Genomic DNA, 72089 nt, shown 5'->3' on the forward strand with positions numbered 1-72089 from the left:
TTCCTCTGTTTCCCTGCCCACAGAGATGTGGGTGGAGAAACAGAGGAAACAATTGCTCTCACAGGCAGGGAGCTGCATGTTTAGCAGCTCCATGTCTGTGACAGCAATTCCGGCTCCCGCAGAATGTGGGGAGCCGGCTAGGACCCGCTGGGGCCTTGAGGCTCCTCTATGGTCCCATTGTACACTGGGTGCCCTGCAGGGCACCCAGGACAGATGGCCGGGCCCCAGAAGATCTGGTTCCCAGAACCGAGATCAGCCCAGGAAAGGGGCCGCGCCACACGGGTGGGGGGCAAGCAGCCCACACATGCAATTGTACTTGGCCCTCCGGAATGGGGTCCTTGGGGCCAAAATCAGTTGGGAGTGGGGAGCCACATGGCCCCCTCCCCAACACTGGACATTTACCCAATGAGGTAACAGTTACTAACTGACCAGTAGGAAGTGCTCCATTTGGCTAGATTTTTTGTGCAAACTGTTGGATAAACAAGCAGGTGAGCTTTGATTGTGGTCATGATGCTCATTTCACAAAAAATAAGCCTCAACAGGAAGCACTTACAAATATAAGCGTAGCAGGTCCCCCAGTTGAAGCTCCACTTCTGGAAAGGACAAATGATCCCAACTCCTGGGCTTGGCAAAGGCAAAACAAGTGTGTTTATTCCGCAATTCCATATTGAAAAACAATATAAAATACTTTGTGGAAGTGAATGCATCTTTCATCTATTGGCACTCTTGCCCCCACTCTCACAGCCACTCTCACACCCTCTCACATCTATTCTCACACCCAGAGAGACAGGCCCTGTGGCCAACTGCCGCTGTGCATGGCCAAAGGTCATGTGCAGCATGGGGTTGGGTGGTTAGGGGGATTGGCTGCAGGGACTAGCCACAGGCCAGGCCCTGCGGCAACCCCCACTGCAGACGGCCGTGCGTGGCGGTGCTTGGATTAATGTATAGTAATGAAAATTACTTTACATTAAAAAAAAACATCAAAATTGACTGAGAAAAACAAAGGTTTCAGGTACACATTAGTTAGAAAATATAATTAAAAAACCTAAGAAATTCAATTAACAAACCAAAGGTGGAGGTGGGAATAGGAGAGGTGATTTGTGCTATTCCCTGAGAAGTAGTAAGAAAAATTCAAACATAAAAAGAAGCTCAGTACCTCAGGTTGTACCTCTACCCCCGTAAGGAGCTGGAGAACTAGTGCGTCTGTGGTGCCCGAGGGGCAGTCAGCAGGGAAGAGCAGCAGCTCTAGTCAACTTGGATGTGCCCAGCTGAATCATAGACATTCTGTTTCGGACTCTAGAAAGACAAAAATTACCCCGTCACTCAGGACATAATTTAAGGTCCTCCCGGGCACGCAGGAGAAAGGGAAGGGGATGGAGGGAGCAGGTCCAGGGTCCCCTGATGATAACCCAGTAGGGGGCAGTCTGGTTTCGCACATTGAACTCTCACCTAATAGGTTTCAGTTGCTTGAATATCATACCTACTCAGGTACCCGGGTAACTTTTAATAGGGGTCCTGTGCGGTGTGGTTAAAAGGAATGGGGGACCAGTGCGAGAACAATGACTCACAAGGTCACCTAACTAAAAGGAGTAGCCGACATGTTTCTGCCCTTATGGTTGAGCTATGGAGAGTCTCTGGGCATTCATCAGGGCATTGGATCCCTGTAGTAATTACTACTTGACCGCTACACAAATACGTGAAAGAGGAAGGGCCTACCTTAACCAAGAGAATATCTGGGGAGGACCTAAAGAAAATGGGATGAAAAACAGACCAAAAACAATGTGAAAGATAAAACACAACACACCACTCCACACGTGACATAATTCATACAGGCTGCAGGGGTGCTGGTTGCAAATATAAATACAGTTGTGTCAAGGTTATGCACGGCGTACACTAAGTAAGGGAAGACAATTTCTTACCCTCACACTTGAGGCTACTAGCCTCTGGTATCCTGGAGAGGGAGCGTCCCCTTATAGTCAGACTCTAGAGTTCAAGGGGAAAGAGAAAGAGCAGAAGGGAAATCATGAAAGTAGTGAGGGGAATGCAGAGGAGAAGAAGAGGGGAAGAGATGAAAGGAAAAAGGAGAAAATAAGAACTGAGAAAAAGAGGGGAAGAAACAGGAGAAGAGGGATAAGAAAAAGGTTAAAAAAGGCAAAAAAAGGGGATAAAAGGGGATAAAAAAAGGAAGGGGGGCTGGGGGTGGGGAAGAAAGAGGGGAGGGAGAAGGGAGGGAAAGAAAAAAGAAGAACAAGGTAAAGAGAATGGAAAAAAAAAAAAAAAAAAAAAAAAAGAAAGAAAAGGAAGGCAGAAGATCAGGGGGAAGGAGAAAGAAATAGAAAAAGGAGAGAAGGGAAGAAAGGAGTTCAAAAATGAAGACAGAGACTTCTTATCTGTATCTCCAACGCTGTCTGACTCACTGCATCAAAGGTGGGCGCTCTCTGTGCGCCTATACCGACCTCTCGTTCAGGACCGCTTGAATGCAATGGCCTGGAGATGAGGGGTAGATATAGTAACCTTAATTAGGACAGGTAGCAGCTGAGGTAGATCACCGTCGCGGCCCGGGGTGGGCGGGGCCGGAAATATGACGTGCTCCCCACAAATATGGTCATTGCCCGGCGAGGCCCATTGTGGCCATGGATATGCCGTGGGACAGAAACTGTGGGGAAGCGCTTGGTGGAGCGCCAAAAGAGACGCTGCCCAAGTGCAGAGAAACGCCGTGAAGGCGCGCGGGCCGCGTCAGCCAGTACTCCGTGTCTGGCTAGCCCCGCAAGTGTCGTCGGGAAACGTAGTTTCCCGGCTGCACTATCTGTGTGCCGAAGGGTGTGTGTCGCTGGGAAACGTAGTTTCCCGGCGGCACAGCACAGGCACACTGGGGAGGGGGGAAAAGGAAGAAAAGCAGAGATAGGAAGGAGGAAAGGAGGAGGATGGGGGGGGGAGGGAAAAAAGAGAAAGGAGGGAAGGGGGAAGGGGAAGGGAGAAAAGAGGGAAAAAAAGGGAAAAAAAGGGGAAAGAAGGGGCAGGACGGGGAGGGGGAAGGCAGGGGGGGGAAAAAAACACGAAGAGGGAAGGGGGACGGGGGACGGCACATATTCAACATGGGGAAACATGTGAGGGGTATGTAGAAGGGGGAAGGAGAACCACCAGACAAAAAAGGGGGGGGGGAGTTTGTAGGGTTTTCTTCCTTTTCCCCCCTCCCCAGTGTGCCTGTGCTGTGCCGCCGGGAAACTACGTTTCCCAGCGACACACACCCTTCGGCACACAGATAGTGCAGCCGGGAAACTACGTTTCCCGACGACACTTGCGGGGCTAGCCAGACACGGAGTACTGGCTGACGCGGCCCGCGCGCCTTCACCGGCGTTTCTCTGCACTTGGGCAGCGTCTCTTTTGGCGCTCCACCAAGCGCTTCCCCACAGTTTCTGTCCCACGGCATATCCATGGCCACAACGGGCCTCGCCGGGCAATGACCATATTTGTGGGGAGCACGTCATATTTCCGGCCCCGCCCACCCCGGGCCGCGACGGTGATCTACCTCAGCTGCTACCTGTCCTAATTAAGGTTACTATATCTACCCCTCATCTCCAGGCCATTGCATTCAAGCGGTCCTGAACGAGAGGTCGGTATAGGCGCACAGAGAGCGCCCACCTTTGATGCAGTGAGTCAGACAGCGTTGGAGATACAGATAAGAAGTCTCTGTCTTCATTTTTGAACTCCTTTCTTCCCTTCTCTCCTTTTTCTATTTCTTTCTCCTTCCCCCTGATCTTCTGCCTTCCTTTTCTTTCTTTTTTTTTTTTTTTTTTTTTTTTCATTCTCTTTACCTTGTTCTTCTTTTTTCTTTCCCTCCCTTCTCCCTCCCCTCTTTCTTCCCCACCCCAGCCCCCTTCCTTTTTTTATCCCCTTTTTTGCCTTTTTTAACCTTTTTCTTATCCCTCTTCTCCTGTTTCTTACCCTCTTTTTCTCAGTTCTTATTTTCTCCTTTTTCCTTTCATCTCTTCCCCTCTTCTTCTCCTCTGCATTCCCCTCACTACTTTCATGATTTCCCTTCTGCTCTTTCTCTTTCCCCTTGAACTCTAGAGTCTGACTATAAGGGGACGCTCCCTCTCCAGGATACCAGAGGCTAGTAGCCTCAAGTGTGAGGGTAAGAAATTGTCTTCCCTTACTTAGTGTACGCCGTGCATAACCTTGACACAACTGTATTTATATTTGCAACCAGCACCCCTGCAGCCTGTATGAATTATGTCACGTGTGGAGTGGTGTGTTGTGTTTTATCTTTCACATTGTTTTTGGTCTGTTTTTCATCCCATTTTCTTTAGGTCCTCCCCAGATATTCTCTTGGTTAAGGTAGGCCCTTCCTCTTTCACGTATTTGTGTAGCGGTCAAGTAGTAATTACTACAGGGATCCAATGCCCTGATGAATGCCCAGAGACTCTCCATAGCTCAACCATAAGGGCAGAAACATGTCGGCTACTCCTTTTAGTTAGGTGACCTTGTGAGTCATTGTTCTCGCACTGGTCCCCCATTCCTTTTAACCACACCGCACAGGACCCCTATTAAAAGTTACCCGGGTACCTGAGTAGGTGTTTTTATTCCCCTAGTATAGCTGGATCCCTATTTTCCAGAATTAAGTCCAATTTACGCACTCCCTCCTGTTCTTTTAACAGTGAGGTTGAGTCCGCCCAGGTGGCACTGTCCTACCTGGGTGGGGCTAGGTGGTCATATGATGAAGCATGACACTACATAATGTGTGAGACCACCTAGTCCGTAAAGGAAACTTTCCTTCCCCTACACCCCGCAGACCTCACACCACCACACAGCGTACATAATTTACACCTCTAGTCGAGGTTTTTTGAGTGGACTAGCGTCATAATTAGTACATTAATGACCTACCCACATTACAACTAACCCGTACTCCCTTTTTGTGATTGTGTTCTTGTGGGAGTCGAGTACGGTTTGGTTCTCTCCTTGCTCCCAATTACTCTCCCTTGTGTAACATGCTTGAATATCATAATCTACACCAGGGAAACAAGAGTGGGAGGGTCTCAAGTCAAGAGGTGGGTCTCAGACTCTCTATTGAGGGTCCTATGATGCAGCAAGATGGGATGTCAAAAGAGAAGCAAGGTGAGGAGGTGGTTCAACACCATGACGAGGTAGCTCCCATCCAGTCCCCAAGGGATGAACCTCTGGTCAATTCTATTGCAGGGATGATACGGGACTTAGCAGGGGAAGTGAGAGGAGGTTTTGAGACCTCAGATACTAATCAAAGAGAGATTAGAGGTTTATGTGAAACTCTTCTGCAAAAATTGGACGATTTAACTGAGCGGATGGCTGCTCTGGAATGCGAGGTTTCCGATTTGAGGAGAGTAACTGAAGAAAATAGGGAGGCGATTCATCAGGTGAAAATGGGGGAAGAAAGTCAGCAAGTGAAGCTTGAAACAATGGAGAACAGAATGAGGAGAAATAATTTGAGACTTTTGAAAGTCCCAGAGGAACTGGAAAAAGGGGACCTGAAGGGCTTGGTAATTCGTTTGATTAAGCAGGTTACCCAGATTGAAGAGGAGGAGGAAGTCTTATTAAAGATATTCAGCGTGTTCATAGAGTCCCCTTTAGGAAAACAACTAATAGGGATAAACCTAGAAGGATTCTGGTATGTTTCCACACATATGCCATTAAAGAATAGATTTTAACTATGGCATTGAAGAATAAGACTGTAACTGCAGAGGGTATCGATTTTGAGATCAGATCAGACTTATCTACTGTGATTTTGAATAGACAATGGGAGCTAGGGAAGAGAATTTATGTTTTGAAGCGATTAGGGGCTATGACCCAGTTAAAATTCCCTGCAGCCCTGAAGGTGATGGCAAATAACAAAATGTATGTATTTAGAGATATTCGAGAGGTAGATGGTCTGATTAAGATATTGGATAAGGACTATCAGCCTTTGGGATAAGGAGCACGTGTATGCATTTATTTGTGTTTTTTTTAAGGTTATCTCCAGGCCGGCGGAGCCTTCCCACGGCAAGGAGCCGTGTGAGGAGAAAGGGTGGGTTCTCTTAGGGAAAGGGTGGTGGGTTTAGGGGGAGATGTGAGTTGGGGAGTTTGGAGAAGGGCACAGGGTGGGGAGCATGTGGGAAAAATGAAAAAAAAATTGTCCTGATTCAGTTAGGAAATGGCCACTCTTTTCTAGGGCAAGGGTGAGAGTGTGCGTGAAGAGAGGAAATAAGGATGAAGAACTAAGGCTTCCTTCTTGGAACGTAAATGGTTTGAGAGTAAGGGCCAGACAACAGAGGTTATTGCAATACTGCTGGGACTCCCAAGCTACGGTGATCATTTTACAAGAAACGCATTTGTCCAGTGATGAGTGCAGTAAGTTGTTTAAGCCGCTTAGTTGGATTCAGCATATTCTATGCTCCTCCCTGGTGGGAGGTAGCAAGGGGGTGGCCCTATTAATTAGGAACCATCCTGAGATCTCTTTCCAGGGAGGAATAGCGGACAGGGCTGGGAGATGGGTAATAGGGAGGTTGCTGGCTTTTAATCAGCCTTTCACTTTAGTGGGATTGATGGGCCAAATAGGGATGATGTCCGGCCTCTGCGAGAATTATATTATCACCTGCTCCAGTATACAGATCCAATAATATGGGCGGGACATTTTAATATTGTGCTGGATTATGACCTCGATCGGTCTGAGTCGAGCAGGGCGAAAATGAACGAGTAAATGAGATCTCCGGTCATTAATATGATGTCCCATTTTGGATTACACAATATCTAGAGAGAGTGGATGGGGGCCAGGCGGGGATACACTTTTAATAACAAGAAGTATAAACATCAATCCAGGATTGACTATGTGTTAGTGGATGGGAGAGTAAGGGAGTGCGTTGAAGAGGTTCTGCATGTGGGTGTGCATTTGTCTGACCACTCAGCATTGAGGGTGTGCTTTAAGCTTGGCAGGAGTGTCAGGCAGTTTAGGTGGACGTTAGATAGGACTCTCCTTTTAGATTAAGCTACTGTGGGAGAGTTGAAGAAGGACACGGAAGAGTATTTTAGGTTAAATGAAGGTTCAGCAGCACCAGAGGTGGTTTGGGATGCCTATAAGGCGTTTTTGCGAGGCAGATTGATGAGAGCAGCCTCCTTTAAAAGGAGATAAATAGAAATAAGATTACGGGCTTGGAAGAGCTTATACAGATAGCAGAGGAACAGTTATCAGGCAAAGATGGTCAGGTGGAAGAAAAGGAACAATTAGTTAAGGTACTCCAAGAATACCGCAATGAACTTGCAGCTGAATTAGACAGAAGAGTCAAAGAGAGGTGGGAGGTTAACAAGAAGAACCTCTTTGAATACGGGAAAAATTGCAGGAAAATACTAGGGTGGCAAACAAAAGCTAAGCAGATGAGGAATAGAGTAGTGGAGATTCAGGGGGGAATGGAGGAGCTTCCCGTACAGGGAATAAGGAAATAGAGGAGGCGTTCTGGGAGTACTTTCGTGATCTTTATGGGGAAAAGTTAAAGGTACCTCCAGGGCAGGTCCCAGCCTGGTTGCAGGGTATAGATCTCTTGTCCCTGGGTAATGAATATGAGGATAGAGGGAATTTGAATGAAGGAATTAGGTGGGATGAAGTGAAAGGAGTGATTGCCCCTGGAAAATCTGGGAAGGCACCTGGCCTGTATGGATTACCTCTGGAAGTGTATAAAGTTTTAGGAGACAGTATAATCAATGTATTGGTAGGATTGTGTGATAGTATTTTTAAGGAGAGGGCACTGTTTCCTCCTTCTTGGAGGGCGACAGTGATTACTTTAATTGCTAAGCCAGGGAAAGACCCTACAAGGTGTGAATCATATAGGCCCATCTCCCTGCTGAATAGCGATTATAGAGTTTTTGCAAAAGTCCTGGCAAATAGATTGGGTAAGCTCGCTGGTAAATTGATTCATGCAGCTCAAAAGGGGTTTATGAAGGGTAGATATATGCATGAGTTAACACATGGTTTGATAGGCACAATAGACTTAGCAAGTACATGTAGGCTTCCTCTTGCGGTCGTGATGATTGGCGCTGCCAAGGAATTTGACATGGTTAATTGGCCCTTCTTGGTTACACTTTGTGAACATTTTAATTTGGGGAGCAGGTTCATAAGGATACTACAGATGATATATCATGACCCGGGCGCAAGGGTTTTAGTTAATGGCTCCCTAACTAGCCCTGTTAGGATTGAGAGAGGAACAAGACAGGGGTGTTCACTATCCCCCTTGTTATTCAATTTATATATTGAGCCCCTAATCATTAGGCACAACTCTTCGATACTCCCCTTCCAGCAGGGGAGCTGGTATAAGAAAGTAGCTTTATATGCATACGAATTGTTAGTTTACACAAGCAATTTAAGTCAATCCCTACCTGTATTAGATGAATTGATAATGGAATTTGGGGGAATGATGGGTTACATGGTTAATAAAACTAAAACAGAGGTCATGGTCTGGAACATGCCCGAGATCACTCTGGGGAAATTCAGGATAAGTAGAGAGGTGAAGTATTTGGGTATTTTGATTACAGAAGACTTGGGGGGTGACCGCGGAACGACATTTTGTGAGAGTTACAAGTGAGGCATGCAAGCAAATGAAGAGGTAGGCCAACCTGCCTCCTACGATTTTAGGTAGGGTTAACTTGGTTAAGATGATGCTCTTGCCAAGGGTGCTGTTTATTTTCAATGCATTACCATTGAGATTTAATAAAGAACGGATACATACATTTCAAGGCAAAATTGACAGCTTTATTTGGGGCAACAAAAGTGCTTGTATAGGATGGAGAAAGTTGAACCGGAGGAAAGAGAAAGGGGGTCTAGCACTGCCAGATGTACAGTTGTATGCGTGGGCACCTTTTATAAGGAATATGACGAAGGCTTGCAGTGGCGCTGCCTCCTCTGACCTTGGGTCACTTTTCAAGGTAATGATGAAGGTGGCAAAGGTTCCTGAGGAGGGCTTTTTGTACAAATTTGGAGACCCTAAATTTTTCAAGAAAGTGAGGCTCAGAGTATTAGCCGACTCAGCACAGATTTGGTATGAAATAAGGAGAGGTACTAACCTGCAATATTATAGTAAATGGCCACCCATTTGGAATTCTCCAGGGTCACCTGATTGGACAAAGGACATTTTGGCTGTTCCGTTGCGGGAGTCTGGGCTTTTGCGATCGGGGGCAGGTATGTACGGAAGAAGATCTGACTCCTTATAGCAAACTTTTAAGGGGTACAGCAGGAAATTTATTTACATTTAAATATAGGCAAATGAGGAGCTGGCTGATGCAAGTTAAAGGAGGAGTGGGCAGCACAAATCCAGTGGAGGAGTTATTACAGGAGGAGGAAATTGGTAAAAAAGAACTATCAAGACCCTCCTGGAAATGTTGGATTGTGACGTTGTGCTGCCAGAAGATACTTGGAAAGATCATCTCCCAGGAGTGCAGATTTCAGAGTTGTGGCAAGTATCTCTAGCTTTGTTATATTCTGCAGTCAAGCCGGCTTGTTAAAGAAGGAACCATTTATTTACAATCCACATGGTTTTTTGGACCCCGGAGAAGCTGTCAAGATTGGAGTCGGGCAATAAGATATGCTGTCGCAAGTGTGGGGTCAAGTCGGTAGGGGACCTGCATATGTTTGTAAACTGTGCCTGTCTCCAATGCTTTTGGTCTGAGGTAGGTGAAAGTATTAACCACATTTTGCTCATGGACTGTAAGGTAAGCCCTTCCTTGATCATTTTTGGTTGTTCTCAAGGAGATAACAGGATAAAAAAAGACTGTGCTAAGCTGTTGTTTTATATGATTTTGTTGGCTAGAATGGAGATTTGCAGAAAGTGGATCAACCCGTTGCCCCCAACTTTTGAAGACTGGAAAGGCTTGTTATTCTATACTTTAGTATGGGACACTAAAGAAGGGGGAACTAGTAAAGGTTCGGGATTTTGGGAGCCATTAATTAACTGGTTTGCGAAGTAGTAACTTGTAGCTGGTCCTATGATTACACTCTTAGAGGTCCAAGAAGTGCTATATTTACTATTTCGGAGGGTTACTCAGCCCGAAGATGGACTTCTCCCAGGTCAAGACAGTCTTGCGATAAACTAGATAAGTTGTTTGGAGGTGGACCAGGGAATTAAGGGAATGAGGACAAAAAAAAAACAAAAAAAAAACAAAGGTTACAGGGATGTTATAGTTGGGTTCTGAACATACTTGCACAAAAGCAGAGAAATTCAGTAGATATAGTTAGAGTTATTTCAAGTAACTATAACTCGCTACCTAAGGTAACTAACTCCCGCCCTTGCCATGTACTGCTAACTACCCCAGATATTACAGCCCTCATGACAATTTATATAATGTCAATAAAAATATAAATGAAACAGAAGTTAAATTATTGAAGGAAAAACTGTGCATGGTTGTGGCTTGACTTATAGTCACCTTAGGCCGCAAGTTATAGTTACTTAAAATAACTCTAACTATAACTGCTGAATTTCTCTGGTTTTGTATGAGTAATCTTAAACCTAACCATGTCGTCCGTATAATCTTTGTTTTTTAAAGTGACTTTCTAAGGTTTTTTTAATTATATTTCCTAACTATAACGTCCATGTAACCTTTGTTTTTTCAGTGAAAATAATTATATATATATATATATATATACACACTATATATATATATAAGTATATATATATACATATATATATATACATATATATATATATATTGCAAAGCAAGAAATTGATGACAACGCACTCAGTTAAGGCTTATCCTTTGACTTTAAATCAGTGCACTAAAACAAAACGATGCGTTTCGACCAAACGTTCTTCTTCCGAGTGAGTCGCACACAGATACTTGGATATTTATGATTTATATCATGATTTGCAAGATGAGGAATACACTGAAATGGAAGTCGTGCAAAAATTAAATATTGATATTAATCAACATAAATTCAGTAATTTTAAAGAAAAATCGAAATTTTGTCCAGTGTTGTTGCTGGGTAACAAAATTTATATTTTTTCAGAACTTGTATTGGAAGATGTAGAAAGATTGAAAAAGAGGAGACATCATGGATCATTGGCAAATTTAACTAAGAATGATCGTTTGGCGTTGAAAAATCTGATAAATAGCAATGAGATCATAATCAAACCAGCAGACAAGGGTGGAAACATTGTAATTCTTAATACACAAGATTAAATTGCAGAAGCATATAGACAATTAAATAATGAATTGAAATATAACAAACTCACTCAGAATCCAATAAATAAAATGATGTATCAACTGCATTCAAAATTGGATGATTGGCATCAACAATCGTTGCTTAATACTGATCAATATAAATTTTTGAAAAGAGAAAATCCAACTCTACCTACAATTTATTTTCTACCAAAGATTCATAAATCATTAATTGCTCTGCCAGGTAGACCAATTGTATCTGTGTGCGACTCAGTATACATTAGAGAATATCTGATTATGATGTTTTCTATCTGGCATCCATTGTTATGACATTGAGCTCATATATTAAAGCTTCAAGGGATTTATTAAGAATCTTAACAAATATAAACTGGAGTGATGAATATCTGCTAGTCACAATTGATGTGGTATCCCTATATACATCTATTAATCATGAAGTGGGATTGAAAGCTTGTGAATATTCTCTAAGACAAAGAAGCATAACAGAATTTGAACACTTTAAGATGTTGCTCTCTATGATAGAAATGTGTCTTAAGAATAATATATTTTTGTTTAATCATGAGATTTATCAACAATTGTGTGGTACAGCAATGGGCATTTCTCTTTCTCCAAACTTTGCCAACCTAGTAATGGGATGGTGGGAGGGAGAAATAGGATGGGGCCATATTAATGATTTGTATATGGACAAGATTGCATTGTGCGTACGATTTATCAATTACTTTTTTATTATCTGGCATGGGTCACAGGATGAATTTAGCACATACTTTTCAGCTTTGAATATAAATGATATTGGATTGAAATTCACATGTGAGATGAGTAAAACCTCAATACATTTTTTGGATATCGCTATTTATTTTGAAAATGATAAACTAGAGACAGTGTATCGAAAAGAAACTTCAACTAATGGTATATTGCATGGTAAAAGCTTCCACCCAAAGTGTTTAAAAAAAAAGCATAGCATATAGTGAGCTAATTAGAATGCGGAGGAATTGTTCAAATAAAAAGGAGGCACAATTAAAATTTTAGGAAACAATGCAGAGATTTAAAAGGAGGGGCTATAACCGAAAAATCCTGAATAAAAATCTAGTAAGGATGAAAACGATAAGTCGTGATGAGGTAGAGAAGAGAAATCAGACAAGAATAATGTGAGAATGATAATGAATTACACAAAGGAAAGTGGTCTAATTAAAAACATCTTATGCAAACACTGGAATGTGATTTGCAAAGATCCGGATTTAGGTTCCAAATTTGGCTCCGTACCTTTGATTACATATCGCAAAGCACCATCAATTAGAGATTATGTAGTAATGAGTAATTTCTCATTAAAAAGAGAACAAAACTAGTTTGTGGAACAACAACAAGGATTTATTAAATGTAAGAACTGTAAAGCATGGAAGATTGGAAAACTAACCAAAATTATTAAATTGCCCAATGACATAGAATCCCATGTAATATTAAATATACGGTTTATGTAATTGAGTGCCATTGTGGTTTAAAATGCATTGGTAGTACTATTTGCATGCTTAAGAAAATAATTTTGGAACACATTAGAGCGATTATACATAATGATTTCACCTACGCAGCAGCCAAACATTTGAAGACACATGAAACTAACAGCTGGAAAACCTTGAAATATTATGGAATAGATCACATTCCTGAACATGAAAGAGATGGGGATAGAACCAGAAAGTTAAGGCATTAAAGTCGAGATATATCATTCAAATGAGAACAAAAACACCGCATGAGTTGAATAATGATGAGAAGCTTTTTGTACATTTATACATTTTCTGTAATATATATTTTGGTATGACACTGATATATGTGTATAATCATTGGGTTATTTGAGTGAGAAAATATTTTAATAATATTTTAAAGTTCTCTGATATCAATGAAATTGGGCTCTGTAAAAAACGTAAAAAACATCAAAGATGCTTCAAATTTAATCGCAAATCATAGGCTAACAAACCATTCTTGAGAATACTTTATAAGATATTGAAATTTACAGTCTCTTTCTCTCAAATTCATTATTAATCTAATGTTGTAAAAATAATTTTTGTGGATATGCAAATTTAAAATTATATTATGTAGTATTTTAATTTTTTTAATTATTTTCACATAAGGTAATTGTTTTCTTTTGTAATGCACTATAAATCCCATAATGCATTGTATTGGTAATAATGGTGTGTGAATATAAAAGTGAACAGAGTGAAAGGACTTGTAAACTCGGGAGAAGACCGTCTGGTCGAAACGCATCGTTTTGTTATAGTGCACTGATTAAAAGTGAAAGGATAAGCCTTAACTGAGTGTGTTGCCATCAATTTCTTGCTTTGCAATTCAATTGAGGATACGGTCTGCCCTCTGGCTCCACACCAGCTGAAGAGCACGCCACCATCTGACTGCATTGTTTTGGGAAGATATATATATATATATATATATATTACTTACTGACACCAGTTATAGTAAGGACCATGTTTCCATAGAAAAAGCGTTTTTTGACTTGCCTATATCTTTGGTACCGTTTGACGAATGTTCGAATCTTCACTAAACTTTCCCAAAACAGTGCCATGGTTATTCTTTCTCATGGGAAGTTTCAGGGTCATCCGTCAAACGGGGGCTGAGAAAAAGGGGGGACCACACCTCCCCGGAGCAGAAGTAGAAATCAAATATGGTGGGGCCACTTGGTCCCCTGCAGCCCCAGGGACTGCCACCTCCCTGGGCACAATTACTAATCAGATTACACAATTATTAATCAAGTGCAGGGATGCTGCACAGCCCCCCACAGCCCGGGGGACCTCCACCTTCCTGGGGCTTTAAACAAATATAAGGAGGTGGGGCATGTGCCCCTCTGCAGCCTCAGAGACCGCCACCTCCCTGGGGCTTTAAACAAATATGATGCAATGGGGCTGTGCGCACCTCTCCAGCCCTCGGGACTGCCAACTCCCCTGGGCTACAATAAAATAATTAAGGGAGGGTCCGTTTCGGACCCCTGAGCCCTGGGGACCACCACTGCCCCGGGGCAATGCTTGTTGGAGGGGGGGGCAAGTGGCCTCCATCATGGAGCCAATAATGGCCCTGGGGACTGCCATCCCCCAGGGCCGGCTCCTGCTATGTCCTGGGGTGCCCACCCCTGGGACATAGCTGTTTGTTTTTGCTTGGTGGTAGCTGTCAGCTCCAACCAAGCAAAACCAAACGAAGGAGCTATCAAATAGCTCTCACTTGCAGAAAGTAGAGTTTTCATCTGTTTTCCTCCTTGAATATGTGTGCAGGAAAACAGATGAAACATTGCTCCCAGAAGCAGGGAGCTGCTATCTAAAGCAGCTCCTTGCTTCTGAGAGCAATGCCGGCTCCTACAAGACGTGGGGGGCAGGCTAGGACTGCGGGTGCCTTGAGGCTCCTCCCGCGGACCTGTCACTCTCACTTTGTGGAAGACAGAGAGAGAGATTGTCATTGCAATGACTTCAAAATGTAAGACAGACAAGATGTTTGGTACGAATGTTATAGTTACGTTTGGATGCAAAGCGGAACAGAGTCACTTCTGGACTAATGGTCAAGGTCTTGTGCTGTCACTCAGTAGGTTGAAAGTTCGAATCCTAGTATCGCTTGGGATTGTGTTTATTTATTAGTGTTTTGAAATATCTCATTCTAAGTATATCATTCATCAAAGCCTAAACACCTCTATCTCTCTCCCTCTCATTCTCTGTCTCTCTCAATTTATCCTTTTCAATCTCTCTCTTCCACTCACAGATCCACTCATACAATCACACACCCACTCGCAGACCCAGTCAGACCCTCGTGCACCCACTCACAGCCCCACTCAGACCCTCACACACCCAGTCACAGCCCTACTTAGACACTTATGCACCCATCCACTTACAAACCCACTCAGACACTGACACACCCACTCACAGACCCATGATTCACCCACTCCCATACCCAGACAGACACTCTAACAGCCGCACCCAGATACAGCCTCTCTCACCCAGAGAAACAGGCCGCTGCCAACCGTATTAGGTATTGTCTGTTTGACCTGGCCGCAGCCCAGGCACTGTGGCCAACCTCCGCTCTGCATGGCCGAAGGCGGGGCACAGCACAGGGTTGGGTTGGTATAGGAGTTACACAGCGGTGGTTAGATTAACATGTAGTTATGAAAATTACTTTATGTTAATAAAACCATCAAAATTCACTGAAGACACCAGAGGATAAGGGACTTTATAGTTAGGAAGTAGAATTTTAAAAAACATAGATTTTCACTTAAAAATCAAAGGTTACAGGGACAATATAGTTAGACTCATGTTTTAAACGTACAAACCATAGAAATTCACCTGTTATAATTAGAATTATCTCAAGTAACTATAACTCATGTCCTAAGGTAACAATAACCCACACCCTTGCTAAGCTCTGCCAATTACCCAACAAATTACTGCACTCATGACACCTTTGATGACATAATTGATAATACAATGTCATATTTGCAGTAAAATGTTTGACAAAAAAACTGTGCATGCCGGGGGTGCGTGTTATAGTTACCTTAGGGTTCAAGTTTTAGTTGCTTGAGTATAAGTATAAGTACAGGGTCTCTGACCCCACCAAATCAATACACCTTTTGACCTGTGGATACTCTGCCAGGAAGAGAGCTGCTGTGCTGCTACAAGGACTGTCACTCTGATAGATTCTGCTTTGCTGAGTTGACCTGCTGCCTGATGCCCTCCTGTGAAAAAGTTTCTTGAAATAACACTAACTATAACAGGTGAATTTCTATGGTTTTGTACATTTAAAATATGAGCCTAACTATAACATCCCTGTAACCTTTGTTTTTTTAAGTGAATTTCTAAGGATTTTTGAATTGTACTTACTACACAAGTTAGTTATCTCAGAGCACGAGTTATAGTTACCTTAGGGCACGAGTTATAGTTACTTGAAATAACGCTAACTATAACAAGTGAACATCTATGGTTTTGTACATTCAAAATGTGAGCCTAATTGTAACCTTTGGTTTTTAAGTGAATTTCTAAAGGTTTTTGAATTATATTTCCTACTCAAGTTGTAGTTACCTTTGGGCACGAGTTATAATTACTTGAAATAACTAACTATAAAAAGTGAATTTCTATGGTTATATACTTTTAAAATGTGAGCCTAACTAGGAACTTAAGTCCCTGTAACCTTTGTATTTTTCAGTGAATTTCTATGTATTTTTAAATGTAATTTACATTACTATACTTTAATCCAAAAACCACCATGCATGGTCTTCGGCCGTGTGCAGCAAGAGTTGACTGCAGGCCCTGTTTCCATCCCCTATCACCACCCAACCCTGAGAGAGAGAGAGAAAGTGAGATAATGAGAGAAAGAGAGAGAGCGAGATACAGAAAGATGGGACAGAGAAATTGAGATATAGATTTTAAGGCTTTGATGACTGATATACTTAGAATGAGATATTTCCAGAAAAATTTGAAAAAAAAGATTTTTGTCAATCAAAAAGAGTGAGATCACCTCTCAGTATCTAACTTAAATATTTATAATTGAAAAGAAAGTAAAGCAGGAAATGACCAAAGACTCACCTAGACAGGAAACCTTAACCTTCAGTGTGCATGTCGGAGACCTTAACCACTAGGCAGAGGTGACTCCTTTCTGTTTAGTGTCCAGTGTTACCTATGACATTCAACCCACAGATTTTGAGGAGAAAATACTTAAATATTCTATCACTTGGAACAATTATCAGTCAAAACACTAGAAAATAAACAGACACGGTCATGATATACTATGATTTGAACCTTCAACAGCCCAAGAGCTTTACCATTAGGCCAGAAGTGACCCTGGTCTGCTGTCCATCAAAACGTAAGTATAATGTTTGCGCCACACTGACCATTGACCATTGCAATAAAAATCTCTCTCTCTTTCATCCCATTATGGGATGGAAACGAGAGAGACAAACACAGAGAATGACAGGACTGCGGGTGGAGCCTCAAGGACCCCGCAGTCCTAGCTGTCTCCCCATCTCCTGTGGGAGCAGGCATTGTTTCCACAAGCAGGGAGCTGCTTTAAACAGCAGCTCCCTGCTTGTGGAGCAATGTTTTCATCTATTTGCCTGCATGCATATTTGCATGCAGGTAAACAGAAGAAAACTCAACTTTTTGCTGTTTGACAGCTCCCACTTACAAAAAGCAGAGTGTCTGCTCTGACTTGGCAGTAGCTGTTAAGTCTCCCACCAAGTGAGAACAAACAGCTATGTCTATAAGTGGGCACCACTGGACATAGCAGGAGCCGGCCATGGGGATGGCGGTTCCCAGGGCTCCCACTTACAAAACGCAGAGTGTCTGCTCTGGTTCGGCAGTAGCTGCAAATCTCCCACCAAGTGAGAACAAACAGCTATGTCTATGAGTGGGCACCCCTGGACATAGCCGGAGCTGGCCCTGGGGATGGCAGTCCCCAGGGCCATTATTGGCCCAACAAGAAGGGCTGCAAGACCCCCCCTCCTACTTAAAGTAGCCCCGGGGCCACGGGTCAGTGACGGACCCCCTTCCTTCTTTAAATTCAGCCCTGGAGAGGTGGCAGTCCCCAGGGCTCTGGGGGGACCTTGCACCCCCGCATACAATCGACACTGTGCCCCGGGGAGGAGGCCATCCCAGGGGCTGCAGTGAAGCCTCATGGCCCTCCTCATCCATTATGATCAAAGTCCCGGGGAAGTGGGGGTCCCTGGTGGTGCGGGGTGGCACCCCCCTCATCTATTTTGATCAAAGCCCTGGGTAGGTGGTTGTCCCCGGGGCTGCGGGAGGCTGTGTGCACCCCCTGAATTTATTGTAATTAAAGCCCCGGAGAGGTGGCTGTCCCCGGGGCATAAAATGCCCTAGGATGGGGTCCTGTGTGCCCCCGCCATTATTTCACCATGCCCCCGGGTCCTGGCCCACCTGGAGACTTCACAAAAACAAGCGCAGGCTTTTTTAAATAAAATATTCGCCGTGAATTTGCGATGTTGTCACAAATTCGCTGCATTTTGTTTTTTAAGTGCTTTTTTGCCCTGTTGAGGCACCTCTGGGACCATAGCACCAGAGCTAAGGGGTCAGGGTGTCCCCACTCTAGCCCCTTTTCTTTTTTTCTCTTTTTTTCTAGGACGCAGCTGAAGGCAAGTCCCAAAATGGCTGCAAACACTTCCTGGTTTGAAGTGTTGGCAGCCAATCAGAGCTCTATAGCTCTCTACACGAGCTCTCATTATTCGTGAAGTCATCAAGGAGGGTCAGCAGCCCTAGATATATACATTTATTGTCTCTTTAATATCTCAAACACTACTGAACAGATTTACACCAAATAACCAAAAGCACGTTTTGTGGATCAAAATCTAGCTTTCTGACAAATGTGGTGTAATTCCATCCAGCAGTTTGAGCTGTAGTTGTTTTCAAAACTCTTATGGGAAATAACATGCAAAATGCATGTTTTTTTACCCCCCCTTTTTCTCGGCCCTCACTTGACAGATCACCCCGAAGCATCTCATGTGCAAAAAGAATCACCAGCCCACTATTTTTGGGAAAATTTAATGAAGATTCATCAAACGGTGCCAAAGATATAGGCAAGTTAAAACACCCTTTTTCTATGGAGACATGGTCTTAACTATAACTACCTACTGATGACCGCCAGTAGGTAATATATACTTATATATACATATATATTACCTATCAGCGATTACCAGTAGGTAGTTATAACTAGGACCAAGTTTTCATTGAAAAAGTGTTTTTTGACTTGCCTGTATCTTTGGCACCGTTTGACGAATTTTCACAAAATGTTCCAAAAAGAGTGTGCCCAAAACTCTTGTTGTGCATGGGAAGTTTCGGGGTGATCCGTCAGGCAGGGGCAGAGAAAAAGGAGAGTCAAGTAAAGTGCATTTCCCCTTTTAATTCCCATGGAGATTTTAGACACAACCACAGCCCAAACTGCTGGATGGAAGTACAGCAATATTGTCAGAAAGATAGCTCTTGGTCCAGAAAGAGTGCTTTTGTTATTTGGTGTAAATCCATTCAGTAGTCTTTGAAATATAAAAAGAAAAACTAATTCGTATAGCTGAAAGGCTTCCCGAATACTCCCCATCTCGGGCAGAGATCTGATTGGATGCCGACAATCCAGCCAAGAAGTGTTGGCAGCCATTTTTAGACTTGGCTTCAGCTGACTCTCAAAAAGAAATGCTAAAAAAAGAAAAGGGAGAAGGGTACGTTTACCCCAAGCCCAAAGGCTTGGTGAAGGGGTGAATTTCTGCAAACTTTGCTGTGATCTAAAAAACAAAAAAAGCAAGGACGGTCTCCTGTGCTTGCTTTTAATTGTGTCCCCAGGTGGGCCATGTACCGAGGACATTGTAGGCAAATTAGGAGGGGGGTACAAGGGTCCCCCATCCTAGGGCTTATAAAAGCCCAGAGGACCAACCTCTCCCTGGGTCACATGGTAATAGTATCATCTAAGGGGAATCTCTTGGAGAATGCCTCAATTTTTGTTGATTTGTTGATTTCTTCTTGTTTCCCTTTGTTAAGGATTTGACTTCGTACGTAAAGGACACAATGGATTTTATGGGAGTAAGTGATGGCATCCATTGGAAAAATAACTTTCTGTTGATAACTTTTGATATTTTGAGCCTTTATAACTCTGTTTTACATTAACAAGGTTTGGAGGCAGTAGAGTTCTTTTTGAAGAGCTGACAACTAAAATATCATAAACATAGCAGAATGATTTTGGAGTTAATTTCCTTCGGCTTGATTCATAACATTTTTCTTTTTTCAGGACAGTTATATCAGCAAAAAAATATTATGAGCACATGCATCACCCCCAGCTGCGTGAACCTTTTCATGGGCTGGGGGGAGAGGAACGTGACCTGGGTGGAAGAGAATGACCCTTGGGTGAAAAACATTGCCCTCATGGTACACTACATAGATGATTTGCTCCTAGTGTGGAGGGGCACTAGAGCGGTAGCTGAGAGATTCACTGAGAACTTGAATGACAATAACTTGAATCTACAATTTAATAGTCAGATTAGTGATACTTCTGTCCAGTTTTTTGATTTACTGGTTTATGTACAAGATGAGAGATTATATTACAATACACACTACTCCTGCAAATATTTTACCAACAGGCTCATACTCAAAAACAACTAGAAAATTATCACAAAAAACAAGGGTTGGAGCCAATAAATACAAATACAACATTTATTTCATTATTCCCATTACTTACTGTCGGAAAGTAGCCTCTTTCTAGCTTGGTTACCTGTACTTTTGGCCTGTTTGTCAGTGTGTTTGACTGTGTTCACTGGGATCCTGCTAACCAAGACCCCAGTGATTCTGCTGTCTCCTCTAAATTTGGTTGCTGGTAACCTTTTAGCCCCACAATTGGAAAACTGGTCCCCCTATGCAAGTCCCTAGTATACGGTACCTAGGTACACAGGGCATTGGGGTTCTAGGCTACCCTATGGGCTGCAGAAGTTATTCTGCCACCCTTAGGCAGCCCATGCAAAGGGTTCTGCAGGCCTGCCATTGCAGTCTGTGTGAAACGGGTGCATGCACCCTTTTCACTACAGGTCACTGCACCAGGTCACTGTAAGTCACCCCTATGGTAGGCCTTCTCAGCCCAGAGGGCAGGGTGCAGGTACTTGTGTGTGATAGCACCCCTACACTAGCAGAGGTGCCTCCACGAACTCCAGTTCCATTTTCCTCTACTTCGTGAGTGGGGGTAAGCCAATATACACTACCTATGTCCAGCTACATCATGATAACTCCAAACTTGGGCATTTTTGGTATCAGACATGTCTAAATCATACCCCAATACTGTTGCAAGTATTGGAAGTACGACTCCATGCTCTGAGGGGGCTCCTTAGAGGACCCGCAGCATTGCTACCACCAGTCTTACAGAGTTTTCCGGGCAGCCCAGCTGCTGTCACCCCTCAGACAGGTTTTTCCACTCCTGCTGCTTGATCTGATCAAGCCTAGGAAGGCAGAACAAAGGATTTCCTTTGGGAGAGGGAGGTAACACCCTCTCCCTTTGGAAATAGGTGTGACTGGCTTGGGAGGGGTAGCCTCCCCCAGCCACTGGTTTTGAGTTGAAGGACACATTCGGTGCCCTCCATGCATAAACCAGTCCACATCGGTTCAGGGACCCCCCGTCTCTGCTCTGGTGCGAAACTGGACAATGGAAAGGGGGGTGACCACTCCCCTGCCCATCACCACCCGAGGGATGGTGCTCAGTGCTCCTCCAGAGGGTTCCTGGGTTCTGCCATCTTGATTCCAAGGTTGTCAGGGAACTCTGGGAGCATCTGAGTGGCCAGGCCAGGAAGGTGACATCAGAGGCACCCTCTGATGGGTAGTTAAGTTACATGGTTAGGTGATAAGACCCCTCTTTGGGCTATATAGTGTCTTCCTCTGGGGTGGGTCCTCAGATTCGTCTTGAAAGACTCCAGCAGGACTCCTGTGCAACCTCCACTTAAACGTCTGGCTACTGGAACTGTGTCATGACCCTCCAGGAACCAACATCGCTGCTGTCTTGGAAGAAGACATTTCTGCAACTTTGTTCCTTTGGCTCCTGCCGATTTGCAACATTTCCACAGCCGCTGCAACTTTTCAGCCTGCACAAGAAGAAGAAGGAATCTCCCTTGGGGTGAAGGCATCAATCCCCTGCATCCGCGGGTACCTGGCTTCAACAACAACTGGCTACGTGGGTCTCCCCTCATCCTGAGTGGCATGGATGCTTCATCACGGGTGGTGGTCTGGAGTGGTCCCCTTTGTCCTCTCTACCAGCTGTTGCACTTTGGTGGTGGTAAATCCTTTCCACTCCACACAAGACAGTACCCCCTTGCACTGCGTCCTTTGCAGCTCCCAAAGCTTGTTTACTTCACCTCCAAGGGGAACTTTGCAACATGTAGCTCCAGCCCCCAGCACTCCCTGGTGAAAAGCCAGGGTTTCTGCGTAGTCCTCCTGTGATGTGGGAGACTCTTCTGTGGTGCTGTGTGGGCTGCTTCAGTGACTTATGTGTCCCTGTCCTGTGGGTGCTGCCTCTGCTCCTGTGGGCCTTCTGAAATGCGGAGGGTCCCCTGTGACTCCCCTTCCTGGTAGAGTCCTGCTGGACCTTCCTGGTCCCCGGCAGCACCTTTTTTCCTCCAACCGCATGTTTGCCTTTGCCAAGGATTGTTGGTGGAAATTCTTCACCAACACCCATCTGCAATCCAGCTTCCAGTGTGGAGCACCTTTTGCACTCATCAGGAACTCTTCTCTGGCTTCGAGGCTGCAGGGCTGACCCGTATTCTTTCCTCGTGGACCAACTCCAGTAATTACTTCTGGGTGTGTAGTATCTCCTACTCCTCCTGGACTCCTCAGACACTTCTGGACTTGTTCCCCTTTCTCCACAGGTCTCCTTCTTTGGTAATCCACCGCTGGCTTCTTGTAGTCTGTTCTGGGTATCTTTTCTTCTTTTCCTCCTTTGGGGTGGTTTTTGGAAAATCCAGTGTTTTACTCCTGCATTTTTGGTCCCTGGGGGTACTGTATTACCTGTGTGGTTTCCTAGTACCCCAAACTCCCCTCTACACGATTTACTTACCGAGGTGGGGGCCCTGTGTTCGCATTCCACTTTCTTAGTATATGGTTTGGGATACCCCTGGGGCCAATATTGCTATTTTACACTGTTTTCCCAACCTTTTTATCCCTCTTATGGTTTATTAGTGTATACGTAAATAGTATATTACTTATCTCCTATTGGAGGGTTGCATCTCTGGTATTTTCTGATACTGTGTGCCAAAAATAAAGTACCCTTATTTTTTGTGCAACAAAGTGTTTTCTTTCTTGTGTGTAAGTACTGTGTGACTGTAGTGGTATTGCATGAGCTTTGCATGTCTCCTAGATAAATCATTGGCTGCTCATCCACAGCTACCTCTAGAGAGCCTGCATACACTTCATTAGGAGGGGATACCTGGAGTTGGTATAAGGTTTAAGTACTTAAGTATCATAGGTGCCCACCACACACCAGGCCAGCTTCCTACACCTACATACTCCAAAATTATATATATATAATTTTTTCTTTACACCAATCCATTATTACAAGTGTTTCGCACCACCACATTAAACAATTCAAAATCATTCATACAGAACAATCATCCCATTCACTGCATTGAACTAAAACATCCTACACTCAACTAACGGAATATAAAAAAATGAAAACTGGCATTGGACAATAGTTTACAAAATACATGAATACTTGCATCAATAGTCATCCAATAATACTTAGTACATTTATTATAATTTTCAAACCACATATGACCCTGCCATCCTATTTTACTCATTATGATGGCATAAATTCTCTACCGTCAAGTTTTCATATTGAATAGCTGGATGATTTCAGTCCTGTTCAATTGTTTCTCAATAAACTTTCACAAATGTTGTCGACCAATATCCAACCACATCAGGTCCCCTAATGATTCCTCCAGTCCTGAATGTCGAGTGCTGATGTGATGAATCCATACACATAGAATTGAACAATGAAACATTCATAACCAAACATTAGGTGAACAAAGTGGCGCCTACTTCAGGGCTCTCTCGTAAAATACAGGTTTAATGGAAGGTCACCTGGCTAGGGGAATCAAATATAGATATACAATGAAATATGTTGCTAGTTTAAAATATATATATATCTAAAGTGGATACCATAATACGACTTACGTGCTTGGAACCAAACCAATATTCAAATGATGTAAAGTAACGAGGAACCAGCTATCACAAAGATTGTCAAAGCAATAATCCTATGCGCATAGACGGCTCAGGTCCAATGAGAATCACTACTATCAGAAAAAATAATAATGATAAGGCCCCTGAATAATGTGACACTGATCTATTGATGCTGCCCCCCCATATAACTGAAGGTATTTACAAGTATGACAATGTTCACCACTTGAGACTACTCTGAGATACCACATGAATGTACAAAGCCAGGATCTGCTAACAAAAACGGAATAAGGATGTAGGAAAGTCACTCTTTTTGGCATGGTTACCCCCACTTTTTGCCTGTCTGTCAGTTTTGACTGTTTTCACTGGGATCCTGCTAACCAGGACCTAAGTGATTGTGCTCTCTCCTCTAAATTTGGTTGTTCTGGTACCCTTTACACCCCACAATTGGCATACTGGTGTATATACTTAGGTACCCAGGGCATTGGTACACCAGGGGTCCACCATGGGCTGCAGCATGTATTATGTCACCCATGAGAGCACATGCAATCTCTGTCTGCAGGCCTGCTATTGCAGCCTGCTTGAAAACGTGCATGCACCCTTTCATTACTGCTCACTACACCAGGTCACTGTAAGCCAACCCTCTGGTAGGCCCTTCTAGCCCAGAGGGTAGGGTTCCTGTGTGTTAGGGCACCCCTGCATGAGCAGAGATGCCCCTACAAACTCCAGTTCCAATGCAATGGACTTCGTAAGTGCGGGGAAGCCATTTTAACCGTGTACTGGTCACAGGGACTACCTGTGGTCCAGCTACGTAATGGTAACTCCGAACCTAGGCATGTTTGGTATCAAACATGTCAGAAGTAGACCCCAATACTGATGCCAGTATTGGGGGCATGATCCCATACACTCTGGGGGCTCCTTACAGGACTCCCCAGTATTGCTCCAACCAGCCTTTCAGGGTTTGCAGGCAGCCCATGCTACTGCTGACCCTTAGCCAGGTTTCTGCCCTCCTGCTATTTGACCAGCTCCTGCAGGGGAAGGTAGAACAAAGGATTTCCTGTGGGAGAGAGAGGCAATACCCTCTCCCTTAGAAATGGGTGTTACAAGGCTGGGGAAGGGTAGCCTCCCCAATCCACCGGTTTGCTTTGAAGGGCACATTTGGTGCCCTCTTTGCATAAACCGATTTGCACTAGTCCAGGGAACCCCAGCTCCTGCTCTAGCACAAAACTGGACAAAGGAAAGGGATTGCCCACTCCCCTGTTCATCACCACCCTAGGGGTAGTGCCCAGAGCTCCTCCAGGTGGCCACTTGATTCTGCCATCTTAAAAACAAGATGTAAAGAGGCTCCTGGGAGCATCTGAGTGGCCAGGTCAGGAATGTGACATCAGTGACCCCCTCTGATAGTTGGTCACCATGCAAAGTGACCAAGCCCCCTGTTAGGGCTATTTAGGGACTCCCTTGTGGGTGGGTCCCCAGATTCGGCGTGCAAGACTCCACCAGGATGTCTTTGCAATGACCTCTTCTGCTCCTGGCCACCGGAACCAGAACTGGACACTGCAACATTGTTTTCCCTGCTCCTTCCAGCAACTGCAACTTTTCCACATCTGTGCATCCTCCGGGGTCAGCAAGACTTTCCTCTGCTGCTCCAGCAACATTGGTCTCCTCTCCAGGTGTGCTAATTGGGCTTCACTGCGACTTATTGTGCCTGCTGCCAGTGGGTTGCCTATGGGGACTGTCTCTCCTGACGACTGCTGAGGGCCAACCCAGACTCCCCTCCAAAGGAGGAGTCCCCTGGAGCCTTCTGTTCCTCTTTAGCTCTGCAACTCTTCTTTTGCTACAACTTGCATTTACCAAGGCTTGTTGGTGGTCCTCCTGACCAACTGAGACCCAGTGACCAACGAGGGACAACATGTGTATGGCTCCAAGGACTCCTCTGCAGCTCCTGGACTCCAGAGCTCATCTCCATCTTTTGCTGTCGACCTGGATCTTCATCCACAGAAGGGTGGATAGTAGCTCCTGCCGCGCCTGGATGCTCCTGAGTAGACCAGACACTGTCCTCTTCTTTTTCAGGTCCTCTTCTCCCAGAATCTACGGTTAGGTTTCACCGGACAGGTCAGTGTCTTGCAATCTTCCTCTTTATAAGTCCTCTGGTTAGTCTTTGGGAAGTCCAGGTACTTATCTCTGCTCTCCTGATCACTGGGGGTCACTAAGGTACTCACCTCTTTGTGTCCCCAGTTCCTCCAGCTCCCCTCTAACTACCCCATATCCTTGGGTGGGGGACTTTGCTTCGCATTCTACTATTTTAGTATGGAGTTTCACCACCCCCCATAGGGCCCTAACTATCTTTCACTAATTTTTGTCAATGCTTGTGGTTTCTATATGCTATTTCCTAATAATTATGTATATAATGTACTCACCTCCAGTTGGGAGACTGCCTATAAGTAATCTAGTTCAGTGTTACTATAGTAAAGTATCTTTATTCTTGCAACACTTTGTGGATCCTTTCAGGTGTGACAAGTTGCAGAGTGACTGCTGTGGTATTGCAAGTGCTTTACACTTCTCATAGATAAGTTTTGGCTGCTCATCCACAGCTACCTCTAGAGATCCTGGGCTTCCTAGACACTGTCTCCATTCACTGACAGTGATTGCTTGGACCTGGTATAAGGTGCCAACACCACATGTGTCCACCACAAACCAGGCCAGCTTCCTACATAGGAATTGCCCATTATATGGTGCTTGTAACGATGCACAACGAACAGACATTCCACATATAATCATATGGCATTTAGGGATAAACTCATACCGGTAACATTAGAAACAGACAATAAGTCCGCTCCACTGAAGGAACTTACTCCCTAATGACCGAACGATGATATGAAAATAACTTGTCTCAGCTCCGGCGGTGGTCAGAAACCGAAAGGGATACAATGCGTTTCCTGTACGCTATTTAATGGCGCCTGATTCTAATCACCTGACCCAGGCAGCAATAGACTAAGTCGCACGAAAATAGACAAAGGACTGAAGATAACTGTGGAAACAGCAAGCACCATATTGAAATTTAAAATGTAATATATAATCTAAATGACACACTAGACATATACATGTCCTATGGATACCACATTGAATTGAGATGAAAATCACAACCAACGGGAGCAAAATAAGTGCTTTTTGGCAAAGGGACGTCCCTACCATCTGACTTGTAATAACAAGTCACCTACATAAAAAAAACCATACCATCTAGTATTGAAGCAATAATAACTCTGACTCTGACTGTAGACAGAAAACACAAGGGATCCAATTAATTTCCTGCAAGCTATTAGGTGACAGCTAACTTTAGTCACCTAACCTAGAAACTGGCAACGATAGACTGAGCTGCACAAAAATAGATGTAGGACTGCAGGCAAATATTACAAAAGCAGACGCCAAGTAGCACCCTGTAATATCATGTATAATCTGAATGAGACACCAAACAAAAGAGCAAGAAAACCCTATAGATGCCATTTAAATTTTAAAATTAGAATCTCTAGAGGGCCATATAAATTATAACATATATACAGAAAAAAAACCTAACCCTTTCATGAATAATCAACTGTGCTTTAAAATTCAAAAGGTAAGCAATTTTTTAACCATGAAACTTTAGCGAATCACATTTTCCCATGGTATATCTTCATTGAGCCCTTTCTTAAAAGTGGATAGATTGTAAATTCAGAAAACCTTTCTTTCTGTGTTGAATATTAGAGTCCTGTCCAGGACTTGCTCTCACTCGCTCCAAAATAATCTATCTAAGCTGCTCCTCAGTGTCATGTAGTTGTTACCAATGTAATTCAAGTGGGACATTATCTTTGCAAGTGCATATTGCTGATTTGTGTTCATTATATCATATTCTGAACTCTCAACCCATTTCCCCCACATATCCTAGGTCACACGGCCAGATAATCAAATAAATAACATTCTTGCTTCTGCTATTTGTCATACCAGTAAGATGAATTGTCTTACCCATAATAGTTACCAGGCTAGATACAATTACTCCTGCACAAGCCTGGTAGGTGCCTCATTTATATTTACCTACAATCGGTTGTGGTCCCATAACCGATCTCCAAGTGTTTGTTTCAGGACTGACATTAGAGGATTTCACAAGGGGAATTCCTTAGATTATGGTTTCTCTTAAATTAAAAGCCAAAATAGCTTTCTTAAGGATGGCCATGTCCAAGTTTGTATTCAAAATATGTCACTGAGAGTTAATAATGTATCTAATTTTCTCATTGAGGTTAGAGAGGTGCACAACACAAACCAGTTGTTCTTCTTTTTTCTCAACGTTCTTATTTTGAAACATTGTTTCCCTGTCGTAATACCTTGCTCTTTTGTTGGATTCCTTCACCAAGTATTTTGGGTAACCCAGATGAATTAATTTTTTAGACAAAACATCCGTATGGTGAAGGATAGCTGAGATTTTCATACAATTATGACATAGGCAGAGAAACTGACTGACCAGTACACCCTGTTTTTGACAGCGGGATGATATCTCTCAAAATGTAATAACATGTTCCTTGCTGTAGGTTTGGTATCTAGGGAAACCTCCAAATATCCAGCCTGATGCTTAATCCAAATATTCAGAAACTCTATTTGTGTCCTACCTGCCTTACTAGTAAATTTAAGATTGGTATCTCCTAAATTAAGCCACAAGCAGAACTTCCTCAATTCTTCTTCTTCTCTCCCCAAAAAACTTCAACAAAATATCTAGACCTTTGGACCTGAGGCGTCTATGCACATAGGGTTATTGCTTTGACAATCTTTGTAATAACCAGTTCCTCATTACTTTCCATCATTCAAATATTAGTGTGGTTCCAAACACATAAGTCATATTATGGTATACGCTTCATATATATTTTTTCAAAAAAACAGCAACATATTTCATTGTATATCTATATATGATTCCTATAGTCAGGTGGCTTTCATTACACCTGTATTTTACGAGATAGCCCTGAGGTAGGCTCCACTTTGTTCACTAAATGTTTGGGTAATAATGTTTCATTGTTCAATTCTACATGCATGGATTGAGAAGATTTTATATTTCCATTTGGGAAGCACAGATTTGTATTTGTTTTATGGATAATGTGATTATCAGGGTTTACATCTTGGCACATTACTAACATGTCTCAACTTTCAGTGTTGGTTTCTTTTTGGATACATTTGTTTATGGCATGTATCACTTTGGGTGTGTTGTATGAAATGACATATTGAGATTAATGTTTTTATTTAGTTATTTTTGGATGTATATTTTTCCTTGTCAGTACTTTCATGATTGATATTATTGGACAAGTAAATCAAGTTGGGTATTGGAGCATGTAGGAAAGTACCCACTTTCTTGGCATGGTTACCCACTTTTTATGCCTGATGTCTGTGTGTGAGCCTGTGTTCACTGGGATCCTGCTAACCATGACCCCAGTGATTATGCTCTGTCTCCCAAAACTCTTTATTTCATCCCACAATTGGCAAACTGGTGCCCCCATGTAAGCCCCAAGTATATGGTACCCAGGAACCCAGGGCATTGGGATTCCAGGGTATCCTTATGGGCTACAGCAGTTATTCTGCCACCCATAGGTGTAGGAGGCTAACCTGGCTGATAGTGGGTACCTGATGGTACTTACACCTTGTGCCAGGTCCAGTTATCCCTTATTAGTAGATTAGTAGTGTTCAAGCAGCTTAGGCTGATAGAGGTAGCTATAGCAGAACAGCTTAGGCTGAACTAGGAGACATGCAAAGCTCCTACTATACCACTTATATCATATAGCACTATATCATTAGAAACACAATACTCATAGTTACTAAAAATAAAGGTACTTTATTTTAGTGACAATGTGCCAAAAGTATCTCAGAGGATATACTCCCTTAGGAGGTAAGTAAAATACACAAAATGTACACACAAACCAAAATCAGGAAAAGTAGTGCAAACACTGTAGAATACAATAGGATGCAATAGGCCTAGGGGCAACACAAACCATATGCTATGAAAGTGGAATGCGAACCACGAATGGACCTCTTGGCTAGTGTAGTGTGTAGAGGGTCGCTGGGAGTATAAGAAAACACTAAGGGTGTCCAAGATACCCCACCCCAAGACCCTGAAAAGTAGGAGTAAAGTTATACTACTTCCCCAGAAACACACTAAACTTGTGATAAAGGATTTTGCAAAGACCACAACAGACTGCTAAACACTGAAGACGGATTCCTGGACCTGAGGACCTGCAAAGGAAGGGGACTAAGTCCAAGAGTCGCAAAAGTGTCCATGGGGGGCAGGAGCCCACTGAACTCCGGATGAAGGTGCAAAATGGCTGCCTCCGGCTGGAAGAAGCTGGAAGATTTGCAACAACGGAAGGGGGTAGGAAGTTCTTCTTCGTGTAGAAGATGTCCCAGGGCGTGCTGGAGGACGCAGAGTTGTTTCCTTGGCAGAATACCACAAACAAGCCTTGCTAGCTGCAAGAGTCATGGTTGGAGAAAAAGGGTGCTGCTGGGGCTCAGGAAGGACCAGGATGTCGCCACTTGGGAGAGGAGACAGAGGGGCCCCTCAGCAAGATAGAGAGCCCTTACTCATGAAGGAAGCATCCGCAGAAGTCCTTGAACATGGGTTCAAGAAGTCTGAACACAGCAGTCGTCTTAACACTACAAAAGGAGGTCCCACAACACCAGAGATCAACTCAGGGAGTTGAGCATCACAGGACAGAGTGCTGGGGACCTAGGCTCAGCTGTGCATGCAGGATTTCTTGGAAATTTGCACAGAAGCCCTCGTACCTGCACATCATCGGTGCACAGGATTACTGTCTGGAGAGGGGAGGTAAGGACTTACCTCCTCCAAATTTGGACAGTTTGACCACTGGACAGTCTGGGTCACTTGGGTCCACCACCTGTGTTCCAGGGGCCACGCTCGGCAGGATGAGAGGGGTCCCATGGTACCGGTGAAGCTGAAGTTTGGTACCTGCTGGAGCAGGGGGAAGATTCTGTCGACCCACAGGAGATTTCTTTGTGGCTTTCAGTGTATGGATGAAGGCAGGCATCCCACAGAGCATGCACCACCAGGAAACAGTTGAGAGAGCCGGCAGGATTAGGCTCTACAATGTCACTGGTAGTCTTCTGGCTACTTTGTTGCAGTTTTGCAGGCATCCTGGAGCAGTCAGCGGTCGATCCTTGGCAGAAGTCGAACAGAAAAGTGTAGAGGAACCCTGATGAATTCTTGCAAGTCATAATCTGAGGAAAAGCCCACTGGAGAGACCCTAAATAGCCCTCAGAGGAGGATTGGCCACCTAGTCAGGTATGCACCTATCAGGAGGGGTCTCTTACGTCACCTGCGGGCACTGGCCACTCAGAGGCCTCCAGAGTGCCCCCACACCTCTGAAAGCAAGATGCCAGAGGTCTGAGACACACTGGAGGAGCTCTGGGCACCATCCCTGGGGTGGTGATGGACAGGGGAGTGGTCACTCCCCTTTCCTTTGTCCAGTTTCACACCAGAGCAGGGAATGGGAGTTCCCTAAACTGATGTAGACTGGCTTATGAAAGGAGGGCACCCCTCCCCAGCCTTTAACACCTATTTCCAAAGGGAGAGGGTGTAACACCCTATCTCAGAGGAACTTCTGTGTTCTGCCTTCCTGGGGCTGGGCTGCCCAGACCCCAGGAGGGCAGAACCCTGTCTGTGGGGTGGCAACAGCTGTAACTGCAGAGAAAACCCCAGAGAGCTTGTTTGGCAGTTCCTGGGGGTCTGTAGTGGAGCCCCCAGGATGCATGGAATTGGATCCCCAATACCAGATTTGGAATGGAGGGACAATTCCATGATCTTAGACATGTTACCATTGTGAAGCTACATATAGGTATTGACCTATAAGTAGTGAACGCATGTAATGGTGTCCCCACACTCACAAAGTCCGGGGAAATGGCCCTGAACTAAGTGGGGGCACCTTTGCTAGTGCAATGGTGCCCTCACACTTAGTAACGTTGCACCTAACCTTCAGCAAGTGAAAGTTAGACATATAGGGGACTTATAAGTTACTTAAGTGCAGTGAAAATGGCTGTGAAATAACGTGTGTGTTATTTCACTCAGGCTGTAATGGCAGTCCTGTGTAAAGGTTTGTCTGAGCTCCTTATGGGTGGCAAAAGAAATGATGCAGCCCATATGGATCTCCTGGAACCCCAATACCCTGGATACCTAGGTACCATATACTAGGGAAGTATAAGGGTGTTCCAGTATGCCAATTGAAATTGGTAAAAGTGGTCACTAGCCTATAGTGACAAATTTAAAGGCAGAGAGAGCATGAGCACTGAGGTTCTGATTAGCAGAGTCTCAGTGACGCAGTTAGGCACTAAACAGATATACACAGTTAGGCCACGAACTAGGAGCACTGGGGTCCTGTCTAGCAGGATCCCAGTGAGCCAGGCAAAAACTTACTGAAATATAGGGTTTTCACTGTTAGCACTGGGGTCCTGGCTAGCAGGATCCCAGGGAGACAGGAAAAACACACTGACATAATCTCACAAACAGGCCAAATGTGGGGGTAACTATGCTGGAAAGAGGCTACCTTCTCCCATAGCTGCAGAAAGAGCTATGACTCTTCAGAACCACCTTGCATTAGACATTCTTTTAGCAAAGGATGACGGAGATGCAAAATGCTTAATTCTAGGCAATGCTGATCATTTATTCCTGATAATAGTAAAGAAATGAGAAGCTTGCTTACTAATCTGACTAATGAAAGCACTGATTTGAAAGAGTTGAAAGAACCAGGCGTGTGGGAGAAAGTTGGCAAAAGATTTGCTTAAATGGGAAATTGGCTCAGCAACATTGGGAGAGGGATATTATTGAAAATAATACAAGGGATATTGATTATTGTGATTTGCATAATTGGAGCATGGGAAATATGTCAATTGTGTAAAAGGATAAAATTGAAGAAAAATAGAAAATAATCAGAGGAGGGAAGAAATGAAAAGGAAGATTTTTTTTAGGAGAAATTTGAAAAAGGAACAAAAATTTAAAGGGATAGAGATGGCAGAATTTTAGTTGAAGCAGAAAATTTGTGTGGGAAGATTTAGGGCCTGATTTATACTTTTTTAGCTCTGCATTTGCGTCATTTTGTGACGCACAAGTGGTGCAAATATACAAAATTCAATTATATTTTGTAAGTTTGCCCCACTTTTGCGTCAAAAAATTACTCAAACCAGCACTAAAAAAGTATAAATCAGGCCCTTTAGTGTGATGACACATTTAGGCCCTCATTACAACCCTGGCGGTCGGTGTTAAAGCGGCGGTAATACCGCCAACAGGCCGGCGGTAAAAAATGGGATCATGACCACGGTGGAAACGGCCAACACAAACAGCCACTTTAACACTCTGACCGCCACGGCGGTAGCAACAGACACCGCGGCGGTCACCGTAACAGACAAGCGGAAGACAATGTACTGCCCATAGTATTACAAGGCACCAATCCGCCAACTTTTCTGGGTAGGTACCAACGACAGCAAAAGTACGGCGGAAACAGTCTTTGGAAGGGAAACCACTCACCTTTCGACACTCAACGAAGAACCAGGACACCATGGAGTCCGAACTACAGGTCCTGCCAATGCTGGTGTATCTGCTAATACACCAGGAACATCAAAGAAAGCGGCGGCGACGACCACGGTGAGTACTGCACCTAGCACACAGGGGAAAGGGGGAGGAAAAAGAAAGTGACACACACACACGCAACACGCAGCACCTCCACCCCCACCCTCACCCAGAACACTATACACACAAATACATGCAGCAACATCACATGTACACCCCGTAACCCCCTGGAAGAACGCAAGGACAAAAGGAATTGAGTTCAATCAGTGATATTTAGAAAATGCAGATAAAGTTAACGATTGTAAACAACAGTATATACAAATATTTACAATACGTACAGAGGACCGTACACTGTCCTTTGCAAATGTCCGTGGACCAGTGGGCCAAAAATAAAAGGGCAAAGCCCACACTTGACTCCTGCCTCAAAACGGAGAGAGCACTGTAGGGGCATCAGTTCGAAAACACACAGGCACCTCAGGGGAAAGGGTGGGGGGGCACCTCAGCCGGAAGATGGTACTACGCCACTGCTCCTGGAGGGGGCAACATGCCCACTGCTTGGTCCTGGGGAGTGCAAGGCCACAGTCTCTTGAGTGCGTGGTTTGCCCACTGCTTGGTCCTGGGGAGTGCAAAGCCACAGTCTCTCTAGTCTCTTAAGTGGGTGGTTTGCCCACTGCTTGGTCCTGGGGAGTGCAAGGCCACAGTCTCTCAAGTGGGTGGTTTTCCCACTGCTTGGTCCTGGGGAGTGCAAGGCCACAGTCTCTCAAGTGGGTGGTGTGCCCACTGCTTGGACCTGGGGAGTGCAAAGCCACAGTCTCTCATGTCTCTCAAGTGGGTGGTTTGCCCACTGCTTGGTCCTGGGGAGTGCAAGGCCACAGTCTCTCAAGTGGGTGGTTTGCCCACTGCTTGCTCCTGGGGAGTGCAAGGCCACAGTCGCTCAAGTGGGTGACATGTTCCACTGGTTCTGGAGGGGGCTTTGTGCCCAGTGTGCTTCATCCTGCCAAGGAAAGTGATAGTGCATGCATATCTCCACTGGGCCTGGAGGGGGCCTTGTGCCCAGTCTGCTTCAGTGATAGTGGATGCATATCTCCACTGGTTCTGGAGGGGGCCTTGTGCCCAGTCAGCTTCACCCTGCCAAGGAGAGTGATAGTGGATGCATATCTCCACTGGTTCTGGAGGGGACCTTGTGCCCAGTGATGCTGCACCTGGGGTGTGGCAGTTCCCATTCCCTCACCTGGGTGTCTGAGGCACAAGATGTGCAGGGAACAGGTAGCATGATACCCCATGGAGGCAGAGCCATACTGATCCTGCGGCGACTTAGGCTGCAGACTGCTGGTAGTGCCGGTGCTGGTGGTGGTGTTTCAAGTGGTGGGTGGAGGGTCCAGGCCACCTCCTGCATCCCTGGACACCTGCCCACTGGGGATGCTGCTGATGACAGATGTAGTGGCACTGGCTGGGCATGTGGCGGTGCAAATGGCAGCGCAGGTGGTGGTGCTTGCGGTGGTGTCTGTGGCGGAGATGTTGCCGGTGCAGGTGCTGGTAGTAGCGGAGGGAGACACCACACCATCTCCTGCAGCCTCGGATGGCTGCCCACTGGGGATGATGCTGCTGACTGTTGTTGTGGCAGCGGCGGTGCAGGTGGTGATGCAGGGGGCAGTGCAGGTGACGGTGCAGGTGGCGGGCAGATAGCAGTGCAGGTGGCGGTGCCTTCCGTGGTACAGGTTGCTGGGCTGTCAGTACTTATGGTGGGCACCAGTCCCTCACCTGGAGGGTCCGAGGCCTGAAGTGCCTTGCCCTGGGTTTTCTTGTCCTTCCCCACCTTGCCAGACGCTGCTGGGACCTTGGCACTGGAAGATGCAGTTTTGGAGGATGCCTTGCTGGTTGGGTCCTGCTTTTTGGCCGTGCTGCTTGCTGGCACCCTCTTCACCTTGACATGTGGCAGAATAGGTTGGTCCTTTACAGGGGTCGCTGGCACACTGACAGCCCTGACGGGTGCCCCCTTTGATCCCCTGGGACTTGCAGGTACCACCGCGGATGCCGATTTGGTGGCTGAGGTGCTGGCCTGGGATCTTGACACCCTGGCCCGAGGAGAAGGACGGGGGGGGAGGCGTAGGGAAGAGGTCAATGTTTGCCAGGAAAAGTTTTTTAGACACACTGGGACGGGAAGATGGAGAGGGTTTGGGAGAGGAGGAAGTGGGAGTGGTTGTAGGAGGTGTCTTTCTGCTGAGTTTGGGTGAAGGTGCATGGGCTGGATGCTGTTGTGAGGTGGATGGCTGTTGGGTGGGTGGGTGCTTGCGTTTGTGTACTTTGGGAGGAGGGGTCACAGACACACTGGGAGAGGACACAGGGGATGTGTGCATGGTTCTGTGTGTGGTGACTTCTCGTGAGGGGTGTGTAGTGATGGGCGTGCTGGTGATGGATGTAGTAGATGAGGATGTAGTTCATGCAGGTGTGAGTGGAGACGCTACTGGGTGGGAGGTGGACAACGAGGGGGATTGGGACACAATGGAGGCAGTGGATGTTGCTGTGTCTGCATGGGCATAGTGCTTGTGTGAGTGCCTGTGAGATGAGGTGTGGTGCTTATGTTTGCCTGAGCTACTTTTGTGTGTTGATTTGGGTGAATGCTGGTCTGAAGGTGTGCTTGTGATAGGTTGGGGTTGAGTGGATTGGGACTGGGTAGAGAAAGTTGGAGGGGGAGGCTAGACACAGGGACAGTGCCTGCCATCAGTGCTGAGGCCAGAGCCTGAAATGCTCTCTTTTGGGCTGCCACGGCAGAGTGAATGCCCTCCGGGTATGCATTTGTTTGTTGCAAATGCCTCTCTACACCCTGGATGGCATTCAGAATGGTTGACTGCCCAACAGTGAGGGATCTCAGGAGGTCAATAGCCTCCTCACTGAGGGCAGCAGTGCTGACTGGGGCAGGGCCTGAGGTGCCTGGGGCAAAGGAGATGCCCACCCTCCTGGGTGAGCGGGCACGGGAAACACACTGAGGGGCTCATGGGATGGCGGTGCTGGTAGGAGAGGTGGCGGCTGTACCTGTTGTTGTGGTGGGCATAGAGGTGTCCGCCACCGCCAGGAAGCTTCCATCGGAGGAGAGTCGCTGTTACTGGTCTCCCCTCCTGTCCCCGTCGTGGTGCTGCCTTCACCCTCAGGGGATTCACCCTCATGGGCCATGTGGGATGCAGCTTTGTCCGTCGCCGGTGACTCTGCTCCTCTGCCAGATGATGCTAATGCACACAAGGACAGGGTGACAAAACAAAAAGGTGGGGAGAGACAGAGGATACACTTGGTCAATGCCAGCAACACCACTACTGTTGGCGTACACAACACACAGGGATCAGCCCGATGCACTAGGCTATGCCCAACCAGTCACTAAGGTAGTCACAAGCCAGTGGGGTACAATGGCTAACACCAGCATCTGCACACCTGACACCCACAGGACCCTGCTTAGTAGTACTGTATATGCCCACTTACACCATTAGGTTTGGAGTGCTTCAGAGCCTGCACACAAGGGACCTACCCTGCCATGATAGCCCTGGCCTAGGGTCACCCACAGCCCACATACCCAACCCAGCTACCTCCTAAAGCGCGCAAAGTCAGGAATCAGAATCTGTACTCACACCCTTGTGGCTGCTGTGATGCCCTCAAGCGCGCATACAACTCCGGATAGGCCACCGCCAGGATGCAGAACATCAAAGGGGTCATGGTGCGACAGGCACCCCTTCCAAGTTGGGAGGCTAGCCCCACCGTTTTCTTTGTCCAGTGGCACAGGTCCTCCCACATCTTGCGGCAGTGGGTGCTCCGCCTGTGATAGACCCCCATGGTCCTCACCTCCTTGGCAATGGCCCGCCAAGTACCCTTTTTCTGGTGGGTGCTGACCTAGAGGGAAAAGACAGGAGGAAGGGAAATTACTCACCCGTCTGGACCGGCATACTCATTGCCCACCAGTTCCCACTCATGCCCTGACACACATACACTGACCACCTCTCATGCAGCACTCAGGCCAGGACACCTCAGCACCCCCCAACATGTGGCTTACATCCACACCACTCAAAGCATGCATTGCCCACACATCATACTCTCAGTGTACTCACCTGTTTGTCTGGAGGACCGTAGAGTGATGTATACTGAGGTAGGACCCCATCCACCAGTTTCTCCAGCTCCTCCGCAGTGAAGGCAGAGACCCTTACCCAGACACTCTAGCCATTGTCGCTTCCAGACTCAGGTCACAACAGCACTTGTAGTGTATGTCCTCTCCTGTTGATGGTCAGGTAGCAAGTAAGTGAGTTGTTAGAAAATGGCGGTCACGTCCGCAGCGGTGCATACCATCACCGCTGGTGTACATCGCCATTGGCTCCTGGAACCCATAGGGCCTCATGATAACCAATGCGAAGTTGTGCTGAGGACATCGACCGCCCACCGCGATGACCCATAACGCGAGCGGAATTATCTCATTTCTACTTGCCCTTCCTCACAGGTCAGGCAGCCGCCATTTCAGGGGGGCACATGGCATGGCACCTACCTGCATTACAGCAGACATTCGCCCATCAACTGACTCTCGACTTCACATACTGCTTCTGTGACCTAACTTCAGCAACAGTTGTGCATTCTATGTGGAAATATGACCTTCTGCTCACCGTTCTCCTCCATAGGCTCCGACCGCCGAGGCAGATGATGAGATGGCGGCATCCTTCAGTGTACAGACCCCTGGTGGACCTGTCGACAATGGAGGACAGGCGCATTATCATCACATACAGACTTGATTGTGCACAATTCAAGAACTGTGTGCCCAATTGGAGCCAGACCTTATGTCAGGTATCCGCCAGCCCACAGGAATCCCCCCTCTAGTGCAGGTTCTGTCACTGCTTCATTTCCTGGCAAGTGGTCCATTTCAAACTACAGTGGCCATGGCATCAGGAATGTCTCAGCCAATGTTCTCCAACGTGTTGACCAGAGTGTTGTCTGCCCTGCTAAAACATATGCGCAGCTACATCGTTTTCCCCCAGGTGGAGGATTTGGCAACAGTGAAAGCTGACTTCTATGCCCTGCGACTTATCCCCAACATCATTGGTGCCATTGATTGTACACATGTGGCATTTGTTCCCCCCCCATGGAGAAATGAACAGGTTTACAGGAATAGAAAAAGCTCGATGAATATGCAGATGGTGTGTTTGGCGGACCAGTACATCTCCCATGTGAATGCCGAATATCCTGGCTCTGTGCATGACGCCTATATCTTGAGGAATAGCAGAATCCCTTATGTGATGGGCCAACTCCAGAGGCACCGGGTGTGGCTAATAGGTGAGTCCATGGTTCCAACCCAATATATGTTGATGTATGGGTATGGTGTGGGCCATAAGGGATACTGTGTGGCTAACATTTGTCCCTCAATATTTACAGGTGACTCTGGTTACCCCAACCTCTCATGGCTACTGACCCCAGTGAGGAATCCCAGGACAAGGGCCGACGGATGTTACAATGAGGCACTTGGGCGTACAAGGAGGATTATTGAGAGAACCTTTGGCCTCCTGAAGGACAGGTTCCGGTGCCTCCATCTGACTGGTGGATCCCTGTACTACTCACCCAAGAAGGTGTGCCAGATCATCGTGGCATGCTGCATGTTGCAGAACCTGGCCTTGAGACGTCAGGTGCCTTTTCTACAGGAGGATGAACCTGGAGATGGTCTTGTGGCAGGGGTGGATCCTTTGGACAGTGAGGAAGAGGAGGCAGATGAAGAAGATGTGGACAACAGAACAAACATTTTACAGCAGTACTTCCAGTGACACACAGGTAAGAGACTGTAACTCAAATTTACATTACAGTAAATGTTTGGACGTTGTACATGGCATCCTCTTACCCTCTGTCTACGGACACTGACTGTTCTCTTTGGAATCACTATTTTCAGATCTGTGTATCCCATTCTGGCTACTGCTAGATGTACTGCTGCCCACCAAAGGTCATCCTGTGGTATATTTCACTGAACATAGACGTTTTGATGCTTTGATAATGTTGTAATAATACATCTTTATAATCATTACAATGACTCCAGCATGATTTCTGTTTCAAGGGTGTTTATTTTCTGCGCAAAATAGTATGGGGGTAAGTGCAAGGGGCGGGGGTGATGATGGAGGAAAGTCCAGTTAGAGTTCAGTCTATTGGTATCACTGGTGCATTGTCCAATGGGGCATTGGAAGTGGAGCAATGGCAGTTCAAGGTGGACAGGGAGACATAGTGGAACAGAAGGGTGACAATCAGGAGAGTCTTATTTCCTGGCGGGGGTCTTGGCAATGTTCTCTGTCTTCTGCCTGGAACGCAGGGACCGTTTGTGGGGTGGTTCTCCTTCTGCAGGGGGTGGGGTGCTGGTGGCCTGTTGGTCCTGTGGCGGGGCCTCCTGTCCACAAGCGCCGGCGGAGGTTAAAGGCTGTTCCTCAGTTTGTCTAGTGTTAGGGGCCCTTTGTTGTGCCACTGCATCCCTCATGGTCTTGCCCATGTCAACCAGCACCCCTGCAATGGTGACCAGGATGGTGTATATTTTAGTTAGGTCCTCCCTGATCCCCAGGTACTGTCCCTCCTGCAGCCGCTGGGTCTCCTGTAACTTGGCCAGTACCTGGCCCATGGTCTCCTGGGAATGGTGGTATGCTCCCAGGATGTTGGAGAGTGCCTCGTGGAGGATTGGTTCCCTGGGCCTGTCCTCCCCCTGTTGCACAGCAGTCCTCCCAGCTTCCCTGTTGTCCTGTGCCTCTGTCCCCTGAACCGTGTGCCACTGCCACTGACCCCAGGTCCTTGATCGTCCAGTGTTTGTCGGGCTGCCTGGGGTCCCTGTAGTGGTGGACACACTGCTGATTGACGTGTCCTGGGGATAGTGGCCTGGGCCCGCTGGGTGGGTGCTGTGCTGGTTTTTCCTGAGGGGGGAGGCTCTGTGATAGGTTGGGACTGTGGCAGGGTAACCGACTGTCCAGAGGTCCCTGATGGGCCAGGTTGGTCATCGTGATCCAGGCGTGCAGAGCTGCTGTTATCACTGTGGGCCTCTTCTAGGGGGGGCTGGATGTAGCTGGCACCTCCTCTCCGATGACGTTGGGTAGGGGACCTGTTGGGATGCAAATGCATTGTTAATGTATTTGTGTATGCCATCTTGTGCAATGGGTGTGTTTCCCTGTATGATTGTACTTTCCCTGTAGGCTTGGCTTTGTGTGAGTGGTGATTTTGTGGGCTGGGTGAGTCTCTTGATTGGGCATGCTGGGATGATGGGTGTCCATGCAGGTCTGTGATGGGGGTCCATGCATTGTTGTTGCATGCAGGGCTTGGTATTGGGATGGGTGGGTAGTGATGGTGGGGTATATGTGAAGTGTTGGAGTGATGGGGGTGAGGGTAGGAATTTGTGATAGCATGCAGGTAGGGTGGGGGATATAATAGTTAAGATTTGACTTACCAGAGTCCAGTCCTCCTGCTACTCCTGCGAGGACCTCAGGATGCACGATCGCCAAGACTTGCTCCTCCCATGTTGTTAATTGTGGGGGAGAAGGTGGGGGTCCACCGCCAGTCCTCTGTACAGCAATCTGGGGTCTTGAAACCATGGAACGTACCTTTCCCCGTAGGTCGTTCCACCTCTTCCTGATGTCATCCCTTGTTCTGGGGTGCTGTCCCATGGCGTTGTCCCTGTCCACGATTCTCTGCCATAGCTCCATCTTCCTTTCAATGGATGTCTGCTGCGCCTGTGATCCGAATAGCTGAGGCTCTAACCGAATGATTTTGTCCACCATGACCCTTAGCTCCTCCTCAGAAAACCTGGGGTGTCTTTGGGGTGCCATGGATGTGGTGTGAGTGATATGTGTGAGGATGTGTGAGGTGATGTGTGGAATGATGTGTTGGGGTGTATTCTGTGATGTGCGTTGATGGTGTATGGGTGATGGTGTTCTGTGCCTCTGAGTGAGTGTGTGCTCTTTGCTTGTCTCTCTGTGCTTGGTTTCTATTTTTTTGTTGTTGTAAAGGGTTGTGGGTAATGTGGGTGTGTGTTTTATAGTGGTATGAGTGTGAGGGTGTGGTGCGTGTATGTGTGTCAGGTGTGTGTATTTTGAATTGTCCAATGTGGTGTGGTTTTGTAAGTGTGTGTGTGTATTTTGAGTGCAGCAGTGTGTACCGCCAATGGTTTACCGTGGTTGAATGACCGCCACTTTGATTCGTGGGTCGTGATACTGTGGGCGTATACTTGTTGGCGTAAAGATGTGGGTTTTGCTATCGCTAGTTTATCACTGACCTTTGGAGTGGTGGCTTTGCGTGGTTGTCTGTATTGTGGAGGATTTAATGTGTGGGTCGTAAAACCCGTGGCAGAGTACCGCTGCGGTCACGGTATCTTGGCGGTCGTTGGCATGGCATAGATAGATTTACCGTCAGGGTTGTAATGAAGACCTTGGTCATCAGCGGAGGGATTGTTAATGCTGAATTCACTAATGTTTATTTATGTACGAATTTGCATAGAAAATTAATTAATTTAAAGAAAAATAATGCATGGATCTGAAGGTGCGCCGACCTAAGTGGCCGCCAGTGTTCACAAAGTGTACTTATCAATAGCTCATTAATAAGAAATGTTGAGCTAATGTCTTATTAATGTAGTAATATGTCATATTAAGGGTTATGTATTATGTATTAGCTTTATTAATTGTAGGGCCCTAACTTAGCGAGGTCTTGGCCTAGTTGCACGGCTTCATGTCAAGCTGCATTTCTTAATTGACTTATAAAATGTCTGCTTAGACAACTAAATTGTTATTTTCCACTGTGCTGACCAAGTGCTCGTAGCCAAAAGTCTTTCTCATGAGAACTACTTGCTATAAGATGATGTGCTTGCTGGTGAAACAATGTTTAATGTAATGTGTGTAAGGCTGACCTTCCCAGGAGAAGACAATGGATGAACTGACTGGAGTATAAGCTGCAACAATATTGATACCTGACAAGCCAAACAATGGGAACAGGAGACGAGGAGCCAATCATCGACATGTGAACCATGTACTAGTAGAAGTGTAGATTGGGGGTTTTAATTTCATTGGACTAAATGTAAACATCCAATTCTTTAACCAATAGGGACATGGGAAGTAGTTTTAGGAAATCTAACTTAGTCGGACTGCACTGGGAGGAGACACCTCATTTTTGTTCAATTTTTCCAGAGAAGAGACATGCTTATCTTTATTGCTTAAAGAGACTTTGCCTTTTTCTGAACCTTGATGCTGAACCTGATTCCTTGCCGAACAAACTGATGTCCTATTGACGAAGACTGTCACAGCTTGCTGAACCATATTGAGGACAGGTATTAACCCATTGGGTGCCTTGGACGAGCTGGTCTCGCCCTCGGCCACGGCACTCATCCTGCACCCGGCCTCCCAACCACAGCCCCATCAGAGGTGGAAAGGGAATCACTTCCCCTTCCATCCCTGACCCACCCCGGCAATCTGATGACATCAGCGCGCTCACAGCGTGCCAACGTCATCCAATGCTGCTCGGGATGCGCTGGAAGCCATTTGCTTCCAGCGCGTGGACAGAGAGGATGCAGAAAAGGAAAGTCTTTCTCTTTGGGTTTTTTTTAGGGGGGAGAACAGACACAGGGAGAAAGAAAAGAGTTTTTCCTTTCTCCCTGTGCCTGTTTTCAATGGATTCCTACTCCACTGTCGCAGGCGAGGCCCGCAATAGTGGAGCAGAAATCAACCACTAGGCACCAGGGATGTTAGGTTTATTTTATTTTGTGGAGCGACCCCTTGGGCAAGGGTCGCTCCCCTGGGGGCATAATTGTATCTGTTTTTTCGGGCGATCTGCCCCTGGGGAGGGGGGGATTGAAACCCACTAGACACCAGGGATTATGTGTACGGTAATGTTTTAGGGCAGCGACCCATTAGGCAAGGGTTGCTGCCCTGGGGACAATATTTTTTCATATGTCCCCCCCCCGAGGCTAGATCTGCCGATCTCTACCCCGGGGGGAGGGTCAAAACCCATTAGGCCCCAGGGATTCTGCTGTGTGTGTGTGTTTGTGTATTCTTTGTATCTTGGTTGGGCACCCCTTGGGCAAGGGTCGCCCCCCCCGATTTTTTTGGGGGGGCACCCCTTGGGCCATTTCTGCCCTCCCTATTTTTTAGGCCTACCTGTCCCCAAGGGGGACAATAAGCCACCAAGACCCCAGGGATTTATTTTTCCTTTGTTTTTTTGTGTTGGGGGCGCCCCCTTTAGCAAGGATCATCCCCCAAACGGGGCACAGAACTGTTGGCCATTTCTGCCCCCCTTGGGAGCAAATCGGCCTATTTTTTAGGCCCATCTGCCCCCAAGGGGGGCAGAACCCACTTAGGCACCAGTTAGCTTGTGTGAGTGTCTGTATGTTTTGTGTGTGGGGGGTGACCCCTTTGGTAAGTGTCTCCCCCCAAAAGGGGCACATTAGTGATGGCCATTTCTGCCCCCCTTGGGGACAGATCGGCCTATTTGTTTTAGGCCTATCTTCCCTGAAGGGGGACAGAAGCCACCAAGACACCAGGGATTTATATATTTTTTACTTTGTTTTGTTTTTGTGTTGGGGGCATCCCCTTTAGCAAGGGTTGCCCCCCAAAGAGGGCACAGAACTGTTGGTAATTTCTGCCCCCCTTGGGAGCAGATCGGCCTATTTTTTGTAGGCCCATGTGCCCCAAGGGGGGCAGAATCCACTTAGGCACCATGGAAAATTTCAAACTTTTGATGGCGGGGTGTTTGTCATCTGGTGAAGGTTTTGCATTTGTGATTATAACAGTTTATTTCTTATTTTTGTTCAAGTTCAAAGCTTTTGCGTCCTGTGCTGTGGCTCCTTGCAGTTTTGGCAGTGGTTGACCTGCAGTTTGTGTAGTTGCATGTGTTAGGTAAGTAAAAACAATTTACTCCAAAGGAGTAATGTTGCCATGCATGAATGACATGTTTGTAGGTGGTGTACTAAATGCAGGATTGTGTGTGAAATTGTCCTTAGATTTGTGCACAATGATATTTGTGTTGTCTTATGTCTAATTTGCTTTTCTTTTTTCTTTTTAGTGGGATATCATTGGTGATTGCTGGGTGTAGGAGGCTGGCCTGGCTTATAGTGGGTACCTGATGGTACTTACACCTTGTGCCAGGTCCAGTTATCCCTTATTAGTAGATTAGTAGTGTTCTAGCAGCTTAGGCTGATAGAGGTAGCTATAGCAGAGCAGCTTAGGCTGAACTAGGAGACATGCAAAGCTCCTACTACACCACTTATATCATATAGCGCTATACCATAAGAATCACCATACTCACAGTTACTAAAAATAAAGGTACTTTATTTTAGTGACAATGTGCCAAAAATATCTCAGAGGATATACTCCCTTAGGAGGTAAGTAAAATACACAAACTATACACAAAAACCAAAATCAGGTAAGTAAACAGTTAGAAAAGTAGTGCAAACACTGTAGAATACAATAGGATGCAATAGGCCTAGGGGCAACACAAACCATATACTAAGAAAGTGGAATGCGAACCACTTAGGGACCCCAGGCCTAGTGTAGTGTGTAGAGGGTCACTGGGAGTGTAAGAAAACACTAAGAGTGTCCAAGATACCCCACCCCAAGACCCTGAAAAGTAGGAGTAAAGTGACCCCACTTCCCCAGGAGATTCTGCAAAGACCACAACTGACTGCAAAGCACTGAAGACAGATTCCTGGACCTGAGGACCTGTAAAGGAAGGGGGCCAAGTCCAAGAGTCACGAACATGTCCAGGGGGGGCAGGAGTCCACTAAACCCCGGATGGAGGTGCAAAATGGCTTCCTCCGGGTGGAAGAAGCTCAAGATTCTGCAACAACAGAAGATGCCAGGAACTTCTCCTTTGCACAGAAGATGTCCCACGGCGTGCTGGAGGATGCAGAGTTGTTTCTATGCAGAAAGTCCACAAACAAACCTTGCTAGCTGCAAAGGTCACGTTTGAAGAAAATGGGTACTGCCCGGGCCCAAGAAGGACCAGGGGGTCGCCACTTCAAAGAGGAGGCAGAGGGTGTTCCTCAGCAATACAGAGAGCTCCTGCAGAAAAAGGCAGCACCCGCAGAAGTACTTGAACACAGGTTTAAATAAAACTGAGTACAGCAGTCGTCTCAACACTACAAAGGAGTGTCCCACGAAGCCGGTGGTCAACTCAGTGAGTTGAGCAATGCAGGACGGAGTGCTGGAGACCTGGGCTGTGCTGTGCACGAAGGATTCCTTGCAAAAGTGCACAGAAGCCCTAGCAGCTGCAGTTCACGCAGTACACAGGATTACTGTCTGGCGAGGGGAGGCAAAGACTTACCTCCACCAAATTTGGGCAGATGGACCACTGGACTCTCGGGGTCACTTGGATCCAGCACCTGTGTTCCAGGGATCAAGCTCGTCACGATGAGAGGGGACCGAGAGGACCAGTGAAGCAGAAGTTTGGTGCCTGCGTTAGCAGGGGGAAGATTCAGTCGACCCACAGGAGATGTCTTCTTGGCTTCCAGTGCAGGGTGAAGCAGACAGCCCCCAGAGCATGCACCACCAGGAAACAGTCGAGAAAGCCGGCAGGATTAGGCGCTACAATGTCGCTGGTAGTCTTCTTGCTACTTTGTTGCAGTTTTGCAGGCGTCCTGGAGCAGTCAGCGGTCAATCCTTGGCAGAAGTCGAAGAGGGAGATGCAAAGGAACTCTGGTGAGCTCTTGCATTCATTATCTGAGGAAAAGCCCACAGTAGAGACCCTAAATAGCCCTCAGAGGAGAATTGGCCACCTAGTCAGGTAAGCACCTATCAGGAGGGGTCTCTGACGTCACCTGCTGGCACTGGCCACTCAGAGGCCTCCATTGTGCCCTCACACCTCTGGATTCAGGAAGGCAGAGGTCTGGGACACACTGGAGGAGCTCTGGGCACCACCCCAGGGGTGGTGATGGACAGGGGGGTGGTCACTCCCTTTTCCTTTGTCCAGTTTTGCACCAGAGCAGGGTGGGGGTTCCCTCAACTGGTGTAGACTGGTTTATGCAAGGAGGGCACCATCTGTGCCCTTCAAAGCATTTCCAGAGGTCAGGAGAGGCTACTCCTCTCAGGCCCTTAACGCCTATTTCCAAAGGGAGAGGGTGTAACACCCTCTCTCCCAGGAAATCCTTTGTTCTGCCTTCGTGGGACTGGGCTGCCCAGACCCCAGGAGAGCATAAGCCTGTCTGTGGGTTGGCAGCAGCAGTAGCTGCAGTGAAAACCCCAGAGAGCTGGTTTGGCAGTACCCGTGGTCCATGCTGGAGGCCTGGGGATGCATGGGATTGGCACCCCAATACCATATTTAGCGTGGGGGGACAATTCCATGATCTTAGACATGTTACATGGCCATATTCGGAGTTACCATTGTGAAGCTACATATAGGTATTGACCTATATGTAGTGCACGCGTGTAATGGTGTCCCCGCACTCACAAAGCTATGAAATAACGTGGATGTTATTTCACTCAGGCTGCAGTGGCAGTCCTGAGTAAGAATTGTCTGAGCTCCCTATGGGTGGCAAAAGAAATGCTGCAGCCCATAGGGATCTCCTGGAACCCCAATACCCTCGGTACCTGGGTATCATATACTAGGGAATTATAACGGTGTTCCAGTGTGCCAAATAGAATTGGTAAAAATGGTCACTAGCCTACAGTGACAATTTTAAAGACAAAGAGAGCATAAGCACTGGGGTTCTGATTAGCAGAGCCTCAGTGACACAGTTAGTCACTACACAGGGACACACATTCAGGCCACAAACTATGAGCACTGGGGTCCTGGCTAGCAGGATCCCAGTGAGCCAGGCAAGAACAAACTGACATACAAGTAAACATGGGGGTAACATGCCAGGCAAGATGGTACTTTCCTACACTGTGTCTAAACAGAGTAGTTGCTGGTGAGATTAGCTTTTACAGGCAAGTGACTGGTATAGTACATAACTCGTTTGATAAAGCCACACTTTGTTTACTGCCTATTTTAGACAGTGCTGGTCGTTGTTGGGGCATTTGTCAAGTTACACTTCTTAGAAAGGATCATGGCTAGCCGTAGAGTGACCGCTCAGCAGGCTGGTGGCATGTTTTTTCAGTCATCTTCTGACTATAATTATGAGACAGACTCTGCATCTGAGGCAGAAGAGGAAGAGAGAGATTCTGGCAGTGAGTTTTCTGTACGAGAGGAATCTTCTGATGAGGAAGCCACTTTGAGTGCAGATGAAGGGCCTGTTTTAGAGGAGGACACTGATGAGCCAATAGTGCAGCAGCTTGGGACTGAAAGGTTCCCATTAAAAAACCTGACACCTGGGTTGCCCCAAACATGGAGCAGCCATAGTTGCCTGCCTTTACTGATCTCCCAGGGTGTGGAGTAAATACGGAAAACTTTTTGCCTGTCAATTTCTTTGAGTTGTTTGAGGACCATGTATTTTTGAAAGAGATTGTTGAGCAGACTAATTTGTATGCAGAGCAGTATTTGAGGGATAACGTTGCCAGACTTAGGCCTCAGTCTAGAGCTACCCAGTGGATTCCCAGAAATCTGAAAGAGATTAAAAAGTTCTTGGGTTTGATTTTTGGATGGGGTTGATAAGGAAGCTGTCACTGGCAACAGCTATATTTCCTGCAACCATGACTTGCACTCGGTATTTACTTCTTCTTCGGATGCTGCATTTTGTTGACAATGCTTCAGCCTTGCCACGAGATCACCCTGATTCTGACCGTCTTTTTAAGATTAGGCCTGTTCTTGATCATTTTGCAGATTCGTTTCCAAAGGTTTATGTTCCAGGAAAAGAAATAAGTGTGGATGTGTCTTTGGTCCTGTTCAAGGGTGGTTTGGTTTTTAGGCAGTACATTCCTAGCAAGAGGGCACGGTATGGAATTAAATTGTATATGCTGTCTGAAATTAGTACAGGATATGTTTATTATTTCCGGGTCTACACTGGTAGGGATTCCAGTATTGACCCCACCCTGGTTGTCCGCCCACTTTTGGAGTTAGTGAGAAAATTGTGTTGGAACTTGGTAGACAACTGTTTAATAAAGGTCACCATTTGTATGTATATAATTTCTACACTGGAGTTCCGTTCTTGAAGGAATTGTTCAGAGTGGACACTGTTGCTTGTGGCACAATCCGCTCTAACCAGAAAAGCTATCCAAGGGAGCTTGTCTGTAAAAAACTTGAGTGGGAGGGAACAGTGCAGTGCCTTGCGGAACAATGAGCTGCTAGCTCTGAAATTTGCAGACAGGAGGGATGTGTACATGCTAACTACCATCCATGATGAGAGTACTTCCCCTTTGACTGTTTGAGGTCAGGTGGCGGAAGTGTGCAAACCTGCGTGCCTTTTGGACTACAATAAGCACATGGGTGGTGTTGATAGAGTAGATCAGAGGTTGGAACATTACAACGTTCTTCGTAAGTCTTACATGTTGTATAAAAAGTTGGCCATCCATTTGTTTCATTTGGCAACTTTTAATGCTTTTATTGCATTCAAGGATTGTTCCCCTGAGTCAAGGATGAAATGTGTTAAATTTCAGGAGTCAGTGATAGAGAGCCTTATTGTGGTGGAACATGCAAGAGTTCCTAGAGTAGCAGTGGTGGAGGATGTGGCTAGATTGAAAGATCACCACTTTCCTGATCACATTCCTCCCACTCCCAAAAAAAACTTGCCCACTAAGAAATGTAGAGTCTGTTCCCGAAGAGGTATCCGGAGGGAGAGCCAGATGTACTGCCTGGGCTGTGTGTGGCTGGCTATTTCAGGAGTTACCCACACAGACGAAATACTGGGAACTAACAGGAGCGTAAACTGCTATTTTATATTTTCATATGTTCGGTTTCACGGTTGGCATTACTGTCTTGTATTCAGTTAGAGCGTACGTGTTTGTAGTTTTGTACTTATTTATAATTAGTTAGTGGTTTCTTAGTTTAAACACAAAAAAAAAGTGATTGCGGTGTGCATGGAGTGGTGCTTGGCTGGCGGTGTGTGTAGAGTGGCGCTTGGCTGGTGGTATATGTGGAGTGGCACTTGTCTTGTGGTGTTTGTGGAGTGGCGCTTGGCTGGCGGTGTGCGTGGCTTACGTGGCTCCCCCAACATTTTCTTACCCAGACTCCTCTGCAAACCTCAGAAATTTGCTTAAAAAAGCATATTTTCCTCACTTTTCTTTATAGGATCACCGCTCTGGCACAGGTGTCCTACCACCGAGCGTTCCCCTCAGTCTCCCAAGTAAAATTATACCTCACTTGTGTGGGTCCCAAAACCAAAATCAGCCTAAATATGTACAAAATAAAAATATGTGGCTATCAACTCGCTGTGGACATTTTTCTGTTGCAGGCACCTGGTCCACCCTCACAAGTGAGGTATCATTTTTATTGGGAGACTTGGGGGAATGCTGGGTGGAAGGAAATTTGTGGCTCCTCTCAGATTCCAGAACTTTCTGGCACCAAAATGTGAGGAAAAAGTGTTTTTTTTTGGCCAAATGTTCAGGTTTGCAAAGGATTCTGGGTAACAGGACCTGGTGAGAGCCCCACAAGTCATCCCATCCTGGATTCCCCTAGGTGTCTAGTTTTCAAAAATGCACAGGTTTGGTGAGTTTCTCTAGGTGCCGGCTGAGTTAGAGGCCAAAATCCACAGCTAGGCACTTTTAAAAAAACAGCTCTGTTTTCTTTGGGCAAATGCGATGTGTTCACGTTGTGTTTTGGGACATTTCTAGTCACGGGTACTAAGCCTACCCACGCAAGTGAGGTACCATTTTTATTGGGAGACTTGGGGGAGTGCTGGGTGGAAGGTAATTTGTTGTTCCTCTCAGATTCCAGAAGTTTCTGTCACTGAAATGTGAGGAAAAAGTGTTTTTTGCCAAATTTTGAGGTTTGCAAAGGATTCTGGGTAACAGAACCTGGTGAGAGCCCCACAAGTCACCCCATACTGGATTCCCCTACGTGTCTAGTTTTAAAAAATGCACAGGTTTGGTAGGTTTCCCTAGGTGCTGGCTGAGCTAGAGGCCAAAATCTACAGCTAGGCACTTTGCAAAAAACAGCTTTCTTTTCTTTGGGAAAATGTGATGTGTTCACGTTGTGTTTTGGGGCATTTCCTGTCGCGGGCACTAGGCCTACCTATGCAAATGAGGTACCATTTTTATCGGGAGACTTAGGGGAATGCTGAGTATAAGGACATTTTTGGCTCCTCTCAGATTCCAGAACTTTCTGTCACCAAAATGTGAGGAAAAGGTTTTTTTTTTTGCCAAATTTTGAGGTTTGCAAAGGATTCTTGGTAACAGTACCTGGTGAGAGCCCCACAAGTCACCACATCTTGGATTCCCCTAGGTGTCTAGTTTTCAGAAATGTGCAGGTTTGGTAGGTTTCCCTAGGTGCCGGCTGAGCTAGAGGCCAAAATCCACAGCTTGGCACTTTGCAAAAAAACATCTGATTTAAATGTAAAAATGAGATGAGTGTCCATGTTGCATTTCCTGTTGCGAGCATTAGGCCTACCCACACAACTGAGGTACCATTTTTATCGGGAGGCTTGGGGGAATACAGAATAGCAAAACAAATGTTATTGCACCTTGTCTTTCTCTACATTTTTTCCTTCCAAATGTAAGACTGTGTGTAAAAAAGACATCTATTTGAGAAATGTCCTGTACTTCACATGCTAAGTCTTGATCAACCTACAAGCCCTATATATCACCGCAACCAGAAGAGTCCAGCAGAAGTAACAGTATATTGCTTTCAAAACTCTGACATGGCAGGGAAAAGTTACAGAGCAAAAACGTTGAGAAAATTATCTTTTTTTTTACCTCAATTTCAATATATTTTTATTTCACCTATTATTTTCTGTAGGAAAACCTTGTAGGATCTACACGAAACGTTTAGCTTTCTGGGGTCCAGCATTGGTTTCACACCCATTTCTGTCACTAACTAGAAGTAGGCTGAAAGCACAAAAATAGTAAAAATAAGGTATGTCCCAGTAAAATGTCAGAATTGTGTTGAAAAAAGGGGTTTTCTGATTCAAGTCTGCCTGTTCCTGCAAGCTGGGAAGCTGGTGATTTTAGCACTGCAAACCCTTTGTTGATGCCATTTTCAGGGAAAAGAACACAAACCTTCTTCTGCAGCCCTTGTTTCCCATTTTTTTGAAAAAAAACCATTTTTTTCAGTATTTTGGCTAATTTCTTGGGTCCATCAGGGGAACCCACAAACTTTGAGTACCTCTAGAATCCCTAGAATATTGGAAAAAAAGGACGCAAATTTGGCATGGCTAGCTTATGTGGACAAAAATTTATGAGGGCCTAAGCGTGAACTGCTCCAAATAGCAAAAAAACCAGGCCTGGGACTTGAGGGGGGAAAGGCCTGGCAGAGAGGGGGTTACACAATGTCACTGGTTGTTATGTCTATTTGCTTTTGTTTCTAGGTACCAACCGCAAATTTTGATGGAGCTATAGCTAGATATTTTTCCAAATTTGTGTTGACTAAATTCTTTTGCATGAAGTAATAACATGCTATTCTAATCTGATGGTAGTTAGGGTGCTCACTGATTATGCTCGCTACCTGAAATAACAGTTGATGTCTATTCTTTGCTGAGTTCTAGTTGTATGTTATTACATTTGTGCAGTTATTCTTGCTATTAATTTGTACTGTAACCTTAGAATGTATAGTGGCTCAAGCTTTAATAAGATTGTGATTCTTTCACTGCTTTGACCAGCCAGTATTGTTTCTGTATGCTTATCATTTGATTTTGAGATTAAGTTACATGACATTAGCATTGTTAATATGGGGAAATAATGTAGGAAAGTACCCTCTTTTTGGCATGTTATCCCCATGTTCTGCCTAATGTCAGTGTGTTTGACTGTGTTCACTGGGATCCTGCTAACCAGGACCCCAGAGATTATGCTCTCTCTCCTCTAAATGTTGTCACTGCATACTGGTAACCCAGTATTTCACCCACAGTTTGCACACTGGTCCCCCCTTATAAGTCACTAGTATATGGTACCTAGCTAACCAGGGCATTGGGTTCCAGTTGATCCCTATGGGCTGCAGCATTTCTTTTGCCACCCATAGGGAGCCCATGCAACTGCTTCTACAGGACCACCTTTGCAGACTGTGTGAAAAGGTGCATGTACCCTTTCACTGTCATTTACACTGCACCAGCTCACTCATAAGTCACCCCTGTTGCAGGCCTTCCAGCCCTGGAGGCAGGGTGCAGAGTACCTAGCAGAGGTGCCGCCACAACCTCCAGGACTATTTTCCCAGAACTCGCGAGTGCGGGGACACCATTTTATGCATACGTTGGACATAGGTCACCACCTATGTCCAGCTTCACAATGGTAACTCCAAATATGGCCATGTTTGGTATCAAAGATGTTGGAATCCTACCCTAAGGCTTTTGCAAGCATTGGATGTATTTTTTAATGCACTCTGGGGACTCCTTAGAGGACCACCAGTACTGCCATGACAGCCTTTGGGACAGGGGTGTTAAACTCTCTCCCTTTGAAAATAGGTGTTACAGGCATAGGAGGGGTGGCTTCCCAGAGCTTCTGGAAATGCTTTGAAGGGCACAGATGGTGCCCATCTTGCATAATCCAGTCTACACTGGTTCAAGGACCCCCAGTCCCCACTCTGGTGCGAAACTGGACAAATGAAAGGGGAGTGGCCACTCCCCTGTCCACCACCATCCCAGGGGTGGCGCTCAGAGGTCCTCCAGAGGGTCCCTGGGTTTAGCCATCTTGAATTCCAAGTTGGCAGGGAACTCTGGGAGCATCTGAGTGGCCAGTGCCAGCAGGTGACGCCAGGGCCCTCCCCTGATAGGTGGTCACCTAGCTAGGTGATCAATCCCCCTTTCAGGGCTATTTAGTGTCTCTCGTGGGTGGTTCTTCAGATTCGGATTTCAAGACGCCAGCAGGAATCCTCTGCATCCTTTACTTCACCTTCTTACCGAAGAAACTGCATCTGGACCCTCCAGGAACTCTACAAACTGCAACAAAGAAACAAAGACAACTTCTGCAACATTGTGTCTTCAGCTCCTGCCAGCAACTGCAACTGTTTCCAGGTCGTGCATCCTCTGAGGACTGCCTGTCTTCAGCCTGCACCATAAGAATGAAAGAATTTCCCTTGGAGTGAAGGAGTTACTCCCCTGCTTCAGCAGGCACCCCTCTGCAGCGATGACTTGTGGTATTGGTCCCCTCTCCTGATGAAGTGCGTGGATCCCGTAACACGGGTGGTGGATGGAAGTGGTCCCAATGGACTTGACATCCAACTGTCCAACTTTGGTGGAGGTAAGAGCTTGCCTTCCCACGCAAAACAGTACCCCCATGCACAGCATTGTTTGCAGTTGCCAAGGCTTGTTGGCATCCTTCCATGAAGTTCTTCGTGCATCATGCAACTCCGGCTCCCAGCACTCTATCCTGTGACACACAGCTTCCTGAGTAGTTCTCCGGTGGCGTGGGATTCCATTGTGTAGTGCTGCCCAAGCCTCCTTTTACACCTTCTTTGTCCCCATACTCTGGGACTTCTGTGTAAGCTGCCTGGTCTTCTGAGGGGTCTCTGAGTTGCTGAGAGCCCCCTTGGACTTCCCCTCCTGGGTAGAGTCCACCAGATCCCTCCTGGTCCTGGGCAGCGCCTTTTTCCGCTAACCGCGTGCTTTGCGTGTGCCAAGGCTTGTTGGTGGAATCCAGCAACGCAAACTAGACTGCAATCATCCATCCAGCGTGGGACATCCTCTGCACTAACCAGGAACCCGCATCCATCTTCTTGGGTACAGTACTGACTGTTGTTCTTCACTGGTGGTTCTTCTTTTGCACCTTCATTTGGGTTAGCAGGGGCTCCTATTCTCCCTGGACTCCTCGGTGCTTCTTGGGCTTGGTCCCCTTCTTCCACAGGTCTTCAGGTCCAGGAATCCATCCTTGGTGTCTTGCAGTCTCTTCTGGTTCTTGCATAATCTTCTTTTTTGTGTTCTTGTGTGTTGTAGGAAGGTTACTGTGATTTACTCCTGCTTTCCTGGGCTCTGGGGTGGGTTCTATTACTTACCTTTGGTGTTTTCTAATACTCCCACTGCCCCTCTACACACTACACTTGCCTGGATGGAAAACTGACATTTGCATTCCACTTTCTTAGTATATGGTTTGTTTTCCCCCAGGCCATTTGTCACTATTGTGATTTTCACTATTTGCACTGTTTTCTAACTGTTTTTACAGATATTTCTGCATACTAGTGTATATAATTTGTGTATTAATTACCTCCTAAGGAAGTATAGTCTCTATTGTATTTTTTGCATCTGTGTCACCAAAATAAAGTACCTTTATTTTTGTAACACTAAGTATTTTCTTTCTTGTGTGTGAGTACTGTGTGACTACAGTTGTATTGCATGAGCGTTTCATGTTTCCTAGTTACTGCTCATCCACACTGCCCCTCGAGAGCCTGGTTTCTAGACACTGACTACATTTTACTAATAAGTGATAACTGGACCTGGTACCTTAGGAACCCACTACAAAGCAGGCCAGCCACTTAAATTGGTGGTGCAGTGGTGGGATAAGTGCTTGTAATTGCCTTATCACTCTGTCAGCAGTGCTTTCCACAGAAAAGAATAATCTGTACCTAGAGTTACAGGGTTCTAGTCTTTTACTTTCCCTTCCAAGAGACTAGAGGTTAAGTAGGTTAGGTTTCCCTTACACTACACTCACACTACATCATATCTACTGCTGGGCTTCGCTCTGAGGTCATGGGTACTCCCTATGAGGGCATGACCTTCAAGGAATTGGAGGGGCTTTGCTCAGACAGAAAACTAGATGTAGGGAAGAACCCCAATAAGAATATTCTTCTAAGCCTCCCTCTTTAGGATGACCAGGAACTTGAGGAATCTACACCCTTAGAGTCAGGGAATCATCCTTCAGATTCAGGGGAGGGCTCTTCCAAAGATCTTCCACCTAACAGACCTACTAGTGTAGCTGGCAGTGGGGGGGGTAGTCATTCAGGTAAGGCTTCCTTCACACCTAGCAGTCAGGTCCCTAGGGTTACAAAATCTAGGGAAAGATCTACCTCTGCCCCTTCCCATATCACCTCAGTATCTCAGGGATCCCATGGTTCAGCTCCAGGTGATGACTCCATAGATAGGGCGCTCAGGAAACTGAGACTGGAGGAGGCCAGGCAGAGGCTGCAGCAGCAACAGCTAGCCCTAGATAGGGAGGCATTGGCTATGGAAAGGGAAATGCAGGGGTTGGGGTTAGTTCCCCATGGTGGCAGGATCAGTTTCAGGGTTATGGAGTTAGGGAGTACACCGTAGACTCTAGAAATCTGCACAAAATTGTTCCCCCATACAAGGTGGAGGGTGATATTTACAAGTGGTTTGCTGCACTTTAGAGGGCCTGCAAAGTTCAGAGGGTCCCTCAAAGGCAGTGGGCTGCTATTCTGTGGATTTCCTTTTCTGACAAGGGGAGGGATAGACTTCTCACTGTCAGAGAAGAAGATTCAAACAACTATGGTATTCTTAACACTGCACTCGTGGATGGATTTGACTTAGCTACGGAACAATACAGAATTAAGTTCAGAGAAACCAGAAAAGAGCCCTCGCAGGATTGGATAGACTTTGTGGATTGTTCTGTGAAGGCTTTGGAAGGTTGGTTGCATGGCAGCAAAGTGTCTGACTATGAGGGCTTATACAATCTAATTCTGAGAGAACATATTTTGAACAACTGTGTGTCTGATTTGTTGTACCAATACTTGGTAGACTCAGATCTGACCTCTCCCCAAGAATTGGGAATGAAGGCAGACAAATGGGTCAGAACAAGAGTGAGCAAGAAAGCTCACAGGGGGTGACAAAGACAAGAAGGAGGATGGTGAGTCTAATGACAAAGGTGGGGAGAAAGATAAAAACAAGGAGTTGTCATCAGGCCCACAAAATCCTCTGGGGCGGGTCTAAATCCTCTTCTAACCATCAGGATAAAAGGCCTTGGTGTAATATGTGTAAGAACAAAGGCCATTGGGCAAGTGACAGTACTTGTCCAAAGAAAAACACCAAAGCTCCCACCACCACAACCCCCACTGCTTCAACTAGTGCCCCTAGCAATAGCAGTGGTGGTGGGAAAAATAACGCTAAAAACAGCCAATCCAACGGAGTAGCAGAGCTCGCTCTGTAAAAAGTAGTATGGGTTGGTTTAGTTAGGGAAACCATTGAGGCTGTTTTAGTCTCTGATTGTGGCATTGACCTTTCCACCCTTGTTGTGTGTTCCCTTAGTATGGATAAGTACAAGCAAAAACCCCTAATAAATGGGGTTGAGGCCTACAGAGACACAGGTGCCAGTGTCACAATGGTGACTGAAAAACTGGTGGCCCATGAGCAACACCTACTTGGTCATCAGAACCAAGTGACAGATGCCCATAACAACACTGTTAGCCACCCCATGGCTGTTGTTGTTCTCAACTGGGGGATGGGGGAGTTACTGGTCCAAAGAAAGTTGTAGTATCCACAGACCTACCTGTAGAGTGTATACTAGGCAATGACTTGGATACTTCAGCTTGGGCTGAGGTGGTATTGGAGGCCCATGCAGCAATGCTGGGCATTCTTGGGCATATCTTTGCTTTGACAAGGGATCAGGCAAAAAAACAAAGAGGACAGGGAAACTTGGATCCTGGAACAATGGATCAAGAGCTTCCCAAAAGCAGGGGTACACAGGGTAAACGTTTATCCACTATCCCTCCCTCCACTGAAGATTCCCCTTTTGAGGAGGCGGAGTATACTCCTCTACTCCTTGCGCAGAACCTACACCAGAGGAGCTTCAGGCTGACACAGTTGAACTCTTGGGTGCAAGGGGGCCTGACAGGGAGGAGTTAAGTGTGGCTCAGCAAACCTGTCCCACACTTGAGGGTTCAAGGCAGCAACCTGTCAAACAAGAAGCAAGGGATATCAGTGACACCCATAGGGTGTATTGGGAAATAAACTCCTATACACAGAGATAAGGGACCCAAAACCTAGTGCCACCAGGAGACTAGTCATTTCCTTACAGTATAGGGAGTGTCTAGTGACCCTGGCTCATGACATTCCCCTTTCTGGACATCTGGGGCAAAGCAAGACCTGGGACAGACTGGTTCCTCACTTTCACTGGCCTCACATGTCAGAGGACACAAAGGAGTTTTGTCACTCCTATGTCACTTGCCAAGGCAGTGGTAAGACTGGTGGCATCCCAAAGGCCCCCTTGATCCCACTGCCAGTGGTTAGGGTGCCCTTTGAAAGGGTAGGGGTTGATATTGTTGGCCCCCTGGACCCTCCTACAGCTCCTGGAAATAGGTTTGTTTTAGTGGTAGTGGACCATGCCACTAGATACCCAGAAGCAATACCTCTGAGGACCACTACAGCTCCTGCAGCAGCAAAGGCCCTCCTGACAATATTTTCTAGGGTGGGATTTCCAAAAGAGGTTGTGTCAGGCAGAGGTAGCAACTTCTTGTGTGCATACCAAAAAGCAATGTGGAAAGGTTGTGGTGTAAACTACTAGTTCATCACACCTTATCATCCCCGAACAAATGGGCTGGATGAGAGGTTTAATAAAACTCTTAAAGGTATGATCATGGGACTCTCTTAAAAGCTCAGAAGGAGATGGCATGTCCTGTTACCATGCCTCCTTTTTGCCTACATGTAGGTACCCCAGAAGGGAGTGGGCTACAGCCCATTAGAACTCCTTTTTGGTCACCATGTTAGGGGTCCATTTGCTATTGTGAAAGAGGGGTGGGATCAACCCTTGAAGCCCACTAAACAAGATATAGTGGACCATGGACATAGCCTAAGATCTAGAATGGCTGAGTACATGAACAAGGCCACTAAAAACTTCAGCAACCCAGGAGTTACAGAAACAATAGCATGACCAGAAGGCTGTCCTGACTGTGTACCAACCAGGACAGAAGGCGTGGATACTAGAGCCTCTGGCACTCAGGGCACTCCAGGACAAATGGAGTGGACTATACATAACAGTGGAAAGAAAAAGGGTGAGGTCACCTATTTAGTTGACCTAGGCACTCCTAGAAGTCGTCTAAGAGTACTTCATGTGAACCAGCTGAAGCCCTTCTATGACAGGGCAGACTTAACCCTGCTCATGGCCACTGATGAGGGACAGGAAGATGAGAGTGACCCTCTCTCTGATCTCTTCTCCAACACCGCAGCTGATGGCTCAGTGGAAGGAGTTATTCTTGCAGACTGTCTTTCTGAAGAAGCAGAAGGAGGACTGCAGGAACCTCTTGGGTCTGTTTTCAGAGCTTTTTTCTCTGACACCTGGTCAGACTACTTCGTGTGAGTACACCATAGATACTGATGACAGTTTACCTGTCAAAAGTAAGATTTATAGACAGCCTGACCATGTCAGAGACTGCATTAAATCAGAGGTTCAGTAAATGCTTGACCTAGGAGTGATTGAGCACTCTGATAGCCCCAGGGCCGTCCCAGTGGTGCTTGTACCCAAACCTCAATCTCAGAATGGAAAAAGGGAGATGAGGTTCTGTGTAGATTACAGAGGGTGCAATACAGTCACAAAGACTGATGCTCAGCCTACACACAGGGCAGATGAGCTTATTGATACACTGGTATCTGCCAAGTATCTCAGCACATTTGATTTGACTGCAGGGTATTGGCAGATCAAACTATCAGAAGATGCAAAACCCAAAACAGCTTTCTCTACCATTGGAAGGCATTATCAATTTACTGCTATGCCCTTTGGTTTGAAGAATGCACCTGCCACTTTTCAGAGTTTGGTGAACACAGTCCTCCAAGGTCTGGAAGCTTTTAGTGCAGCATATCTTGATGATATTGCTGTATTCAGCTCCACCTGGGATGAACACCTGGTCCACCTATGGAAAGTTTTGGAGGAACTGCAAAAGGCAGGCCTCACTATCAAGGCTTCAAAGTGCCAGATAGGGCAGGGGAAGGTTGTTTATCTGGGACACCTGGTAGATGGAAAACAGATTGAACCACTACAGGGTAAGATCAAGAGTATTTTAGACTGGGCTCCCCCTACAACACAGACCCAGGTCAGAGCCTTCCTTGGTTTCACTGGGTATTACAGAAGGTTCATTAAGAACTATGGCTCCATTGTTGCCCCTCTTAATGACCTCACTTCAAAGAAGATGCCTAAAAAGGTATGGTAGTCAGCTAGCTATCAGAAAGCATTTGAGGAGCTAAAGCAGGCTATGTGTACTGCACCTGTCCCAAAAAGCCCAAACTACTCCAAGACGTTTATTGTCCAGACTGATGCTTTAGAGGTAGGGGTTGGGAATGAACCATCACAACTAAATTCAGAGGGCCAGGATCCACCTGTTGCTTTTATCAGCAGAAGGTTGACCCCTAGAGAAAAGCGTTGGTGAGCCATAGAGAAGGAGGCCTTTGCTGTGGTCTGGGCCTTGAAGAAGTTGAGTGCATACCTTTTTGTGAGTCACTTCATTGTTTAAACAGACCACAAACCTGTCTTATGGCTAAAAGAAATGAAAGGTGAAAACCCTAAATTGTTGAGGTGGTCCATTTCGCTACAGGGGATGGACTTTACAGTAGAATGTAAACCTGGGAGTAACCACTCCAATGCAGATGGACTCTTCAGATATTTCCACTTAGACAATGAAGACTCATCTGGGCAAGGTTAGCCTTATTGTCCCTCATTTGGAGGGAGGGATGTGTAGGTAAGTACCCTCTTTTTGGCATGTTACCCCTATTTTCTGCCTGGTGTCAGTGTGTTTGACTGTGTTCACTGGGGTCCTTCTAACCAGGACCCCAGTGATTATGCTGTGTCTCCTTTATATTTTGTCACTGCATACTGGTAACCCAGTATTTCACCCATAATTGGCATACTGGTCCTCCCTTATAAGTCCCTGGTATATGGTACGTAGGTAACCAGGAAATTGGGATTCCAAGGGATCCCTACCGGCTGCAGCATTTCTTTTGCCACCCATAGGGAGCCCATGCAAAGGCTTCTACAGGACTGCCATTGCAGTCTGTGTGAAAAGGTGCATGTACCCTTTCACTTCCATTTACACTGCACCAGGTCACTTATAAGTCACCCCTATTGCAGGCCTTCCAACCCTAGATGCAGAGTACCTGTGTGTGAGGGCACACCTGCACTAGCTGAGGTGCCCCCATGACCTCCAGTGCCATTTTCCCAGACCGCTTAATTGCGGGGACACCATTTTACACGTGCACTGGACATAGGTCACCACCTATGTCCAGCTTCACAACGGTAATTCCGACTATGGCCATGTTTGGTATCAAACATGTTGGAATCATACCCCAAGGCTTTTGCAAGCATTGGTTGTATGATTCCATGCACTCTGGGGGATCTTTAGAGGACACCCGGTACTTCCATTACAGCCTTCTGAGATTTTCCAGGCAACCTCAGCTGCTGCCATCTCACAGACAGGTTTCTGCCCTCCTGTTGCTCAAGCAGCTCGGGCCCAGGAAGGCAGAAGAAAGGATTTCATTTGGAAATAGGTGTTACAGGCATGAGAGGGGTAGCCTCCCAGAGCCTCTGGAAATGCTTTGAAGGGCACAGATGGTGCCTTCCTTGCATAATCCCGTCTACAGTGGTTCAGGGACCCCCAGTCCCTGCTGTGGTGCGATACTAGACAAAGGAAAGGGGAGTAACCACTCCCCTGTCCATCACCACCCTAGGGGTGGTGCACAGAGCTCCTCCAGAGGGTCCCTGGGTTTAGCCATCTTGGATTCCAAGTTAGCAGGGAACTCTGGGAACATCTGAGTGGCCAGTGCCAGCAGGTGATGTCAGAGCCCTCCCATGATAGGTGCTTACCTGTGAAGCTGACCAATTCCCCTTTCAGGGCTATTTAGGGTCTCTCTTGTGGGTGGTTCTTCAGATTCAGATTGCAAGATGCCAGCAGGAATCCTCTGCATCCTTTACTTCACTTCACCTTCTTACTGAAGAAACTGCACCTGGACCCTCCAGGAACACTATAAACTGCAAAGAAGCAATCACGACTTATGAAACATTGTATCTTCAGCTTCTGCCAGCAACTGCAACTGTTTCCAGATCGTGCAGCCTCCGAGGACTGCCTGTCTTCATTCTGCACCAGAAGAATGAAGGAATCTCCCTTGGAGCGAAGGAGTCACTCCCCTGCTTCAGCAGGCACCCCTCGGCAGTGACGACCGGTGGTGTGGGTCCCCTCTCCTGACAAGGTGCATGGACCCTACAACACAGTGGTAGACTGAAGTGATCCCGATGGTCCTGCCATCCAACTGACATCCAACTGTCCAACTTTGGTGGAGGTAAGAGCTTGCCTCCACACACAAGACAGTCCCCCCGGGAAACCGCGTGTTTTGCAGTTGCCAAGGCTTGTTGGCATCCTTCCACGAAGTTCTTTGTGCACCGTGCAGCTACGGCCCCAGCACTCTATCCTGCGATGCACAGATTCCTGAGTTGTTCTCCGGAGGCATGGGATCCCTTTTTTGTAGTACTGCGTGGGCCTCCTTTTGTACCTTTTTTGTCCCCCTACTGTGGGATTCCTGTGCATGCTGCCTGGTTTTATGAGGGCTCTCTAAGTTGTTGAGAGCCCCCTCTGACTCCACCTCCTGGGTAGAGTCTACCAGGTCCCTCCTGGTCCCGGGCAGCGCCATTTTCCGCTAACCGCATGCTTTGCATGTGCCAAGGCTTGTTGGCAAAAATTCAGGGATGCAAACTAGACTGCAACCATCCATCTGGCGTGGGACATCCTCTGCACCAACAGGAACCTGCATCCGTCTTCTTGGGTTCAGCACTGACTGTTGTTCTTCACTGGTGGTTCTTCTTTTGCACCTTCATCCAGGTTAGCAGGGGCTTCTGTTCTCCCTGGACTCTTCAATGCTTCCTGGTCTTGGTCCCCTTCTTCCTCAGGTCTTCAGATTCAGGAATCCATCTTTGGTGTCTTGCAGTCTCTTCTGGTTCTTGCATAATCTTCTCTCTCGTATTCTTGTGTGTTCTAGAAAAGTAACTGTGATTTACTCCTGCTTTCCTGGGCTCTGGGGTGGGTTCTGTTACTTACCTTCGGTGTTTTCTAAAACTCCCAGCGCACCTCCACACACTACATTTGCCTAGGTGGGAAACCAACATTCACATTCCACCTTCTTAGTATTTGGTTAGTTGGTTCCCTAGGCCCATTTCTACCTATCGTGATTTTCACTATTTGCACTGTTTTCTAACTGTTTTTACAGCTATTTCTGCATACTAGTGTATATTATTTGTGTATTACTTACCTCCTAAGGGAGTATAGTTTCTATGGTATTTTGGGCATTTGTGTCACCAAAATAAAGTACCACTGAGTATTTTCTTTCATGTGTGTGAGTACTGTGTGACTACAGTGGTATTGCATGAGCTTTGTATGTCTCCTAGTTAAGCCTTGGCAGCTCATCCACACTACCACTAGATAGCCTGCCTTCTAAACACTGACTACATTTCACTAATAAGTGATATCTGGACCTGGTATAAGGTGTAAGTACCTTTGGTACCCACTACAAGCCATGGCAGCCTCCTACAAATAAACATTCTAACTTTATATAAAGATGTGGTTATTCATGGTGTGTGGAAATTACTGACACCTGTTGATTATTGATGTCATTGATTGTTATTGCTGTTGATTTGTATTGGTATTAGGTTACGTGATAGGAGAAACTCGAAGCGCAGGCAAAAGGACCATCGGCCTATTTGTGTCTCCTTGTAAGTTTACTTATTAAGGTTTAACGTGCTAACACCAGTGTGCTAATTGTGGGATGAAAATAAAGAGTTTTAGGAGAGAGAGCATAATCACTGGGGTCATGGTTAGCAGGATCACAGTGAACACAGTCAAACACACTGACATCAGGCAGAAAAAGGGGGTAACCATGCCAAGAAAGAGGGTACTTTCCAACTCCTGACACACCTACACAGTCTACTATAAAACACCCTCCTACACAATCCACAATCCTTTGCAACCAAAACACCACACACAGCCACAGACAGGAAACAAAAAGTAAGAATAGGCACCCATTTACATTTCACTATGCACACATCACATAGTTGCATAACATACACAACACACTTTTTACTACCAAACACAATCCACAACAACTGAAAACCTCTCACATCACAGCACCTACACCTCACCATATATATTTTCTGCCACCTTTTTACTTTGAACACCACCACACCATCTTAACCACCACTACCGTGTCCCCACAAAAACGTCCACGTTTTATGGATGGGAAGTTGAGTTTCATGGTGAATGAAATTGTCAGGGTAGAGCCACACCAGTTCGGACCACAGATCTAGGAAACATCTGTTGCCAGGAAAATGAAGTTGTGGCAAAGAATAGTCAATGGTCAATTCTGTAGGCAGCTATCCACGCACAAGGGAGGACATCAGGAAGAGGTGGTACAACTTCAGGGGGAAGGTTCGTTCCATGGTATCCAGGCACCAGTTATTGGTAATTAAGATTGGCGATGGGCCCCTACCTCCTCCCCTTACTTTTACATCTTGGGAAGAGAAGATCTTGGGCATACTGCATCCTGAGAACCTGACAGGAATACCTGGGGGAGTGGAGTCGGGTAAGTTCCCACAAAATCCATGTCACCCAATTGTCATGTCCTGCAAGCTCCCTCACCACTTTAACCCACTCCAATTAACACACCACTCACAACACCTCTGTCCAAATGTTCCGATACCCCTCTCTGGCATGCCACATGCCCACTAAACTTACCAGGCTCCACAGCCCTTGGGAATGGCATGTGAAATATAGGCAACCCAAAGCACTACTACTCCCAGAATGCAATATCCCACCAATGTGAAAACCTGAACAATGCACCAAATGTGAGATGCCATGCATGTGAAACTAACTATCTATCTAGCCCATCTTGTATGTGCAAGTGTGAAACAGTTAATGCCAATGACAGCAATGAAGTGTCCCACTCCCACTATCACCACAAGCAAAACACAACTATACCTGACTGCGTAAATCCTAATGCCCTTAGAATAAAGATTACTAAGAATGTAAGTTACTCACCTGGGCTGGAAATGTAGATGCCGAAGTGGATGCACATGCAGTACATCCAGTCACAGATCAATGTCTATTGCTTACTCCCATACTGTGTCCCTACTCTGATGGTATTGTGCATTGTAAACCTCTTTTTGTTTCATGTCTCATGTCAGACACTTCAACTAGCAACAAATGTGAACACCCATGTCAATATTCAGACAACATAAGATGGTATCAGCAGTCCAATCACTACCAACATTGTTTAACTGCTTAAAGCATGGTGCATGGTATAGAAATTAGAGAGTTACCTATTGTACTAAGTACAATAATGCAGCAGATTCCATTGTCACTACTGGGGATCATGTAAAGGCACTGTCTGAATCGCACACAACATCAATAATACCCTAAATGTGACAGCAACTCTTTGTTCTACTTCTTTCTCCCACAGGTAACCTTGCCAATGTCAACATTGACAGGATACCAGAGACTGTCACTATCCCTTTTGATGAAGGTCCCAGTGAGGACAGCACCCCTGGATGTGTAGACACTGAACAGGAAGCTGAGAGATGGTGTGGGCCAGTGGATGGTGGCTCAAAGGGACACTATTATCCAAGAACCCATCTTCCAAGTCTTGGGAGCCTACCAAAATTCCAAAGGCATGATAGGCCAGGTAATCACCATGCTGAGGGAAATCCAAAAGCTGTGGAAGTACCATCACTGGGAAGTCATGCAGCAGAAGCAGGCACAAAATGCCCATGTGGCTTCCATTGCTGGGGTGCTGAGGGACATCAACACTACCCTGAGTAGGTCTGTAGCACAACATAAGGCCTTTTCCACTAGTAATGACTCTTCAGACCCCTCACCATCTGTGGCTGCTAGTGGAATTGAGGTCCTTCTAGGGGAACGACATTCCCTCAGACACCCTACCCTCTGTAGCAGAGGATCCCCTCCACATACAAATGTGGATGTCCACCCAAACATCCAGGAGGAGCAGTTGTCAAGACCTAATGTACTGCAAGGAAAATAAACTTTCCTGAATTGTTCCCCTTCTATGCCACAGATACATCCTGTTGACTGTTCTGAACCCAATCTCCATTTTCCCATGGTAAAAGGACACTGGACGTGTGTATCCGAAAGGTGAAGCAGCTACCCTCATGATTCCAGCCACCATGACTGAACCCTTCACTGTTTATATTGCGATTTTGTAAGTTACTAGTCACACATATTGTTGTACTGATCACAATAAATCACACTTGAAAACAGGCACTGTGTATGTGTCATTTATCAACCATGTACAACTATTATGCACGGCAACTCTGCTATCAGTATGTCCCTCTGTATTGCACAACCTGTTATGGACATCATATGTGAACTCTATCAGCAGGAGACTCATTACGCTAGGATTCCTACATTGACAGATTCAAAAACAGCTGTATGCTACATCTGCACACATTTATTGGTAGACATATAATTATTTATTGGTAGATATATATATATTATATAGATATATAATTATTTATTGGTAGACATATAATCAAGCATAATTGATAGTAACATCAGGGTGTTTGCTAAGGTGTCAGACACTGCTAAACCACAGATTACAGAAATTAGGGACATGTGAGTCTTCTTACAAGCCAAAAGACATACAGATTGGTCCTTTGTATCACCTGGTAAAGCCTTATCACGTAACCATACCTTAGCTTCCTAATATTCATGCCCCATTGTACAGACAGATATCAGTACTAATGTCCCCTGTATGGAGATCTTTTACTTACAATGGTTCTACATTTTCACATGTGGCAGACACACAAATGACAATATTTGACCAACTCCAGTACCCTACAGGTTATCTTGATGGGAAAACACAATTCTGCCCCAGTGTCCTGACAGTCTGGCCATGTTAGTTACACTCAAAATACTCATTGCAATTATTACCTGGTTTCAGCAATATCCACTTCTCATGTCTGCCTGCAATTCTCATTTGCTTTTGACACTGCCTGTGACTTGCCAAGGAAGAGGAGCCAAACTGGAACTCAGAAAATCTGTGATTGACATAGATAAGAGATTGTACATAACAGAAAACATTCCTCAATTCAGACAGTTATGTTCACAAGAGTGACTTTGCATGTACATTAACAAAACATGTCACTGTAGACTACTCTGTTCTGTCCACAATAGAAAATTACAGTCTGAATGCACAACTCACTCATAGACATTGTAGCTACCTAAAACCTCAAAGGTGATGGTAAAAAGGAGGTGACATGCCACCCATGAACTCTAGGTTACATATTTAAATCACTGAATCAAGAATACATCACATACCTTGAGTCAGTAGAAGTACTGATTGATGAGATCTGCCCTGGAGTCTCCTGCTTCATCCTCATCCTCATCTGGCTCATCATCACTTTGAAAAGCTGCTTTCCCACCCACAGGTTCTGCTGGCTCCCCCTAATCTTGTAAGAATGGTATATGACATCTCAGGGCAAGATTGTGGAGCATGCAGCAAGCAACAATTATCTGACATACCTTGTTGGGTGAGTAGAGGAATGCCAATAAAAAAAATTTAATCTGGCATGCCATCGGCAAGCAAGTGCGGACCCTGGGGCAGAGCACCCACTGAAGGAAGCGGTAAGAGGACCTGAGACACTGGGCCTGAAAGACCTCAGAGGCCCAGCTGGGGATTTCCTCCCAATGAGGGAGGGGTGCCTGTTGAACCCTGACCCCCATAATGTCCCACATTCTGGTGGTAGCCTACCCTGAGGTGGATGGACATTTGAGGGCAGCACAGCAGCCACAAGGAGGTAAGTACTGACTAAACACATGTACATGCCTCTGCCAGGTAAATGTATGATGTATAAGTATCTCAGCTGCGACAATGTGGTAAGTGCTACAGGTAAAGGGTTTCCTAGGAAGACATAGTACTACAGTTGCCACAATTGATACACATGTGTGGACAATGCATAGTGTATAGGGACATGTCACTCACCTATGTTAACCAAATAGTATGACAGCATGTTGTGGTGCACATGTGACAGTGTCAAATGTGTACCTTTACACTGCTATACATATGTGTAACCTGCTGTGGCATCTTTCCCACCTACTGATACATAGTTCATATACCCAATTGGTAAGTTGCCAGCTCTCTGGTCTCTGACTAGTCCTATTCCACTGGATCTAGCTCTATGTGCTACATTGGGTCTGACAGATGAGTAACAGAGACAGTTAATCATGTGTTCTGCCTCATGTGAGGCAGTTATCCCAAACAGGAATTAGACATTGCATACTTACTACACTCCCTTTGAGATGTGAGGAGGTGTCTCCATTGTAATGTTTGAACTATACATTGGCAAATGTGATGTTTGACCGGGGTGGACATACTATATAGTGAAAAGCATGGTGATAAGAAAAGATTTACAGTACAAGACATTTCATTTACATGTGTTTTAAATCATTTTGCACCATGTATATGGTATGGAGAAGATAAGTGGCTAGCCTACTGATTTCTTAGACCACGCGGTGGAAACCTTTCCGGTGTGCAACCTCGTAATCTGTACGGCGGAAACATGGTCTCTGCCGGCCTGCAGGTGGCAACCGCAGTCCATGGCGGCCAGAACGTAGTGGCGATGCCGACTGTGCTTCGGCTGTATTCTGTTGTGTATACCGCCATGGTGATAATTTGGCAGTCTTCTCCGCCAGCCTGTTGGTGGTATGACCACCACCGCCAACATGGCGGTCCTGAGACTGCCAAACTCGTAAAGGCCCACTAAGTGTTTTGGACACTTCTGTCATTGGGCTATACTTGGGCTACATATGGGTGATATTTGTGCTGCATTTGGGCTTTTTCTTATCTGGTGGCCATCTTGGGAGACTTATTAGTCATGAAGCTCCCTAGTGTCCTCATTTACTGCAGTATCCTCAGTTTAGAAATGCTTTCAGTTTTCCACTTTGACTCCATCAAGATGTGCCATACTTCTGGCATAAATTCAAAATGTTAGCACTATAGTTGCTCATTAGAACCCTGTAGTAAAGCTGCTGATCACCAGGGAGTTAACTGACAGTCTGCTGCTGGTGTTGAAAGTGCATGGTTCAGTCTGAATGTCAGAATGTTTAAATGAAATATAAGAGGAAGATATTTGAGAACTCACTTAAAATGTGTCCTAATTTTTCTTTCTACAGCACTAACGATAATCTCTATAACAAAATGAACCCTCTTATTGTGTTCTTTTCTAAATTAAATGTTTTAAGCTTTACCAATTTGATTCAATCAAGATGGTTTCCAGTGTGCCACTCTTTTGTCATAAGTAATACTCTTAGCGCTCTAGTTGTTCTTTAGAACACTCTGGGAGGCTGCAGTAGAACACAATGGAATCAACTGACAGGCTGCTCCTGTTGGAAGAACATGTTTTACTGAGACTTCATTCTCAAGTGGCTGAGAGAGATAGTGTGTATTTACGGGAAATATGCTCTCATTTTAGCGTGTGGAGCACCTTCCACAACCTCTATGAGAAAATCATGAGAAAACATTTTTCTCTCAAACATGTTTCATGAAATCCAGCAGAAGGCTTCTTCACATGGTAAAATCACCTTAGAACACACCACAGTTCCTACAGTTAGTATGGTACCATCAACAAATGAACAAATGATTTATATTGTAACTAAAATCTTTTATCACCCCTTATGCGGTCTTCTTTTTGTGACCTTCAAAACCTGCCATTCACTACAAAGCATTTCAATAGGGTTCATGTCCCACAGTCCTGTAACGACTGCCACAGTATATTTTACATATATATATATATATATATACATATATATATATATATTACCTTGTGGCGGTCGCCACTAGGTAGTTATAGTTAGGACCTCGAAAAAGTGTATTTTGTTTTGCTAATAACTTTGCCACTGTTTGATGAATCTTCACAAAATCTTCCAAAAAACAAAGACTTCACTTCAGTTGCGGTCTGGAAAATTTCGAGGTGATCCTTCAAGTGTGGGCCGAGATAAATAGGGGCCAGAATGTTGTTTTTTCCCAGTCATTTTTCCATGGGGATTTTGAACAGGAATAGCACCAAAAACCACTGGACGGAATTACATCAAATTTGGCAGAAAGGTAGCTCTTGGTCCAGAAAGAGGTTTTTTTGTTACTTGGTGTAAATCTGTTCAGTAGTTTTAGAGAAATGAAAGGAAATGTAAATCTGTATATATAGGGAGGAAAAGGATTCACTTACAACCTCTAAGGTCGTGCTGAGATCTGATTGGTTGACAACACTTCAACAAGTGTTGTCAGCCATGTTGAGACTTGGCTTCATGCCAAGTCCCACAGAAAAGGTTAACATTAAAGAAAAGGGGCCAGGGTAGAGTCAACCAGATCCCTTAGATCTGGTAGTGGAAAAAAACGAAGCGTGGACTCCCACACTTCATCTTTTTTAAACCCCCTGGTGAGCCAAGTCCTGGGGGCATTCTTATCATAATGCGGGAAAGGGGGTGCCTGGCCCCCTACAGCTGCTCCGGGGACTGCCACCTCCCGAGGGCTTATAAGTAATATTTTATTTTATTATATATCTTGTGGGGGCTGCTTGCCCCCTCGTTGCCCTGGGGACCACTACCTCCCCAGGGCTTTTATTATCTATGGTGTGGGTGCCGCGTGCCCCAGCATCCCCGGGGACCACCACCTCCCTAGAACATTGAATAGATTAGGTGCCAGGGGGCCGCCGGGCCCCCCTCGCACATCCAAGGACCACCACCTCCCTGGGGCAAAAGTACATAATGTAATGGGGGTCCATTTTGGACCCCAAAGCCCCGCGGACCACTACCTGCCTGGGGCTATCATGTTGGACGGGGGCTGCCTGGCCCCCTTGTAAGAGCCACTGATGGTCCTTGGGACTGCCACCATACAGGGCCAGCTCCTGCTATGTCTGGGGGGGGGGGTGCCCAACCCCTAGATATAGCTGTTTGCTGTGGCTCGGCTGCAGTTTTTACAGATGTAGCCAAGTCACAGCAAACACTCTGCTTTTTGACAGCGGGACCTGTCAAACAAGTCCCAGTGTCAAAAAGCAAAGTTTTCATCTCTGTTCCCTGCACGCAGATATGTGTGCAGGTAACAGAGATGAAAGCTTTGCTCCAGCAACCACTGAGCTGCTGCTTAAAGCAGCTCCTTGGTTGCTGGAGCAAATGCCAGCTCATGCAGAAGGCGGGAGCTGGCTGAGATCATGGGGGAAGCCTTTAGGCTTCTCCTGTGGTCCCCGATAGATGGTAAAGGGCTACAAATAAATACAAAATAGAATAATAGGCAGGGACTTCGAAGGGAGGCCTTGAGGTCCCCCACACAGTCCCAGGTAGCCCATAAAGAGCAAGAAAAAAAACCCTGCGGTGGTTGGATTAACATACAGTAATGAAAATTACTATGTTGTGCAGCCATTTTAGTTATAGCTCCATGCACGTTATTTTAAAACACTAGGCCTGCCGTTGTGCACTTTAACCTAGATATATATTATACAACTTTGTTAATTATTTTAACAATAGCCACATTTGCAGTCTTGTTTTATTTCTCTCTATCTAGCTGTTCTTTGCCTAGGCCAGCACTGTGTTCTTAAACAAGCACTCTGTGCGCCTCTCAAGGCTGCAGTAAGATAGGTTGCCAGTAAAACGTGGTAACGCTTTGTCTCTGGTATTCATAGAAACATATATATCCTTACATAGGGACATTTTCTCATAACATCAGCTATTTTATTATAAAAACACTTCTCTGTCCCATATATTTTAGAGGGAGATTCCAGCCAGATTACCACAACTGTATGCTGATTGCTGAACGCTTCACTACAGCTGCTTATGCAGACTTCAGGCCTTTGCTCAGGTATGGGGTGTGATGTCTTCCAAGGGGAACCTGAAGGGCAGAACTAGAGTTTAACATGCTGTGCTCTAATATAGCCTAGATAGGAATTAGTCTATTGACTCTAGTGACAACATGGTAGCGTTATTTCTATGCTTCACTCTCCTTGTCACAATTCTAATCCTGTCAAGCTTTATCGTCCTGATTATTGCAGTACATGCTTTATTATCTAAGATGCAGTTGCTTCATTAAATCCTTATTGAAACATATACTGCCTGTTTATCATTATATATGTAAGACTAATGTAACTGAGAGAAACGGATGCGATCTGAGAGACCACGATTTCCCTGAAGAGTCAATTGTGTCATGCGCTCGGCTGCCCAGTCATCCCTGTTCTTGGGTAGAGATGAGGCACTGCTAGTTAGCCGGAGCAAAACTGGGATTGGGGCGACAGGTGTCACCTGTAGTGGGTTGAGGCTTAGTCTCTCTCACCGCAGGCGATTCTGCCGCTCAAATCCAGTAGTCTCATTAGAATATTGAGAGCCTATGCCACAACTATATGTTGAAAAATCCATAGAAATTTACTGAAAAACAAAGGTTATGGGGATGTTATAGTTAGGAAATAGAATTAAAAAGACACGGAGATTCACTTAAAAAATCAAAGGTTACAGGGACATTATAGTTAGGCTCACATTTTAAACGTACCAAACCATATAAACTTACCAGTTATAGTTAGAGTAATCCCAAGTAACTATAGCTCGAACCCTAAGGTAACTATAACTCACACCCTCACCATGCACTGCTAATTACCCCACAAATTATGGCACTCATGTTATCTTTGATAGCATTATTGATAATATCAATGTAATATTTGCATTACAGATTTTGATGAAAAAAACTGCATGGCAGGGGTGCAAGTTATAATTACCTTAGTACACAAATGAGG

This window comes from Pleurodeles waltl, chromosome 5 (assembly GCF_031143425.1).
Source record: "Pleurodeles waltl isolate 20211129_DDA chromosome 5, aPleWal1.hap1.20221129, whole genome shotgun sequence".
NCBI classification, from domain to species: domain Eukaryota; kingdom Metazoa; phylum Chordata; class Amphibia; order Caudata; family Salamandridae; genus Pleurodeles; species Pleurodeles waltl.